Source organism: Lolium perenne, chromosome 7 (genome assembly GCF_019359855.2).
Source record: "Lolium perenne isolate Kyuss_39 chromosome 7, Kyuss_2.0, whole genome shotgun sequence".
In the NCBI taxonomy this organism is placed as follows: Eukaryota; Viridiplantae; Streptophyta; class Magnoliopsida; order Poales; family Poaceae; genus Lolium; species Lolium perenne.
In genome coordinates this window covers 108,633,068-108,705,156 of record NC_067250.2, presented here as the reverse complement: position 1 = coordinate 108,705,156, position 72,089 = coordinate 108,633,068, and the positions used below count along the sequence as shown (strand labels likewise).

General features: G+C 37.7%; 1 protein-coding gene across 16 annotated transcripts; it reads left to right on the top strand.

Annotated features, from left to right (window-relative positions):
• Positions 1 to 31,296: 31,296 nt before the first annotated feature.
• On the top strand, positions 31,297 to 39,516 carry LOC127316331 (probable methionine--tRNA ligase). 16 transcript variants are annotated; one of them, XM_071823510.1, is made up of 11 exons: positions 31,297 to 31,789; positions 31,915 to 31,959; positions 32,083 to 32,138; positions 32,837 to 32,909; positions 33,110 to 33,349; positions 33,687 to 33,903; positions 33,999 to 34,100; positions 34,222 to 34,447; positions 34,536 to 34,698; positions 36,854 to 36,944; positions 37,520 to 39,516. In XM_071823510.1, exons 5-8 carry the CDS (start codon positions 33,253 to 33,255, stop codon positions 34,319 to 34,321), a joined length of 516 nt encoding a protein of 171 aa, XP_071679611.1. In that variant the 5' UTR covers positions 31,297 to 31,789; positions 31,915 to 31,959; positions 32,083 to 32,138; positions 32,837 to 32,909; positions 33,110 to 33,252; the 3' UTR covers positions 34,322 to 34,447; positions 34,536 to 34,698; positions 36,854 to 36,944; positions 37,520 to 39,516. The 16 variants fall into 16 exon arrangements, with proteins under 16 accessions (XP_071679611.1, XP_071679608.1, XP_071679601.1 ...); XM_071823507.1 differs by having other exon boundaries at positions 31,905 to 31,959; positions 32,091 to 32,138; XM_071823500.1 differs by having other exon boundaries at positions 31,905 to 31,959.
• Positions 39,517 to 72,089: the final 32,573 nt, after the last annotated feature.

Genomic DNA, 72,089 nt, shown 5'->3' with positions numbered 1-72,089 from the left:
AAGAGAAATAACAGAAATATTTTTGGTCTTTTTGTGTTTTGGGGAAGAAACAAAGCAAAAACAAGAAATAACAAACTAAAAGAAACACAGAAAAGCGAGATGGCAGAAATCTGCCAAAACCTGACAGCAGTACAGAAATCGATTTTTACAAAAATCTTACGTTGCTCAGATCGAAAAGTGTTCAACTAACGAAAGTTAGATAACAACCTGGGGAACCTGAACAAAAATTGGCAGCTCAAAATGACGCTCTGGCCATTTTTAAGAATTTTTACGGTAACGTTCCAGAATCTGTTTTCAGGCAGCACTTCCCCAAATATCATCTTCCTCTCATTAGAAAACCACTCAAACGAACAAAACAAGTATGTGCAAGTATCCAGCAACCATAATATGCAAAGAATGAGTGATGCCGGTATACCTCCCCCCAAGCTTAGGCTTTTGGCCTAAGTAGAGTTCAATCCCATCGATCCCATGAAGTAGTGTCTCCGTAATATGAAGATGGGTCGTATTCCGGGTATGTGCTAGAAGAAGCACCCGGATATGTGACGGTGTGGTCGTAGGAGGTCTCGACGTCCTCGGAGTCATGTTGCTGGTGGAAGTCTTTTATCTTCAAATGTTCATCCACCTCCTCCTTAGTGCACGACCATGACTGCCTGTCAATACTCAACAAACCAGGTTGGGGAAGAGGAATTTCTTTCTCATCCCCGTCAGAAAACAACATTCTATACACCATATTATCTAAAGTAGAGTCAGTGGTAACAAAATGATGACTCTTCATAGCAGTAATGTCGAGTCTCCTAGGGGCCAATGGCACATCATTAGGATCAATAGGAAGATTTAGATATGTTAAAACACGCAGTGCAATAGTTCCTCCAAAAATAGGCCCCCTGGTAGTCAAAGGCGAGCAATAAGAGCACCAAGGTGATAAGATGTCTGACCAGTAAGTGCAATATTCAAGAAAGCAAGATGGTAACTAGAAATGTTGCTAGTGTTCTCCCTACCAAGAATGCTAGTAGCAATGTAGTATGCAAAATATTTAATGGCTGGGAGTTGAATGTTCCTTATCTTGCCCCGCTGAATGGTGCGACAATCATCATCGGTGATCCCTCGGTAGAGCTCCAACAAGTCCCGGGGGTTGTCATCAATCCTACTTGCTGTACCTACAGGGGCAATATCCAAGGCACAACAAAAATCCTTCAATGGCATAGTCACAGTATTACCATAAATCCTGAATGCAACCGTTGGCTCATAGTGTTTGTTGTTGAACTGGAAACTCTCGACGAAGGTTTTGGTGAGCAAGTAGTATTGCTCCCTTTCATCGCCCATATAAGTGGTTAACCCTGCCCTGTTGACAAGGGTTAAGAAATCCTCCAGTATCCCTGCATTCCTTAGAAAATCATAGCATGGAAAAGTAGAAGCATTAGGAGGCCCGTTGTCCTCCTCGGGCGCGAAGCTAGGCGCGAGGATGTCTTCATTGTTTGATCGCCTAATCCGGGTGGCGGCCCTTGAAGGCCTCCCGGTGCTGGTTGTCCCCTTCTTGAACAACTCTCCAAAGCTAAACTTCTTCATAGCTTCTCTGAAATTTTCAACAAATGACATAAAAATTTGGTTTGGTGACATATAATTGAGGGAAACTACCATGGGAACTTGCTAGAGTACTAATCATGCATCAAAACTAGTCTCTACCACTTAGAACAAGCATGCAAGCTCACTAAACATGTTACCTACAGCAGCAAAATATTCAAGATATACTCAACCAAACGAAATTCTACTTGGATGGGTGGAGGAGTCACATACCGAAGAGCAAATGTGCCAAATTTCAGACAGAAATCTGAGCTGAGCAAAGAGATCGAGAAATCTGGAGCTCTGGAGCAAAAACGCGAGAGAGAGGAACTTGGTACGAGTTTTTTCGGGAGAGAGAAGGTGCTGGGAGAAAGAGATGACAAAGTGGGGCAAAAGGGGGACCCACACCACATGGTGGCGCGGCCACCTCCTTGGCCGCGCCGGCCTGTGGTCTGGCACCCTCTAGTGCCCCACAGGTCATCCTCTGGTGCTCCCAGGTGCCTCGTCGAAAAATAGGACCAACGGTATAATTTTTGTGAATTTTTGAAAACTTTGAAAAACGCACATTTCTGGGTATTTAGTTTATTATTACTGGCCAGGAAAAATTTCGAAATCTTCAAATAACTAAAGAACTTTGCAAATTAAAAATGCTACAGCAACTAGAGCAAGTGGAGGAAGAAAGAGATGTTGTTTACCCTCTCTATGCATATAAAAAGTATCCGTTAACAAGGTTGATCAAGTCTTGTTACCAAATAAATTTTACATAGCATAAGAAGAAATAAACCTCAAATCAATCATGTTACCTTGAATTGTATTGATATGGATCCAATCACGAGAGTTTGATATTCTTCCTTAGGCTCATATATAGGACAATCAATAGTTCCCACTTTGATAGTTCTCACATTAGAAATAGTATTAACTTCACATGCTTTCTCAATCCTCTTGGGAAAATAAACGGTATGTTCCCTATCATCAACATTGAAAGTAACCTTCCCTTTGTTGCAATCAATAACAGCCCCTGCGGTGTTAAGAAAGGGTCTCCCAAGAATAATAGACATATTATCATCTTCAGGCATTTCCAACACAACAAAATCAGTTAATATCAAGCAGTTAGTAGTAACTTGAACAGGAACATTCTCACATATACCAACAGGAATAGCAGTAGATTTATCAGCCATTTGCAAAGATATATCAGTAGGTATCAACTTATCTAAATAAAGTCTCTTATAAAGAGAAAAAGGCATAACACTAACACCGGCTCCCAAGTCACATAGAGCAGTTTTAACATAATTATTCTTAATAGAACAAGGAATAGTAGGTATACCTGGGTCGCCCAACTTCTTTGGAATTTTGCCATTGAAAGAGTAATTAGCAAGCATAGTGGAAATTTCCTCATTGGGGATTTTCCTTTTGTTAGTAACAATATCTTTCATATACTTTGAATAAGGAGGCAATTTAATAGCATCAGTCAAAGGGATTTGCAAGAATAAAGGTTTCATCCAATCGCAAAATTTATTATAGTGTTCTTCTTCCTTTGATTTTAGTTTCTTAGCAGGAAAAGGCATTTGCTTTTGTACCCAAGGTTCTCTTTCATTACCATGTTTCTCAGCAATAAAATCTTCTTTAGTGTACTTTTTATTTTTAGCATGCTTTTCAGGTTCTTCTTCTACCTCTTCTTTATCAGGAGTATCATTCTTATCATTATCTTTATCATGTTCATTACCACTTTCAGTTTCAGCATCAGAAATAGAGATACTATTAGGATCATTAACAAGTTCAGAGGATTCTACAACATTTTTATGTTTCTTCTTCTTTTTCTTCCTAGAATGAGCACTAGGTTCAATGCGTTGAGAATCTTGTTCAATTCTTTTGGGGTGCCCTTCAGGATATAGAGGATCCTGGGTAGAGACACCACCTCTAGTTGTTACTTCATAAGCATGTTTCTCTTTAGAATTACTCCCTAACAAGTCATTTTGCACTTTAGTGAGTTGATCAATTAGAGTTTGAATCATATGAAAATGTTTAACAAGCATCTTAACATCATTGGAGGTTCTCTCCACAATACCATGCAATTCACTAATAGCTCGAGAATTTTCCATTAAATGATTCTCTACTCTCATATTAAAATTTTCTTGCTTAACAATATAATTATCAAACTCATCTAAGCATTGTGCAGGAGGCTTCGAATACGGAATATCTTCCCTAGTAAAGCGTTGAAGGGAGTTTACCTCAATCATAGATGAAGGGGGAATTATCTCACATATATCTTCTATAGGAGGTAGATTCTTCACATCTTCAGATTTAATACCTTTCTCCTTGAGAGACTTCTTGGCTTCCCTCATATCTTCATCATTTAATTTAATCATACCCCTCTTCTTCAATATTGGCGTTGGAGTTGGTTCAGGTGTAGTCCAATCATCATGATTCCGGCTTATTTTAGCCAATAATTCTTCAGCGTCGTCTGGAGTTCTTTTCCTGAAAACACAACCAGCACAACTATCCAGGTATGCCCTAGACTCAATGGTTAGTCCACTATAAAATATATCAAGTAAATCATGCTTTTCCAGATCATGCTCAGGCCGAGCTCTAATAAGAGAGCAAAATCTCGCCCAAGCCTCAGGTAATTTCTCTTCATCTCCCTGGTCAAAATTATAAATTCTCTGCAAAGCAATATGTTGAGCACTAGCAGGAAAGTATTTGCGGAAGAAAACATCAAGCAATTCTTTTGGACTTTTAATAGAATTAGGTGGCAAATTATTATACCAAGTTTTAGCGTCATCCTTTAATGAGAATGGAAAGATTTTAGCAACAAAGTAAGTACGCATCTTGACATCATCAGAAAACAAGCTACTTAGAGTAGATAACTCAGTCATGTGTTCAACAACACTCTCTTTTTCAGTACCACAAAAGGGTGTTTTCTCAACAATAGCTATATGAGATAGATCAAGAGAAAAATCATAATCTTTATCCCTAATGTTTATAGGAGATGTGGCAAATTTAGGATCAGGAGACAGTTTATATCTAACAGCATGTTCTGCAAGCAACTTTTTAATTTTTCTTGCATCAGTAGTAGCTTTGCATTTTTCAATAAAATCATCATTAAGCTCCACATAATCTTCATCAGGATCATCACTAAAATAATCAAGTTCAGGTGAATTAACAGGTGTAGTAGCATTAGGAGTTTCAGTATTTTCAATTTGTCTAGACCTAGCAATTGTAGCATCTAGAAAAGATCCCAATGAACCACTATCATCAAGCACAGCAGAAACATTATCAATATTATGAGAGTTTTCAGATTCAGCAGAAGTACCCGCATTTGAAGCATGCGGCGGTGAAACAAGTTTATCAATCACAGATGGTGAATCAAGAGCAGCAGAGGTATTCGTAATTGTAACTTTTCTTTTAGTGGATGGTAATATGGCGATCTTAGTATCGCGAGGTTTACCCATGATGGATAATTTGCAGCGAACAATATTAATCCAAGTGAACTTCCAAATAAAGCTATGCTCCCCGGCAACGGCGCCGAGAAAATAGTCTTGATGACCCACAAGTATAGGGGATCGCAATGAGTCTTCGAGGGAAGTAAAACCCAATTTATTGATTCGACACAAGGGGAGACAAAGAACACTTGGAAGCCTTAACAGCGGAGTTGTCAATTCAGCTGCACTGGAAACAGACTTGCTCGCAAGAGTTTATCAAGAGTAACAGTTTTATAGCAAAGATGCTTGATAGTGAAATAACAGCAGCAGAGTAACAGAGACAGCAGTAGTGATTTTAGTAAACAGCAGGATTAAAATACTGTAGGCACGGGGACGGATGACGGGCGTTGCATGGATGAGAGAAACTCATGTAACAATCATAGCAGGGCATTTGCAGATAATAATAAAACGGTGTCCAAGTACAAAGCAATCAATAGGCATGTGTTCCATATATAGTCGTGCGTGCTCGCAATGAGAAACTTGCACAACATCTTTTGTCCTACCAGCCGGTGGCAGCCGGGCCTCACCGGAAACTACGGGATATTAAGGAACTCCTTTACATAGAGAACCGGAGCAACCCATTAACACACCGGGAACACAGGTGATCCTCACATCGCGACCATTCCCTCCGGTTGTCCCGATTGCCACTTCGGGGCCATCGGTTCGGACAGCGACATGTGTATACAACTTATAGGTAAGACCATAAACAATGAATATCTTGATGAAGCAATAACATGTTCAGATCTGAGATCATGGCACTCGGGCCCTAGTGACAAGCATTAAGCATAACAAGTTGCAACAATATCATCAAAGTACCAATTACGGACACTAGGCACTATGCCCTAACAATCTTATGCTATTACATGACCAATCTCATCCAATCCCTACCATCCCCTTCAGCCTACAGCGGGGGAATTACTCACACATGGATGGGGGAAACATGGCTGGTTGATGTAGAGGCGTTGGCGGTGATGGCGGTGATGATCTCCTCCAATTCCCCGTCCCGGCGGAGTGCCAGAACGGAGACTTCTGGCTCCCGCGACGGAGTTTCGCGATGTGGCGGCGTTACGGAGGGTTTCGGCGACTTCGACTTCTCCCCGTGCGTTTTTAGGTCGAGGCCGATAAGTAGTCCGAAGGAGGGCGTCGGAGGCCGGCCGAGGGGCCACACCACAGGCCGCGCGGGCCCCCTGGGCCGCGCCGCCCTATGGTGTGGGGCCCTCGGGCCTCCACTTCAATTGTCCTTCTGGCTCCGTTAGTTTCCTGGGAAAATAGGGCCTTCTGCATAAATTCCGAGGATTTTCCCGAAAGTTGGATTTCTACACAAAAATGAGACACCAGAGCAGTTCTGCTGAAAACAGCGTTAGTCCGTGTTAGTTGCATCCAAAATACACAAATTAGAGGCAAAACAATAGCAAAAGTGTTCGGGAAAGTAGATACGTTTTGGACGTATCAACTATAAAACTTTCTTTTCTTGAATTATTTTTGGCTCCTCATATTTTTCACTTGCCTTTTTCTTTCGATCTCATGCCACGTTTGAAACGTTGAGGAACCTGCAGGCTCATGGGACCCGCATGTCATCCTCTATGTACTATAAAAGTTCATTTTCTTGGTTTTTTTTCACCCTCTGATTTTTGGCAATTTCTTTTTTCTTTTGATCCCCGCCGCCTCTCAAACGGTGATACCGCTGCTAAATGGGACCCGCATGTCATCCTCTATGTACTATAAAACTTTCTTTTCTTGGATTATTTTTGGCACCTCATATTCGTTCACTTGCCTTTTTCTTTCGATCCCCTGCCGCCTCTCAAACAGTGAGACCGCTGCAGCTAAATGGGACCCGCATGTCATCCTCTATGAGCAATCAACTTTCTTTTCTTGGAGTTTTTTTTGGCACCTCATATTTGGGCACTTGCCTTTTTCTTTCGATCTCATGCCACGTTTGAAACGTTGAGGAACCTGCAGGCTCATGGGACCCGCATGTCATCCTCTATGTACTATAAAAGTTCATTTTCTTGGGTTTTTTTCACCCTCTGATTTTTGGCAATTTCTTTTTTCTTTTGAACCCCTGCCGCCTCTCAAACGGTGATACCGCTGCTGCTAAATGGGACCCGCATGTCATCCTCTATGTACTATAAAACTTTCTTTTCTTGAATTATTTTTGGCTCCTCATATTTGGTCACTTGCCTTTTTCTTTCGATCTCATGCCACGTTTGAAACGTTGAGGAACCTGCTGGCTCATGGGACCCGCATGTCATCCTCTATGTGCTATAAAAGTTTATTTTCTTTATTTTTTTTCACCCTCTGATTTTTGGCTATTTCCTTTTTCTTTTGATCCCCTGCCGCCTTGGAAACGTTGGGTAAGCTGCTGACTCATGGGACCCGCATGTCATCCTCTATGTACAATCAACTTTCTTTTTCTTTTGATCTCAAGCCGCATTTGAAACGTTGAGACCGCTGCTGCTAAATGGGACCCGCATGTCATCCTCTACGTACAATAAAGTTTCTTTTCTTGGATTATCTTTGGCTCCTGATATTTTGTCACTTGCCTTTTTCTTTCGATCTCATGCCGCCTTTGAAACGTTGAGTAAGCTGCTGGCTCATGGGTCCCGCATGTCATCCTCTACGAACAATAAAAGTTTCCTTTCTTGGAGTAATTTTTTACCCCTAATTTCTGGCTATTTGCCTTTTTCTTTTGATCTCCTGCCCCCTCTGAAACGATGAGGACGCTGTTGGCAGGTCGGTCCCACATGTCATCCTCTATGAACAATAAAAGTTTCCTTTGATGGATTTATTTTGAACCCCTAATTAATTTCTGGATATTTCCCTGCCGCCTTGGAATCGTTGAGGATGCTGCTGCCTCATGGGTCCCGCATGTCATCCTCTCAGAACGGTAAATGTTTATTTTCTTGGATTTTGTTGACCAAACGATTTTTGGCTTATTTTTTCTTTCGATCACGTGCAGCCTTTAAAACGTTGAGGACGCTGCTGGCTCACGGGTCCCACATGTCAACCTCTATGAACAATAAACGCTGAGGATGCTGCTGCCTCATGGGTCCCGCATGTCATCCTCTCAGAACGAAAATGTTTCTTTTCTTGGATTTTTTACCAACAGATTTATGGTTTATTTTTTCTTTCCATCCCCTGCCGCCTTTAAAACGTTGACGACGCTGTTGGCTCATGGGTCCCCGATGTCAGCCTCCCCGTACAAGAAACATATGATATCTTGATTATTTTGCAGACAATAAACAATGTATTGCGCTCTGAGCTATTTCAAACGGATAATTAAATCTTTATTTTTACATAAACAAACTTATATGTTGAATCTCCTTGTTTTTTTGTCTTTGCGAAGCATAGGACTTTCCTGTTTTTTTAGAAAATTCGGAACTTTCCTGTTTTGGAGTGGGCTGAAATTGTACGAGTCAAAAGGCCAAGCAGGATAGTTCGAAGGCCCAGATGTCCAGATGCAGCCCAATTGAAATCTTTCTTCTTGGATTTTTTTCACCCCCTGATTTCTGGCTACTTCATTTTTCTTTTGGTTCTGTGCCGCCTTGGAAACGTTGAGACCGCTGCTGCAAAATGGGACCCGCATGTCATCCTCTACGTACAATAAAATTTCTTTTCTTGGATTATTTTTGGCTCCTGATATTTGGTCACTTGCCTTTTTCTTTCGATCCCGTGCAGCCTCTCAAACGGTGATACCGCTGCTGCTAATTGGGACCCGCATGTCATCCTCTATGTACAATCAAGTTTCTTTTCTTGAATTATTTTTGGCTCCTGATATTTGGTCACTTGCCTTTTTCTTTCGATCTCATGCCACGTTTGAAACGTTGAGGAACCTGCTGGCTCATGGGACCCGCATGTCATCCTCTATGTACTATAAAAGTTCATTTTCTTTGTTTTTTTTCACCCCCTGATTTCTGGCTACTTCATTTTTCTTTTGTTTCTGTGCCGCCTTGGAAACGTTGAGTAAGCTGCTAGCTCATGGGACCCGCATGTCATCCTCTATGTCCATCAACTTTATTTTCTTGGATTTTTTTCCACCCCTCATTTCTTGCTACTTACTTTTTCTTTTGATCTCAAGCCGCATTTGAAACGTTGGGACCGCTGCTGCAAAATGGGACCCGCATGTCATCCTCTATGTAAATAAAGTTTCTTTTCTTGGATTATCTTGGGCTCCTGATATTTTGTCACTTGCATTTTTCTTTCGATCTCATGCCGCCTTTGAAACGTTAAGTAAGCTGCTGGCTCATGGGTCCCGCATGTCATCCTCTACGAACAATATAAGTTTCCTTTCTTGGAGTTATTTTTTACCCCTAATTTCTGGCTATTTGCCTTTTTCTTTTGATCTCCTGCCCCCTTTGAAACGATGAGGACGCTGTTGGCAGGTCGGTCCCACATGTCATCCTCTATGAACAATAAAACTTTTCTTTGATGGATTTATTTTGAACCCCTAATTAATTTCTGGCTATTTCCTTTTTTTCTTTGATCCCCTGTCGCCTTGGAAACGTTGAGGATGCTGCTGCCTCATCGGTCCCGCATGTCATCCTCTCAGAACGATAAATGTTTTCTTTTCTTGGATTTTTTTACTAACTGATATTTGGTTTTTTTATTTTCGATCCCCTGCCGCCTTTGAAACGTTGGATTTACGCCGCTGGCTCATGGGTCCCTGATGTCAGCCTCCCCGTACAAGAAACATGTGATATCTTGATTATTTTGCAGACAATAAACAGTGTATTTCGCTCTGAGCTATTGCAAATGGATAAATTAAATCTTTATTTTTACAACTTATATCTTGAATCTCCTTGTTTTTTGTTTTGGCGAAGCATAGGACTTTCCTGTTTTTTTTTTTTTGAGAAAAATCCGAACTTTCATGTTCTGGAGTGGGCTGAAATTGTACGAGTCAAAAGGCCCAGAAGGATAGTTCGAAGGCCCAGATGTCCAGATGCAGCCCAATTGAAATCTTTCTTTTCTTGGATTTTTTCACCCCCGATTTACGGCTACTTCATTTTTCTTTTGGTCCTGTGCCGCCTTGGAAACGTTGAGACCGTCTTGCAAAATGGGACCCGCATGTCATCCTCTATGTACAATAAAGTTTCTTTTCTTGGATTATTTTTGGCTCCTGATATTTGGTCACTTGCCTTTTTCTTTCGATCTCATGCCACGTTTGAAACATTGAGGAATCTGCTGACTCATGGGACCCGCATGTCATCCTCTATGTACAATAAAAGTTTGATTTCTTGGATTTTTTCACCCTCCGATTTTTGGCTATTTCCTTTTTCTTTTGATCCCCTGCCGCCTTTGAAACGTTTAGTAAGCTGCTGGCTCATAGGTCCCACATGTCACCGTATGAACGATAAAGCTTTCCTTTCTTGAAGTTTTTTTTTGACCCCTAATTTCTGGCTACTTTCATTTTCTTTTGATCTCAAGCCGCATCTGAAACGTTGGGACCACTGCCGCACAATGGGACCCGCATGTCATCCTCTATGTACAATCAAGTTTCTTTTCTTGGATTATTTTTGGCTCCTGATATTTGGTCACTTGCCTTTTTCTTTCGATCTCATGCCATGTTTGAAACGTTGAGGAACCTGCTGGCTCATGGGACCCGCATGTCATCCTCTATGTACTACAAAAGTTTATTTTCTAGGGTTTTTTTTTCACTCTCTGATTTTTGGCTATTTCCTTTTTTTTTTTATCCCTGCCCTTGGAAACATTGAGTAAGCTGCTAACTCGTGGGACCCGCATGTCATCCTCTATGTACAATCAATTTTCTTTTCTTGGAGTTTTTTTTACCCCCTAATTTCTGGCTACTTTCTTTTTCTTTTGATCTCAAGCCGCATTTGAAACGTTGGGACAGCATGTCATCCTCTATGTACAATAAAAGTTTCTTTTCTTGGATTATTTTTCACCCTCTGATTTTTGGTCACTTGCCTTTTTCTTTCGATCTCATGCCGCCCTTGAAAACGTTGAGGAACCTGCTGGCCCATGGGACCCGCATGTCATCCTCTATGTACTACAAAAGTTTCTTTTCTTGGATTTTTTTCACCCTCTGATCTTTGGCTATTTCCTTTTTCTTTTCATCCCCTGCGGCCTTGGAAACGTTAGTAAGTCATTGATCGGTGGGACCCGCATGTCATCCTCTATGTACAATCAAGTCTCTTTTCTTGGATTTTTTTACCCCTTATTTTTGTCACTTGCCTTTTTCTTTCGATCTCATGCAGCCTCTGAAACGTTGAGGAAGCTACTAGCTCATGGGACCCACATGTCATCCTCGATACTATAAAAGTTTCTTTTCTTGGATTTTTTTTCACCCTCTTATTTTTGGCTGTTTCCTTTTTCTTTTGATCCTCGCCGCCTTGGAAACGTTGATTAAGCTGCCGACACAAGGGGCCCGCATGTCATCCTCTATGTACAATCAACTTGCAAGATCTTGGGGCGGAAGAGCTTGTATAAGTGGGACCCATATGTCATCCTCTATGTACAATAAAAGTTTCTTTTTCTTGGATTATTTTTTGCTCCTGGTATTTGGTCTCTTTCCTTTTTCTTTCGATCTCATGCCGCCTCTGAAACGTTGAGTAAGGTGCTGGGTCATGGGACCCGCATGCCATCCTCTATGTACAATCAACTTTCTTTTCTGGGAGTTTTTTTTTACCCCTAATTTCTGGCTACTCTTTTTCTTTTGATCTCAAGCCGCATTTGAAACGTTGACACCGCTGCTGCAAAATGGGACCCACATGTCATCTTTTATGTACAATAAAGTTTCTTTTCTTGGATTATTTTTGGCTCCTGATATTTGGTCACTTGTCTTTTTCTTTCGATCTCATGCCCCCTTTGAAACGTTGAGGAAGCTGCTAGCGCATGGGTCCCGCATGTCATACTCTATGAACAATAAAAGTTTCCTTCCTTGGAGTTATTTTGACCGCTAATTTCTGGCTACTTCCTTTTTCTTTTGATCCCCTGCCGCCTTGGAAACGTTGAGTAAGCTGCTGACACAAGGGGCCCGCATGTCATCCTCTATGTACAATCAACTTGCAAGATCTTGGAGCGAAAGAGCTTGTATAAGTGGGACCCATATGTCATCCTCTATGTACAATAAAAGTTTCTTTTCTTGGATTATTTTTTGCTCCTGATATTTGGTCACTTTCCTTTTTCTTTCTATCTCATGCCGCCACTGAAACGTTGAGTAAGGTGCTGGCTCATGGGACTGTACAATAAAGTTTCATTTCTTAGATTTTTTTTACCCACTGATTTTTGCTAACTTGCCTTTTTCTTTTCGATCATATGCCGCCTTTGAAATTGAGGTTGCCGCTGGCTCATGGGTCCCACATGTCAGCCTCTATGAACAATAAACCTTTCCTTTGTTGGATTTATTTTTTACCCCTAATTTCTGGCTATTTGCCTTTTTCTTTTGATCCCCTGCGGCCTTTGAAACGATGAGGACGCTGCTGGCAGGTCGGTCCCACATGTCATCCTCTATTAAGAATAAAAGTTTCCTTTTTGGATTTATTTTTTACCCCTAATTTCTGGCTATTTGCCTTTTTCTTCTGATCCCTGCCGACTTCGAAATGATGAGGATGCAGCTGGCAGATCGGTCCCACATGTCAGCCTCTATGAACTATAAATGTTTCCTTTGTAGGATTTATTTTTTACCCCTATTTTCGGGCTACTTGCCTTTTTCTTTGAAACGTTGAGGACGCTACTGTCTCATGGGTCCCACATGGCATCATCTATGAACGTTAAACCTTCATTTCTTGTTAACGACAGGTTTATCAGTATTATTTTCGCAGACTAATACAAGCTCTTTGGCTCCAAGATCTTGCAAGTTGATAGATTAAATCAAGGAATTATTAGGATATGTTTTAAATTTCAAATCCACTTTATGAATTTTTAAAAATACCGTTATCCATGTGGGTATGGAGCGATCAAGGATTTTCATATTGGGCATGAGCAGTTTCAAAAATTGGAACCCTATAATTCAAAATAAATAAAAACAACTTTTATGTAGAATCTCCGTGTATTTTTATTTGCCAATCATAGGATCTGTGTTTCATTAGAAAAGGGCCGAAATTGCATGAGCAGAAAGGCCCATTTGTAGTTATTGGGCTTCGACAATGGATCAAGTAGACCGATACCAATTACCATGTAGATGTTCCTTGGCAACCCAAAAGTGAAATATTGGGCCCAACTGGGGAAGGGTGAACAGTACTTTTTCTATTGGGAAGGTGGTACATGGGGTTATCCCGACAAAAAAATGGAACATGGGTTACCGAAGGTTGCCCATTTGTGCCTAATATGTTTGTCGCCAGGAGATTTACCTTTCCGCCGCCGCCGCTCGCTTCCGCCGCCGCCGCCATGCCTCGTCGCGGGTCGAGCTACGGCACGGCGGCGTCTCGAGCTCGGGTACCGCAGCGTCGCGCGCGCCCCAAATTAAGGTACTTCCTCCTGGGACGGCACCTACGATAGGCTCGGCTGGCCTTGGGGCATTTACCCCTAGCCTCTTCCATGCTCAAGTTTTTGAAATGTTTCTGGCTCTGTTCAACACTGGATCAAATTTGTCAACATGACCATTCTTATGGAGTAGCAACGAGTTGAATCTCTCAAAACTCTTTAAGTTCTGCAATATAACGACTAATTGGTACTACCTTATACAAAATGATTACATATCCTTATTTTGGAAGCAAGCAATCACACACTTATAGTTTGCTAGTCAGCTGCACGTAACGTTAAAAATCGGCAATTATAATGAATAAACCTGTAATTTTCACTTAAAATGCATTAAGGAGCATCAAATTTGACAAATCAAACCATGTCGTACTGAAAATTGACATGTCTTTCTCATGCAGAAATGTAAAATTATCCATGCATGTGCGTTTATACAGGTTAAGTTTTGCACGTATTATTTTTTGTAACTTTTCTGACTACCTTCAAAGCTCCAATCCTTCTTCATCATCTTTGTTGTACCGCACTGATGCAAGTGAATGTGAGCTGCTCGCCAGACGCGACTTCGTGTCCGATATGTGTACTATGCCTTCTCCATCTAGTGCTAGTTACACCTCTGTGCTAATTAATTCAGCACAAACCTCTGTCATTGCAGCTGTGACTCACCTCGACCATTGGAGCCCAATCACAAGAGCGAGCTTAGTCTCAACCAGAGAGGCATGTGTCTCATGGTTAGCTATCTACAACTTGCTGTCTTACTAAAACCGTGCCTATCATAGAGATCACCTCGCTGGTGTAGCAATGGCTGCAAGTAGCTGCTAGCATGAGCGAAGGGGATAAGGAAGAAAAGATTAAAAAAATGGGTTGGGGCCTACAAGCAGGAAAGCTATCTACTAGCTTTATGGATGTTTCTGGAATTGGGTAGAAAATAGTAGATGACACTGTAGCAGCGAATCCCAGAGACCAAGGCCGTTGGATGATGTCTAATGAACAGCATAACAAAATCGGCGAAATTAGCTTGAATTTTGATAATAAATCTTGGGCATTTTCCCTCGAACATGATTTATCAACTTTGGGTAGTCTCTGGACTAGTCTCCCTCGTCCACCAATTATTATCATACTACTGCGGAAAGTTGAGGGCAGTCCCTAGTCCCGAGCACTTCGCCCACTTCCCCTGGCCTCATCCCAGAGATCTCACACCAACCACCTCACCGTCGACTAGCCGCCAGTCTACAGCCCTCCGAAGAATCCCCAATGGCGGCGACGCCCCTACTAGAGCGCTCCTCATGCGAGCGCATCATCGAGTCTGGCCCACATGTCTTCCGTGCCTGCCGTGTGTCGGCAAGCATGACCGACTTCTCCGTCGGCGAGCCGCCGGCCGTGGGCGAGGGCGAGGCGTCCCCGTACACTATGACAGTGCACATCTTCTTCTCAAGGACGTACGAGCTCAGGAGGATGGCCGGCCCCCTCCCTGCCCCACTGGATGAGGACGATATCACCACTACACCCTGCGAAGAGGTGGTGCTGGATCTTGGCTTGCCTCCGAGGGAGCTGCGTAGTGGGGGCAATGTCGTGCGAACTATGCGCGAGATTCTTGCCCGTGTATGGCTGCTCAAGAACCTGAACCTCACGGAGGAGGAGTGGGACATCATCATGCCTTACGATGTTATGCACCTGATGTGGCAGCAGGCGTGTCGTCGGCTCGGTGGCCTCCACTTCGACCTCACCCTTAGGGTGGACCACCGGCTCATCGTCAACTTGCCGGCGCTGCAGGACAGTTGGGTCCTAGTTGCGCCGGAGGACGGCCACTGCAGCATATGCATGCTGGGGCTATCGCAGCGCACAACGGTGCGTCTCCGGGGATGCAAACACCCGTTCCATAGGAAGTGCATCTTCTCCTGGTTTGTAACGAACGCCAGCTGCCCTATCTGCCGCGATAAAGTGCTGACCCATCTTATTTTCGATTTGTAGCATAGTATGAATAAAACCCCTGTATGATAGGGATGCCATGCCAACTTGAATCCTATGTCAAGAGAAATTCTATTTGATTGTGGTTATAAGATATTCTGCATTAGTTTGATCAAGTATTATCATTCTATTTTCCTATGGGATATGACCCTATGAATCAAACAGCATGGGATTACTTCCACACAATTAAGTTTGACCAACTTTTAGTAGGACAACAAACATAAATAATTAGTCATCATGGGATTACAATCCAACAGATAATTGTCTTCAGGACTCATACATTTTCCAAATAGAAAAATCAAAACAAATCATGGTTCTTCATCTCACAGCATGATACAGAGACAAGAGTCTAATCATCATCATCATCATCACCTCCGTCTTCATTCTGATATTCGTGCATGGTCTCATCCTGCTCGTCGTGTCCATTCTCCTCCTGAGATTCACCAGGTAGCTTCAGTTTATCCATCTCTTTGTGGACTATGCTAACCTCAACAGTGAAATCTACTTCTCCATCATGTGCAGGGATACCTGTATCCAACGAGGTTTCATCAATGTCAGCAACTTTAGTTTGCATACAACCAGCGAAATCATCTTGCTAGGCACCAATTATTGGATCCACATTTTCATCCAAATCATATATGTTCCTTGCCACAAACTTTTGCACATACTGCCATCCTTTTCTAGATCTGTCTTCCAAGAAAAGTACCTTGGCCGCTTGAGGTACCAAAATATAAGGATCATCCTTGTACCACTGAGCAGTAGTATTAACTCGATATGAAATACCCATCATTTCGGCACCTTTGCCCTTGTTTGGATCTTGGTTGTACCAATAACACTTAAATAGAACCACAGATCGGACAGTAACCTTATCACTATAGAACAACTGAATAACCTCTTCTATGTGACCATAATGGTCAAATGACTCTGATCTCTTCTTTCTGGTTGTCAAGTGATCTCCACTGGTTGTGATGCCACTATTTCGTGTCTTCAAATGTTGTTCACGCTCATAGGAGCTGTAATGGACACCATTGGCATTGCAAGCTGCAGCTACCAACACCCTCTTATCTGGACCACGTGATAGGACAAGGAGATCAGCACTAACAGCGCCTGGATTCTCCGCATGGAGTTTCGAGATCTACGATTACAAAATAGACAAGAGGTCATCTCATGTGAAAACACATAGACAAGTCGGAGTGCAATTGAACATCTTACATATTTCTCAAACCAGTCCTGAAACCCACTCCCACGTGCCGATAGCTTTCCATTCGTTTCCATGTACAACCTGCAAAACATAGCCAAGTCAGCTGAATATATTTCATTTTGATACAAGTTCATAGTATATGCGAGGAACTGAGTATTTCGTGTGCATAGTACTCACTTAACATATTCATCAGCCCCTGTAGCATTATTCAGCACATACCAAGACAGCTGTTCAAATTCAGACTGCTCTAATGTTTTTTCGGTCCTCTTTCCTATTAGCTCAACACCATGATTAAAAACAGATCCTCCAACTTCCAAAATTCTGCGACCCGGTTGAATCTCGGTCTCAATATCGTGAATATATCTTGAGGCAAATGTATATGCTTCAGCAGCAATATACGCCACTGCAATGCAAGCCTCCGGTCTAGCTTTGTTCCTAACTGTATTCTTGAAAGTGCACAGTCGACGTTCTATAGGGTACATCCATCCATACTGTACCGGACCTCTTAAAAGTGCCTCATTAGGTAGATGAACAGCCAAATGCACCATCACATCAAAGAAGGCTGGAGGATATATCAGCTCCAGCTTGCACAGGATTACTTTGCTATGTCCACCTTAAGACGTTCTACAACAGCTCTGCTTAGAGTTTTACTATATATTTCCCTAAAGAACCTTCCCAACTCTGCAATCACGTTGTACATATTTGGCTTCACTAAATCTTTAATGCCAATAGCTAAAAGCCTTTGTAGCAGGATATGACAATCGTGAGTTTTCAACCCTTGGAGCTTGTTTCCTTCAGCATTGAGACAATTTGCAATGTTGGAAGCAAATCCGAATGGGAACATCACACCTCGGAGGTACTCACAAAATAATCTCCTTTTAGGCATCGGCAATGTGAATTCCGCGCCTCGAAATTTATAATGTTTTTCCTTGCCTTTGTTCACTTTGTCATTACGATCCAGTTGCAAGTGCCTGTTAACATTCAATGTTGCACAATCAATCCTAGCATTTGAGCTATCTTTTGTCTTGGATGGAATGTTGAGTAATGTGCCGACAATGCTGTCACATATATTCTTCTCCATGTGCATGATATCAATATTATGCCGAAGCTGCTTACCAGCCCAATATGGCAAGTCCCAAAGAGTGGTCCTGCGCTTATAAAATATTCTCGGTCTATCATTTTCCATTTCCTTCCTCTTGGTACATGCTGCTATTTCACCTCCCATCTTCCTTTTGGTAGCTGCTAGACTCAGTTCATCTCCTCTCTTCTTCCTTTTTCTATCTGCTACTACTGCTGCTGCATCTTCTGTATCCTTCTCTGCTGTATCTGTGGCGGCTGGTGGTTTTCCTGGTTTAACATTTCTGACCGCTTCTAGGTGCGCCTCCAACTCGTGACTCTTAAAGTGCTGCGGTTTAGTCTTTTTACAGGCCTGATCACCAATAAATTGCAATTTTTTTCTATTTTTTCGGAAACTGTGATCTAATGGAAGGAAACGGCGATGGCCCATATAGCATATCTTGTTTATTATCCTCACTGCCGGTGATCAAGATCACGGTGAACACATGCATTATAACTGATGTTACTCGCTCGACATAGTGCCCAAAGCTGGATAATCATGGGTGCAATACAGTACAGCAGCACGTAATAGAAAATTTTGTTCTTTAGGTTGACACACATCCCGTGTAGGGACACCCTCCCATAATGTTTGCAAGTCTCTAATAAGAGGCTGCATGAACACATCAAAATCCTTCCCAGGAGATTTGGGACCTGGGATGAGTAAGGCCATCATACGATTCGACCGATCGGTGCATGTCCAGAGCCTGGTTGTAAGGTGTAACTAGTACCGGCCACATGCTATACGAGTTGCTCATGTTGCCAAATGGGTTGAATCCATCTCGTAGCAAGGCCAAGTCTCAGGTTCCTTGGATCTGCAGCAAAATCTAGATGATCCAGGTCGAATTGCTTCCATTCATCGCCATCAGCAGGATGCCTCAGTAAATCAGGGTCGGGCGTGAGAATCTCTTTGTGCCATCTTGTTTCCCGATATGTTTGTTCTGAAGCAAACAACCTCTGCAATCTTTGTACAAGTGGAAAGTATCTCAGAACCTTCCAAGGAATCTTTTTGTTACCACCAGCTCCATCATGTTTCCATCTTGATTCCTTACATACTGGACATTCATCGAGGTCATTATACTCCATCCAAAACAGTGCACAGTTATTTTTGCAAAAATCAATCTTCTCATATCCAAGTCCCAGTACCTTGATGTACTGCTTCACCTCATAAAAGGATTTTGGCAGTCCAGCCCTGTGAGTGCATCGCTGTATGTCTTCGCAACTGCATTGAACGCTTTATTGGTAATCCCCTGGTATGACTTGTCATGAAGTAATTTCACAATTAATTCGAATCTTGACACAACAGAACCAGGGGCCACTAAGCGCTTAGCATCTTCTATCAGGTCATGGAAAAGAGGCTTTTTGTGATAACCATGGGGCTGTTGGCTTGCATATGGATACAGATCCCATAACAAATTAGCAGTAGCCTCATCCTGGACGAGATCTTCAGGCTGATAACCATCAGAATAAAGAGGATCAATAATGTCAGGCTGATCATAGTGTTCACCATGGTTAATCCACCTGATATATGTCTGGTCCATCCCATAAACGAATAAATGATCTGAGACTACATGTTGAGGCTTGGACCCAATATTCAAACATACGCGGCATGGACAAATCACTTCCTTTATCTTGTCGCCATCAGTAAAATCACTAACGTGCTTCATGAAGTCTTCAATACCACTCAAATATGTTGGTGTGTTTAATGAGTGAAATAATATCCAAGTTCTGTCCATCTGTTGAGGAGATAGATGGTCAGAGAAGCGATAAGCTATTTCAACAAACATGTCACCTAAGAATGTAAGCAAACATACCTGAGCAAACAGGTCAAATATAAAACTATAAATGCTACATTATTTGAGCCGATTTCAGCAAACGAACTGAGTGCAAAACTACGGCTACCTAGCGAACAGATTTTTTTTAGGCTGACCACTGGGTTTCCCCACTTTGTATTTTTTTATTAATAAAAAGAGGGAAATATGTACAAAAGTTGCTGGAGAGCAGCAACTAAAAGGATCATAGATCCCAAACAGCAAAATATATATAAAATGTTCTACCCATGATATGATTTCCTCTTTGCCTTATGAACAAGGAGAGCAATTTCATCCTTGAATCTCTTGTGCCATCTGTAAATGCTTGGGGGGGAGGGGCGAACAGATCTATCGAAAGCAATACAATACCAACACATTCTTTCTTCTTTTTTGCCGTAATTCCGCCGATCTATTAGCAGTGCAAAGAAGCCAAAAGTAATAAGATTACATACAGGTTCATAGACCACCAGGGCCGTACCTGGGAATACGGAGGGCCTGAGCAAAACAAGAAATAGAGGCCCTCAACATGATCATTGGCAACTAAAATGATTTTATATATACTACTCACTCCATTTCAATAAACAATGCACCCTTGTTTTTCGTATTTTATCTTCGAAAAAATATTAATCTATATCTCTCTATTTAAAAATGATGTTTCAATTTTATGTAGATATACATGTATTTAGATGAGTTTAGTTTGCAGATACATGCAAGTTTTGATGAAGTTGAAACATATTTTTCAGGATGAAGTATATAAAAAAATTGATATAAAACTGGTATCATTAGAAAGTATTTTCCAACATGATTCTAACAATGCTGCTTATGTATTATATGATCGTGATATTGTTGTCCTATTTATTTGGTCAAGGTTCACATTCAAATGTGGTAAAATAAATTAAAAGAAGTGCATCGTGTGAAAAAACAATCTAAGAATTCAAAAGTGCTAATTGTTAGTCGAAACATGACATCATTGAGACAAAATATTAATATTCATTGGAAGACTAACTGAATTAGCTGCACTCGCGATGAAAGAGAAAGAGAAGATATGGGTAAGAGCAAGTACAATAAGGTACAGTCTTTTTTGTTTGTTTGGGTTGCTCATCAAGCTTATCGCTCGATACAATAAGGTACAACAGCGGGAGTGGTGTTTGGAACATGGGTGCATAGTGGGTGGTATCATAGAGTACTATCATAGATATGCTATATTTATTATAGTGGAGTATTGAAAATGGCATATATAGAAGGGGATATTGAGAATTGAGAGTGGCATAAACACAACTTCAGTTTTTGTAATGGCATAAACACAACTTGTGAATTGAGGAGTGGCATAGAACCAATTAACACTTGTTTCAATAACAGCCATCAAAAGTCAATCGAACGCACGAGAATGGATCCAAAATTTACCATTTTAAGTTTCACGAGAAAATTTTAAACTTAAAATTAAATCGCCTAGAAGTTTTTGAAACAAAAATCCAGTAAATCTTATATGTCGGGTTATGCATTCTGGGGGAGTTTCATCAGATTCAGCCATATTGTTTATCAATAAACCTCATTTTATGTTTTACAGCCAACTTTAAACTTAAAATTCAAACTGTCCAGTAAAAAGAACAACATTCCAGTAAATCTTATATATTTCTTCTCGCATTCGGGGAAAGATTGGTCGGATTCAAAAAATAGTTTGGGAATAAACATTGTTTTAGTCTGGAAACGACTTATTGTAGAGTGATTTTTGGTTGGATACATTCATGTGTGTTCGATTGGCTTTGGATGGCTGATATTGAACCAAAGTCAACGCTGGGCTTTTGACCTGAACGTCACCTGAGCTGCGTCAAAAGTCCAGCCATGACTTTGTCTCAATAACAGCCATCAAAAGCCGATCGAACGCACAGAATGGATCCAACCAAAAATCACTCAACCGCTAGAATTTTGACACGAAAGTCATCAAGCTGTGTCCATACTTGCCCAACAAAGTTGCGTATGAATGTAAACCAACATATCTGAGCAAACAGGTCGAATATAAAACTATATAACTAAATGCCACGTTATTTGAGCCGATTTCAGCAAACCAATCGAGGTCTATTTTTTAGGCTGGACGGTGGTTTCCTTGCCGTGTATTTTTCACTGTAATAAAAAAGAGGGAAAATGTTCTTGGAGAGCAGCAACTAAAAGGATCATAGATCCCAAACAGCAAAATCTAGCTAAAAAGGTTATACCCATGATGATAAGCCATGATATGATTTCCTCTTTGCCTTACAAACAAACAAGGTACAAGCATTTAACGAATTCGAGCAAATAGGTAAAGCGGAAAACAATGTCAAACAAACACATCGAGAGGAAAACAATATCAACCGATCGATTCGAACGAACTAACGAACTTATAAGGGCTCGGCGACGGCGACTGACTTCGATTGAGCTATAATGAATCGTACTTGCCCAGGCCTGAAGATAGCATGCATACCGTGAGGATCTACCAGCTGACCGTCACGGTGCGGCTGGAGAAGAACGGCGCCACCAGCATTCGCCGGTGACGCGGTGATAGACAGCGTGGGGAAGTTTTGGTGCGCGGCCTGGTTCACCGAGGGTGTGTCTAGAGAAGAACAGGGCGCCGAAGGAGGTGTCTAGAGAAGAACAAGGTGGGCTAGGTGCTGAGTTAAAGGCGAGCGTTCGAAATATTGGGCGCGCGTTCGAAAGTTTAGGTGCGCGAGGGAGGTGTCTGCTGAGTTAAAGCGAGCGTTCGAAATTTCCCCGTCCTCTTCTTTTTTGGGCTAATCTATCTATACCTCTATTCTATCTACATGTTTTTTATTTTTTTCTATTATATACATGAGTTTTTTAATTTGAATTTTTTCACTGTTGCCGCATTCCGGCCAATGCTCATTTGAAGTAATTGAAGCTGTTGATTTGCAGCTTAGAGGTGCTATCTACCGCTCATCATACAAGGACTCTTCAGATCTAACGGCTGTGAATGCACGGATTCGTCACCCATCCTTCCCTTGGACTGGTGATGCTGAAAGCCTGAAACACTGAAACCCTCTAGATACTTCGGGATACCTCACTGCCCCACATTATTAAACAGGCCTTTTCCGACACGGGAAGTCAAAAGTTGGGGGCTCCATGCAGTACATATGAATACTCGCTAGCTGCATGGTCTAGAAGCAGACTAGAGTAAATCATCAATTCGTCAAATCAATTGGTGTATAATTTTTTTAGGAGCTAAGACGCCGGCATGAACCATTTTATCAACTTGAATGCTTACTACATGACATAAGAAGACTATGTACTTTGGTTTTTCATTTTTCTGATTTTTTAAATTTTGTGCCCATTTGAATCTTGGTCAAATCCTAGGTTTGACCAAGATTAAACAAGTTTAAAACATGAAAATGAAAAGGTAATCATGGATCCTTCTTAGTCACTCTAAAATGAAGCTTTTGGGATGTTCTTGAAATTTCCATGTTTGAAACCCAAAACGACTTCTCTTCATGCTTGACTTCATAAGACAGAGTTTAGGGGTTAGGGGTAGATACATGATTTGTCTAGTTTGCTTATGTCTAGACCTTGTTTATCAACTTTAATGCTTACTATATGACATAAGAAGACTATGTGCTTTGGTTTTTCATTTTTCTATTTTTTTTGAATTTTATGCCCATATATTTGAATCTTTGTCAAATCCTAGGTTTGACCAGGATTTAAACAAGTTTAAAACATGAAAATGAAAAGGTAAGCCTGTATCCTTCTTAGTCACTCTAAAATGAAGCTTTTGGGAGGTTCTTGAAATTTCCATGTTTGAAACCCAAAACCACTTCTCTTCATGATTGACTTCATAAGACAGAGTTTAGGGTTAGGGGTAGATATATACATGATTTTCTGGTTTGAATATGTCTAGACCTTGTTTATCAACTTGAATGCTTACTATATGACATAAGAAAACTATGTGCTTTGGTTTTCATTTTTCTGATTTTTTTATGCCCGTTTGAATCTTTTGGTCAAACCTTAGGTTTGACCAAGAATTAAACAAGTTTAAGACATGAAAATGAAAAGGGGAGCATGCATCCTTCTTAATTAGTCACTCTAAAATGAATTTTGTAAGAGGTTTTTGAAATTTCCATGTTTGAAACCCAAAACCACTTCTCTTCATGCTGGACTTCATAAGACAGAGTTTAGGGGTTAGGGGGTAGATACATGATTTGTCTAGGTTGAATATGTCTAGACCTTGTTTATCAACTTTAATGCTTGCTATATGACATAAGAAGACTATGTGCTTTGGTTTTTCATTTTTCTATTTTTTTGAATTTTATACCCATATATTTGAATCTTTGTGAAATCCTAGTTTTGACCAGGATTTAAACAAGTTTAGAACATGAAAATGAAAAGGTAAGCCTGGATCATCCTTCTTAGTCACACTCTAAAATGAAGCTTTTGGGAGGTTCTTGGAATTCCAATGTTTGAAACCCAAAACCACTTCTCTTCATGATTAACTTCATAAGATGAGTTTAGGGTTAGGGGTAGATATATACATGATTTTTCTCGGTTTGAATATGTCTAGACCTTGTTTATCAACTTGAATGCTTACTATGTGACATAAGTAGACTATGTGCTTTGGTTTTCATTTTTCTATTTTTTATATTTTATACACATATATTTGAATCTTTGTGAAATCCTGGGTTTGACCAGGATTTAAACAAGTTTAGTACATGAAAATGAAAAAGGTAAGCCTGGATCCTTCTTAGTCACACTCTAAAATGAAGCTTTTGGGAGGTTCTTGAAATATCCATGTTTGAAACCCAAAACCACTTCTCTTCATGATTGACTTCATAAGACAGAGTTTAGGGTTATGGGTAGATATATACATGATTTTCTGGTTTGAATATGTCTAGACCTTGTTTATCAACTTGAATGCTTACTATATGACACAAGAAGACTATATGCTTTTGTTTTTTATTTTTCTGATTTTTTTTTGAATTTTATGCCCGTTTGAATCTTTTGGTCAAATCTTAGGTTTGACCAAGATTTAAACAAGTTTAAGACATGAAAATGAAAAGGGAAGCTTGCATCCTTCTTAGTCACTCTAAAATGAATTTTTAAGAGGTTTTTGAAATTTCCATGTTGGAAACCCAAAACCACTTCTCTTCATGCTTGACTTCATAATACAGTAGTTTAGGGGTTAAGGGGAGATACATGATTTGTCTAGTTTGAATATGTCTAGACCTTGTTTATCAACTTTAATGCTTACTATATGACATAAGAAGACTATGTGCTTTCGTTTTTCATTTTTCTATTTTTTTGTATTTTATACCCATATATTTGAATCTTTGTGAAATCCTAGGTTTGACTAGGATTTAAACAAGTTTAGAACATGAAAGTGAAAAGGTAAGCCTGGATCCTTCTTAGTCACACTCTAAAATGAAGCTTTTGGGAGGTTCTTGAAATTTCCATGTTTGAAACCCAAAACCACTTCTCTTCATAAGACAGAGTTTAGGGTTAGGGGTAGATATATACATGATTTTTCTGGTTTGAATATGTCTAGACCTTGTTTATCAACTTGAATGCTTACTATATGACATAAGAAGACTATATGCTTTTGTTTTTCATTTTTCTGATTTTTTTGAATTTTATGCCCGTTTGAATCTTTTGGTCAAATCTTAGGTTTGACCAAGATTTAAACAAGTTTAAGACAAGAAAATGAAAAGGGAAGCCTGCATCATATCCTTCTTAGTCACTCTAAAATGAATTTTTAAGAGGTTTTTGAAATTTCCATGTTTGAAACCCAAAACCACTTCTCTTCATGCTTGACTTCATAAGATAGAGTTTAGGGTTAGGGGGTAGATACATGATTTGTATGGTTTGAATATGTCTAGACCTTGTTTATCAACTTGAATGCTTACTATATGACATAAGAAGACTATGTACTTTGGTTTTTCATTTTTATGATTTTTTTAATTTTCTGCATTTATTTGAATCTTGGTCAAATCCTAGGTTTGACCAAGATTTAAACAAGTTTAAAACATGAAAATGAAAAGGTAAGCCTGGATCCTTCTTACTCACTGTAAAATGAAGCTTTTTGGGATGTTCTTGAAATTTCCATGTTTGAAACCCAAAACGACTTCTCTGTACTACAGTTTGTACATACTCTCAGATAATCTGGACCGTACTTTGCACCTATGTTTAATGGATCATATGTGCCCAGAAATGGCTCATATTAGAATAATAGACTCATATTAGTGTTCTTGACATTCTGTAAAATTATCAGATTTTTTGAAGTTTGTTTTTTGGACAAAATTTTACCAATTTCTAGACAACGAGAAAATGTCGGTCTTTTATGCAAATCTGCACATAAATGGCTCAAATTAAAACAGTATACTCGTTCCAGTGTTTTTGATTTCCTATAAAAAAATAGATTTTCCTGAGAAGTTCTAATTTTTGCCAGAATTTGAAAATTTTGGATTTCTTGTGTGCCCGAAACACCCAAAAGTCGCTCCAAATCTGAACACAGGATTATTTTGGTCAATACGAAAGTATAAACTGAAATACGACTATTTATTGAACCGTTTTCATGTTGTATTGTTGAAAATGGCATAGAAGGGGGTATTGAGAATTGAGAGTGGCATAAACACAACTTCAGTTTTTGGAATGGCATAAACACAACTTGTGAACTGAGGAGTGGCATAGAACCAATTAATCCTATAACCAATTAACCCCACCAAAAATGGGTGATGCATGTCTCCTTCACCAAAACAGCAATACCTGTCTGAAACAAGTACATGAACACAAGTACACCACCATAATAATAATACTAGGTGACTCAACGACTCAACATTGACTCGACTCAGACACAACTACTACATTGACACAAGTACTAATATAATAAAGTAAGAGTACTAGTTTGTTTACATTTCCACAGGCCAATTTTACGAACAAAATTTCGAAAATTAACCTTCAGAAACTCGGAAGCCAGGTGACACAGCAGTCATCAAGGATTGCAGCTAGTGGTACACAGTGACCTGGTCAAGATCTACCTTGAGCCTCGCTTGACGCTTCAGCTCGGAGTTGAGAGCCTTAACCTGTGATGCTCGGCCTCTAGTTTGTCCGTCCTAACCGTGAGGTTCAGGATCAGTCCGGCGAGTTTGTCCATGGTCTCCGCCTGGCCGAGGCTCCGCCGCTGGATCTCATTACTCGCAGTGAACGATTTCATGGCGATATCGTCGAGAATGCGAATCCGGATCTTCTCAGTGGCGAGCTCAGAATAAAGTCTCATGCACTCATCGGCGAGGGCGCTTCTGTCCGCCGTCTCGACGCAGAAATCGCCCATAACCATTTCTAAAATGGGCCCGATCTCGTAGCGGGGCTTCTATCAGATGGGGATGGAGCACAAAATCAGAAGTGTACCCAGAGAAGTACCAAGAAAGAGAAAATGGGAATCCCAATTTGCACGAATGTCTATACCTCGCTGCTTTGAGAACTTGGCTCCGTGGAAGATGTATCCGCAGTGTGAGGGCTGCGGGAAAACTAAGGCCGCCCGACCTGAATATACGATTGAGAGAAGGTAAGAAAAGGAGGGGATGATAAGTTGTGAAAGACATAGAAAGATGCGCAAGAACGGAGGATCGCCTGAAGGTGGCAGTCGCGGGCTGCGACGCCCTTGAAGACTCTTGCGCAGAAGGCACCTCGGACAAAGACACAGGGACGGCATTGCTGGGATTCCCTCAGCTTCGCCGCAGCCGCACGAGTCCTTATGTGGCGAGACTTGCTCCCGGTCATGGTGGCGAAGTAGTATTCCAAGAGGTAAACAAAGTGGTGAACTGAGGAAGACGGCAAGAGCAAAGGTTAGTCCTTAAATTTGGCCTCCCCGTCTCCTCGGCACCTCGCGAGTAGTAATACTTATCTGGTCAAAGAGCAAACTTCGAGGCAGAGACTTGGTGGGCCATTCATCTCCAACTATACTTCCTCCGATCCGAATGATACCAAATTTTTGAATGACAAATCACCCAAAACAGTATTCCAAGAGTATATGTAAGCTTTCATTTTGGAGTGACTAAGAAGGATGCAGGCTTACCTTTTCATTTTCATGTTATAAACTTGTTTAAATATTGGTTAAACCTATGATTTGACCAAGATCAAATGGGCATAAAAATTCAGAAAAAAATCAAAAAAATGAAAATCAAAGCACATAGTATTATTATGTCATATAGTAAGCATTCAAGTTGATAAACAAGGTCTAAACAACAAACCAGATAAATCATGTATCTACCCCCAACCCTAAACTCTGTCTTATGAAGTCAAGCATGAAGAGAAGTGGTTTTGGGTTTCAAACATGGAAATTTCAAAAAACTCCCAAAAGCTTCTCATTTTAGAGTGACTAAGAAGGATTCATGCTCACCTTTTCATTTTCATGTTTTAAACTTGTTCAAATCTTGGTCAAACTTAGGATTTGACCAAGATTCAAATGGGCATAAAAATTGGGAGGAAGGGTATGAATTACAATTCAAAAAAAACAAGGTAACTTAAATACTTGGATGACTCATATTAGTGTTCTTGACTTTCTGTAAAATTATCAGATTTTTCGAAGAAGTTTGATTTTTTGGACAAAATTTTACCAATTTCTAGACGTAACGAGAAAATGTCAGCCTTTTTATGCAAATCTGCACATAAATGGCTCAAATTAAAATAGTATACTCGTTTCAGTGTTTTTGATTTCCTTTAAAAAAATTAGATTTTTCTGAGAAGTTCTAATTTTTGCCAGAATTTGAAAATTTTGGATTTCTTGTGTGCCCGAAACACCCAAAAGTCGCTCCAAATCTGAACACAGGTTTATTTTGGTCAATACGAAAGTATAAACTGAAATACGACTATTTATTGAACCGTTTTCATGTTGTATTGTTGAAAATGGCATAGAAGGGGGTATTGAGAATTGAGAGTGGCATAAACACAACTTCAGTTTTTGGAATGGCATAAACACAACTTGTGAATTGAGGAGTGGCATAGAACCAATTAACCCTAGAACCAATTAACCCCACCAAAAATGGATGATGCATGTCTCCTTCACCAAAACAACAATACCTGTCTGAAACAAGTACATGAACACAAGTACACCACCATAATACTAATACTAGGTGACTCAACGACTCAACATTGACTCGACTCAGACACAACTTGATATAGTAAGCACTCAAGTTGATAAACAAAGTCTAGACATATTCAAACCAGAAAAATCATGTATCTCTACCCCTAACCCTAAACTTTGTCTTAATTATGAAGTCAAGCACGAAGAGAAGTCGTTTTGGGTTTCAAACATGGACATTTCAAAAACCCTCCCAAAAGCTTCATTGTGGTGTGACGTACTAAGAAGGATACATGCTTACATTTTCAACAACCCCCCTAAAAGCTTCATTATAGAGTGACTAAGAAGGATCCAGTCTGGCGGGCTTACCTTTTATTTTATTGTTTTAAACTTGTTCAAATCTCGTTCATACCAAGGATTTGACCAAGATTCAAAATGTGCATCAAAATTCAAAAAAAATATAAAAATTAAAAACCAAATTAAAGCACATAGTGTTCTTATGTCATATAGTAAGCATTAAAGTTGATAAACAAGGTCTTGACACATATTCAAACAAGACAAATCATGTATCTATACCCCTAACCCCTAAACTCTATCTTATGAAGTCAACAACATGCATGAAGAGAAGTGGTTTTGGGTTTCAAACATGGAAATTTCAAAAACCTCCCAAAAGCTTCATTTTAGAGTGACTAATATATATAAGAAGGATCAATGCCTACTTACCACCTTTTCATTTTCATATTTTAAACTTGTTTAAATTAATCCGTGTCAAATTAAACCAAGGATTTGACCAAAAGATTCAAATGGGCATAAAATTTTTAAAAAAAAATCAGAAAAATGAAAAAAAAGCATATAGTCTTCTTATGTCATATAGTAAGCATTCAAGTTGATAAACAAGGTTTGGACATGCATATTCAAACCTAGGCAAATCATGTATCTATCCCCTAGCCCCTAAACTCTATCTTATGAAGTCAAGCATGAAGAGAAGTGGTTTTGGGTTTCAAACATGAAAATTTCAAGAACATCCCAAAAACTTCATTTTAGAGTGACTAAGAAGGATACAGGCTTCCCCTTTTCATTTTCATGTTTTATACTTGTTTAAATCTTGGTCAAACCTAGGATTTGACAAAGATTCAAATGTGCATCAAAATAAAAAATCAGAAAAATTAAAAACCAAAGCACATAGTTTTCTTATGTCATATAGTTAGCATTAAAGTTGATATAAACAAGGTCTAGATATATTCAAACAAGAAAAATCATGTATCTACCCCTAACCCTAAACTCTGTATGTCTTATGTACTCAAGCATGAAGAGAAGTACGTGGTTTTGGGTTTCAAACTTGGAAATTTCAAGAACCCCCCAAAAGCTTCATTTTAGAGTGACTAAAGGATCCAGGTCGGGCTTACCTTTTATTTTCATGTTTTAAACTTGTTTAAATATTGGTTAAGCCTAGGATTTGACCAAGATCAAATGGGCATAAAAATTCAGAAAAAATCAAAAAAAATGAAAACCAAAGCACATAATATTATTATGTCATATAGTAAGCATTCAAGTTGATAAACAAGGTCTAAACAACAAACTAGACAAATCATGTATCTACCCCCTAACCCTAAATTAACTCTGTCTTATGAAGTCAAGCATGAAGAGAAGTGGTTTTGGGTTTCAAACATGGAAATTTCAAAAAACTCCCAAAAGCTTCTCATTTTAGAGTGACTAAGAAGGATTCAGGCTTACCTTTTCATTTTCATGTTTTAAACTTGTTCAAATCTTGGTCAAACTTAGGATTTGACCAAGATTCAAATGGGCATAAAAATTGGGAGGAAGGGTATGAATTACAATTCAAAAAAACAAGGTAACTTAATTACTTGGATGCCCCAAAGATGTGTGGAAGCCCAAAACAATGGCAAAACATGTGCGCATGCTGCATCCAATTCAAGTAGAACACATAGTAGGCATCGATAGTTTGACCTAAATTTGAAATCAAAGAGAAGGTGGTTAGAAAAAATCGAAATTGGCAAAGCAAAGCATGAAATCATAAATTTGTGATGCACTATAGCTATGAAAAGTATCAAACAATGCATACCAAAATGATTTTTTAGAGGAATACTAGTTCAACTTATTTTAATTTTATATTAGTAGCCCAAAATTGAAGTAGTAGTTGGATATTTTTGAACTTGATCTGTAGTAGTGGGCAAAACCCTAGTTTAACCTATTTAATCATAGATTCGTAGGTCGATTTTTCTACTTTTTTATTATTACTATGCAGCACATGTGTGTTTGCCCGTCGAATGAAACTCGGAGGAAGAGGGATCACTCGGAAGGAGAGAAGAAGGGAGAGAATTATGGTGTCTCCCCTTTTTCGTGTGATGATGTTGACTTTTGTGCAGGGTTTGTCAGTGAGCAGGAGCGAGCGAGCGAGCGAGTCGAGCGAGGCCGAGAATGAGAGAGATTTGTTTTTTTTTGTGAGAGGGACAACCGAAGGATCCAGAAGGACCCACATACTTCCGATACGCATCCTGATGCGTCTTCTCTTGACAAAGAAAATGGCTGGGAGTTTGCGTACCTATTGCACGTGACTTGTGCTCACTGAAGTGTGGGACCTCACGCATGGGCACCACACGTAAGTGACAGACCTGTTGATGTAAAAACTCGGTTGATTATTATACTACTACATCCAGGGGTATATATGATGCCCCCCAACGGGGGCCTCACAGAGATTAGAGCCTCTCGACCATCGGATTTTTCCAGCAAGCCCCGCATCGATCTGGCCCGTTCATCTCTTGAACAAAAACACCAACGAAAACCTAGCCTCCAGCCCCAATCCGTTGGCCTCTTCCGCCCCCAATCCGCTAACCTCCTCCCCCCAATCGGCTCGCGTCGATCCCAGTTGTGCCTCGTCCCATCGCCGCCGTCATGGTGGTCTTCTCCGTCGAGATAGTAGGCGAGGAGGCAGAGGAGGAAGCTCTCCATGGTGCCGCCATTCGCGCCGCCGACCGGTAGGAGCAGGCGCCCTCGATGTATGTCGTGCCGCCTGCGCCTCCTCCACGCCACCGCATCCGTTCTACTCCGCATCGCAGCTGCTGGTTCGGGAGGAGTGGCCGGTGCCCGACGGGAGCAGCGCAGCCAAGGATCCCATGGCCTCCGTGCGTTCTGCGTCCCAGACCAGCAGGTTCTCTCTCTCTCTCAAAGGAACAGAGAATCTCATATGTGTTTGTGCAGATCCTTTTCTATCTATGGCTTACAAGGTGCTTCAAGAAAATCCTAGCTAATATTACTATTGACAGAAAGTTGCAGCCGGTGGTGGTGTTCCTCGTCATACAAAGATGTGGATAGCAAGAGGTATACACCTATTTCTCTATACTAGATCATCTCTGATTTTGTTTCTCCAAATGAACCATGCGTTTTATTTACTATTCAGTACAGTTCTAGGTGTTCATCTCGAAATTGTTGGTCATTTGATAGATGTGCAGGTGTGGTGCATGTGATGGTCGGAAAGACCTATAGCCACAGACATGCATGTGAGTGCTCTCCAGAATATGTAGCGTCTATCATAAATTTGTCAGTATGTGTCATGCCTGGCTATGTTATTGGATAAATGAAGGCTCCCTCTGTTTTTTGGGCGAAGTTTTGAAGGATTTGTCTAAAACTGTTGCTCTACTGTCGTTGTTTGTTACCTGCATCTATTCGCTTTGCTAAAGATTTATGCTTGGTGTAGCTTTTGGCTCCTTCATTTCTTTGTCTAATATTGTGTTCAAAGTGGCTTCATATATTTCTTGAGAGTGGTCATCCTGAAGTTGATCTACATTTCCCACAAGAAGTAGCTCTGTTATATACAAATAAATTTCCTGTGAGTTGATAGAAAATCTTTATATCTCATTGAGTTTTGTAAAAGCTCATAGTGAAATCTTGAATTCTGCATTGTTTAAATATATCAGCTTGAGTTCATAAAGGTTGAGCCATAGATAGAGAAATTAATCCAACTATTGTTGATGCCTCAGTTTCAGGTTTCTAAGAGTATAGCCGTAGATTATGAGAGATGGTTTCCTAATAGCTTCTATTTGATTTACTTAAGGCCTGAACCACATATAAAGTTCAGAGAAAATTTAAAGATCATTTGGAATGACCGAAAATGTTTAAAGTTCATTGATACATTTATTTTCTCTTCATAGTCCATTAATAAGCTAACGGCCTTCGCTTTATCTCGCTCCTGTTGCAGAAATTAATCGAGTATGAAGCAAATACGATGATATTTTTATGTAGAGACCCCTGATGTCTTCTTTCATGTCCCAGTGAGTTCATATTTTTGTATTGCTTATTGCCACGTATGAGACATATTAGGAGAGCTGCAGTGAATGACAAGTGACTTTATTATGCAGTTCACTTTTGTTGTTATGCCTTACAGTTTTATTTTATTCCATTTATTCAGCCAAAAATTATGTTGGTCTTACCTCTTATCTAAAGAAATGCTTTCATGCATGTGCTGCTGCAGGACACTCCCAAGGATATTCAGGGTTCCTTATATAGAATGTTATTCAATCTTATGCTAAAAGCATGGTCTTTCAAAGGCTGAGTACCATCTTGAATTATAAGAAGATAGCAAAGTTTGTGTGAATTGCTCTTTAATGCATCTACATGGTTCCTGTGAACATGTCGATGTCTGGAGCCCAGTCCAATGATTATGAAATAGCAAAGAAATATGCTGACAAGCTCAAGGGCACAACATTATCTGGTACTTATGACATCCTTACTCTACTCTGTAGATGTTGCGTGAATTTTACGGGAGACAATTTATTCGGTGGAATCAGATTTAAATTTAAAATCCATGCTAGCATACTGACAAATGCATTATAGAAACAAGCTTCTCTTTCTGGCCCAAGTTGTGCTCTTCATATATTTCCCTGGAAAACACTACTGCAAAGTGCAGCATTTTTCTTATTTTTTTTTCTCGTGAAAACGCAAAAAACTGGCATTTGTTTTCTATCTGAAACACTATTTAGTCTTTGTTGATCCAATTTCATACTTCCAGAAATTGAGTTGCCAGTTTTCTGTCTCATTTTTATATCTAGAGGGTAGTTCAAAGAAGAAACAATCTGGTGGTTTGCAATCAAAGACAACAGATGAACTCCCAGTTTCAAAGCTTTATATTTGGGTAGGGCTTATCAGAAAGGAGAGAAGCATCTATATGTTGATTCACTTTATGTACAAGAGATCGATGTTGGAGAAGTGGCACCAAGAACAGTGGTTAGCGCACTTATCAAATACATCCCTCTTTAAGAAATGCAGGTCTGTTTTTCCTCGGTATAATTTATAGTAACAAAATGGTATGTTGTGGTGGTTTTGCCTCCCTAATTTTTCAATTTTCTTGTATAAATGAGCAGAACCCGAAAGTGGGTGTGCTCTGCAAATCTTAAACCGGCGGCAATGTGCGGTGTAATATCACATGCTATGGTTTTGGCTGCGTCCAATGAGGACAATAAAAGGTAAGAAACCACATAGGTTTTGCATTCCTTTCGGCTCTCGTGTGCTTTCAAGTTGATATGGCATCACAAAAAATTACAACAGCAGCCACTCTTGTTTGTGAAAACTGACATTTGATATTAGGTTGAAATGCCTGGGTCTCCAAAATCTGCAGTCGTGGGGAGGTGACCTTTGCTGGGGCACTCGGGAAGAGCGTCGGAAGATGATGAGGAAGCAATCCTAGACTAAAAACCATGCTGCACTAGGCAGGTGATTGCCATGTTACAAACACAATCTACGTGTTTTGTTTATTCGAAGCACACTTGATATACAGCCTGTGATGTGTTCTTTTGCTCCTCTTCATCAGCTGGTAATTCTACTATGTATCCGGTATCATCGGTTTCCGTAGATATTTAGTACAATGTAATACACATCGTTTACTGGTGCGATTTCCATAGAGGAAGGAGTATTCCACGGCCATCCATTGGCAGTGGGAGGCAGCGCAAAGCGAGTTGGAGGGAACACCAAAGGAGGCATGCAAGAGGGCGACCATCACAGGAGCACATCATAGCTCAGGCCATCATCACAAGAACTGGAGTTCGAAACCCTGAAGCAAACTAGGTAAATGTTCTCTGAATAGAAGTGTTAACATGCTTGTTTGTGTGATGTCTAATGTGTGTGAGAGAAAAGAGAGCAAACTTTCAATGGGAAGGAAATTATCTGCCCATGTCTATTTTCATTGGGTATCCAAGGATCGCGTCAGTATTTTCTCAGCTTTTTAAATTTGTTTATGCCCATACAGCATACAAACAATCTTCAGTTCAGTGTTATCAGAAACAGGGGAGACTCAGTTGACGTTGTTGGGTGTCATGGATGTCTTGCATCTCAAATATATAGTTTAGAGAAAATCACGAGTTTCTCAGATTTTGGGCCACCATGTACTTATCCGGGAAGGATTTTTAAAAGAAAATAAATGCTAGATTATATGCTCATAGAGTCATAGGTAGATGACTGTACAGGAAGAAAAACTTGGCTAGTGCATTTGTACAGTGACATAAGTTGAATCATGAACACATGAAGTAAGATTCTGAACTTTTATTTATGCCAACTAGAAAATCCAATGCACAAGCTGTACAAATATTGATTTAGTACAGTTTTATGTCAGAATGGATGAATAACTTTGCAAGCTCATTCTTGTGATAAATATCCGCTATCCAGTATACTAGCTGCTAGCATAGTTTCTAAGTGCTAACTGAACTATTTAAACCGTGCATCTCTGAAACTATAGTAGCACCTATTCAAAGCGAAAGTTAGAACTTTCAGTGATCTGTATGTGATCATCTTGCCACGTGCTTGTCTAAATAAGAAAATGGCAGACTAATGCTATTGTTTGGTTACTAAGTTAGTGTGATGACCATACTACTAGATTTTAGTGTGCTTTCCAGTAGATGTGGTCAATTAGAGAGTTAAACATTTCACCTTATGTCTGAACATTTTGTTATCAATTTATCATGGCTACTCTGACTGTCAGAGGTACATGCTTTAGCTTCTTGTGTTGAGAATGTAGTGAACAGATTGCTGCATAATAGCTTACAGAATTTCTCTTCTTACTAGCGGTTCGCTAGTCAGATTTTATACAGAAATATAAGAAGGGTTTAGTGTTACCATTTACCAAGACCATTGCTGGTCTCCTTCCCTACTTCGCAAATGGTGTTTTTCATATATTGCTCTTTAATCTGGAATTGTTTAGCTAAAAGTATTTTATGTTTGCATAGTTCTGCCATGCTTAAAAGTGTACTACCATTGTTGGTTTCCTTCCCTACTTGGCAAATGGTGTTTTCCATATATTGCTCTTTAATCTGGAATTGTTTAGCTAAAAGTATTTTCTGTTTGTGTAGTTCTGCCATGCTTTAAAATGTATTAGCAGAAAGTAGGTTGGCATTTGCCCCATACTGGTTATGTCAGAAACATTTATACTATTTGATTCAGCCTCCTTGCCATACATGTTTCCAGATCTGCTACTCTGGTACCCATCTGTCATAGTATCCTGCCAGTTATTTCTTAAAATTCTTCTGAACTATAAGGGTTTATGTAGGCTCTTATATATTGTATATAATTGTGAAATAGTTGGTACTCCTTGCCTTCTATCTGTTTATTCCATCATAATAAGAATCATTAAGTTGTTTTACAGTTGTACAAATAGGGCTTTCCCTGTGAAACTACTTTTCTGCCTGTTCCATCTCATTGCATTTTAATTATCGGACATAAAATAGATTGGGGGATATAATTACTACATGTGAAACTCCTATAAATGCAGTGGTAGCATAAAATTACAGCTTCTGCTTGCAGCAATTCTTATTTATGACAGTTCATACAAAATAGCCCATTTGCACATGATATGAAAACCTTTATTTTGTCCAGGTGTTTTAAATTATTTTCACTATTATATGCAGTAGCTGCCAATAATTTTTTTTCTACAAAGACCATCATTGTTGTTCTTATATATCATGTCCAATGTATGCAAGGTATGTATTTTATGGTAACCTCCATTGATGTGTTTGTATACTGTGTACCAGATCAATCCTAAAAATATACTCATGTTAAAGGTTCTTATTGGACGTTGAACCTCTCTGTTTGATCTCATCTTTCACAAGCTTATTAGATGCCATGTTCAGCCTGAAATTAAATTACCATAAATATCTAGGTGGTTTATGATTTGTATAGTTCCTAATGGTAAATAATCAACCTGATATATTTTTGTACTAAATCTTTTCAGTATCAAATTATCTGCCTATTACCTTCTTCTGATGAGGGGTTGTCGATGAAGTGGGATTGCTCTATGTTAAGTCCACTAGCTGAGCGGTGAGGTGGAGTTCAGCCATTCCTGAAAATCATTAAAGAAATGGGACTATAATTTATCAAGGGTGGTCATTAATTTCTCTATTTGGTCTGGGAGCTATAGGCTTTGTCTTTTCTCCTTTAATACTTATTAGTTATGATACATATTTATTTTGTTATTAGTTGTGATCAAATCATGTTAGTAAAATAATGTCCATTGCTTCATTACAATTCATTTTTACCATTCATTTGTAATTAAGCTTGATTATTTGTCACAAAATGACACCTATAATAGACACGCTATTTCACCATGAAAGTCCCATATAGTTGAGGTCTCACCACCTGAGCCCATTTTTTATCGCACTCGGTTAATTGCTGTATCTTTCCGTGGTTCACCGGAAGGACATGCATTTTCCCTTCTAGAAGATTTTTGTTGCTTTTCTAAATTTATTTGAGCATTCAGTTTGAGATCTTAGAAGTTAAATTTAATCATTATGCAATACATGTCTGTGAATTTTCCTTTCTTTTCATGTGTGTTTTGGAAGTTCTACTAAAAATAGTGCTCCAGCACCTCCAATCATACTACCTCTGGTTCACTGTATAGGGCAACTAACGGTCGTGAGACAAGGAACGGAGTCGTTAAGGTAGCACCAACTCTTGGTGTCGCGGCCGCCGGTGATAGTGATTTAGGACACAACATCGGCAACCTGGTGGCTGATGTGCAGATGCGATGAATTCACATGGAGTGCGCCGTCAGCAACTGCCTTGCCTCCTCCGCCTCCTCTCCTATCGCCGCTGGAGATGCCACGCAGCAGTGCAGAGCATGTTGGTGCAGGTTTATATTTCTTCTCTTTTCCTCTTGAGTTCTTTATTATTTTCATCCCTTCCTATTCAGATTTTCTGTCATTACACTTTCCATATGGGGTCAGCGATTTTTTCCTGCGGAAACTTCCAGGGGCTACTTTTAGAGGAGGGCTGTGATTACTTCTGAGCTCTGAATTTTTGCAATGCTGACAAGAAGACACAAATCAGGGTTTTTTCCGTGGCTATCCTATTGAGTATTTGTTGGAAGTTTAATCACTGCCACAAGCAAACTTACTTGCTTTCTTTTGACTTTCGGTTTCCTTGTTTTATCAGCGTTGATGACATGTAGGAACTTTCATATGGCTTACAATTTCGTGAATTGTCAATCATTGTGCTTCCAGTAGCTAGCTTATGACCATTTTTTTGTTCTTCACTTGTGGCACTGTATTGGCATGCTCGCCTTTTCTGGATGTACACATACATGGTTGTGGAAATGAAGGTTAGGATCTCACAAAAATGACTTATTATACTCCCTAAAAAATCTCATTTCGGTTCTGAAGTGCAACAAATAGGTATTTTATATGATATTTTTGTTCTTCGCTTCTGCCATCTCATCTCTCCGCTGCATTTTTTCTATTTTACTCTTTCCATAGTCAGCCAACGACTATTTTGTAAGCACACTATTCCTTGGTGTTGGGCTCTTCACAATTCAAGAATGGATGATTAGCTTTTAGCTTGGTTTTACATTTGGGTTATATCAGTCTTGACTATCAGTTGTATTACTCTACCAATTTACCATTCCTGCTGGTGCTTTACATGCCTGCCAGATTGTACATTGGTTCCAATATAAATAGCAGATGTCAAGCTTTCAAAAGATTTGCTAGGTGAAGGCGGCGCTATATAGATAGGGAGGATTTCCTTTTCAGTGTCATAAAGATTCATAGTTGATTAGATGGTATTAAGATTATTATATTTAGATTTGCCTAAAGCTGTTAGCTAATGTAATGATGCTTCTTTACTGGTTAGTGTTCCAGATGTCAAGCTGGGTGTATGAACATAGTTCTGCTACTAGCCTCTTTTTCAAGGTCTTGCTTCCGTTTCTGATGCATGTGGAGATAACCACAGATTGTTTATTCCTGTGTATTCCGTACAATGTCTAATGTGTCTTCTTTTCTATGGATGCCTCATTGTTGCTGTTCAGTAGTATTATCCTTCGTTTTGTACCACTTTATTTTAAAGTTGCTACATGCCATCTCTTTGTGTAAATAGGATTATGTATCATGTAAGCCGTTTGCTTCCTTTATATCCCTATGTTTGGCTAGAAAGGATTGGAGATATTATAAGCGTGCTTACTCTTCTCTGCTAGCTGTTTGTGAATCATTGGTTTATCAAAGGTTTACTTACTATCTTTGAATTCTCATTTCTATTGCTTTACTTGTTTTGTCTTCATATGTTTAGGTCCATCAAAATAATAATTTTCCACTTCATGGTTGCAGCTAGATGGAAACTATCGAGATCTCGGCCATCTGTTTAGGCGCACCCCTAAATCGTTGAGTTTATAAGCTATTATGGGCTGTTATCTGGATGTTTATCTTTAGAAGCTTATAAGCTATTACGGGATATCAACATTTCCCCTGTATTAATGGTAAGACAAATTTAAAAGATTTCTTATAATCTATAAATATCACTTGGTAGGAAGTGAGAAGCTTATCACTTGGTATGAACCAAAGATTAAGGTGAAAGCGAGGAAAACAAAAGCCACTTCTGTGTAATCAAAATGAATAGAAGTTCTATTGCTCTTCGTATTGGTACCTGCCTTTGTTATTCTCTAAGCGTAAGAGAAAGTGTTTAGATAATATTTGGTCAGTTTGAAAGATGCGAGCCGTGTGCAAGGTGCTGCCTTCAATCATATTTTGGTAGTCACTGAGGTACTCATAGTTTTGCATCCATTTGTATATTTATATGTTTGTTTTCTGCTACAACTCTCGAATTACGCAATGGTTTTGCTACAATTGGTTTGCTGCTACATTGTACAAAGTATATTTTGGCACGAGCTCAACGGGGTCGTGCGCCAAGGCGCACATCTAAATCTAGTTTATACAAAGTTTCCTATGGATTCAAGGGTACGAAAGCCAAGTTAAATCATTTACATGACATTATTTTTTCCATGAAGCCAAGTTAACTCATTTATCAATTGGTACATTTTGGAGTGACTAAGAAGGATCCAGGCTTACTTTTTCATTTTCATGTTTTAAACATGTTTAAATCTTGGTCAAACCTATGACTTGACCAAGATTCAAATGGGCATAAAAAATCAAAAAAAAAATCAAAAAAAAAAAAACAAAAGCACGCCGTCTTCCTATGTCATATAGTAAGCATTCAAGGTGATAAACAAGGTCTGGCATATTCAAACCACAAAAATCATGTATCTACCCCTAACCCTAAACAAGGATCCAGGCTTACCCTTTTCATTTTCATGTTTTAAACTTGTTCAAATCTTGGTCAAACTTAGGATTTGACGAAGATTCAAATGGGCGTAAAAATACTTAGAAAAATCATGTACGTATCTACCCCAAACCCTAAACTCTATCTTACGAAGCCAAGCATGAAGAGAAGTGGTTTTGGGTTTCAAACATGGAAATTTCAAAAACCTCCCAAAAGCTTCATTTTAGAGTGACTAAGAAGGATCCATGCTTACCTTTTATTTTCATGTTTTAAACATGTTCAAATCTTGGTCAAACCGTACGTACCTAGGATTTGACCAAGATTCAAATGGGCATAAAAATTCAAAAAAAATGAAAAACCAAAGCACATAGCCTAGCTTCTTATATATGCCATATAGTAAGCACTCAAGTTGATAAACAAAGTCTAGACATATTCAAACCAGAAAAATCATGTATCTACCCCTAACCCTAAACTTTGTCTTAATTATGAAGTCAAGCACGAAGAGAAGTCGTTTTGGGTTTCAAACATGGACATTTAAAAAACCCTCCCAAAAGCTTCATTGTGGTGTGACGTACTAAGAAGGATACATGCTTACATTTTCAACAACCCCCCTAAAAGCTTCATTATAGAGTGACTAAGAAGGATCCAGTCTGGCGGGCTTACCTTTTATTTTCTTGTTTTAAACTTGTTCAAATCTCGGTCAAACCTAGGATTTGACCAAGATTCAAAATGTGCATCAAAATTCAAAAAAAATTATAAAAATTAAAAACCAAATTAAAGCACATAGTGTTCTTATGTCATATAGTAAGCATTAAAGTTGATAAACAAGGTCTAGACACATATTCAAACAAGACAAATCATGTATCTATACCCCTAACCCCTAAACTCTATCTTATGAAGTCAACAACATGAAGAGAAGTGGTTTTGGGTTTCAAACATGGAAATTTCAAAAACCTCCCAAAAGCTTCATTTTAGAGTGACTAATATATATAAGAAGGATCCATGCCTGCTTACCACCTTTTCATTTTCATATTTTAAACTTGTTTAAATCCGTGTCAAATTAAACCAAGGATTTGACCAAAAGATTCAAATGGGCATAAAATTTAAAAAAAAATCAGAAAAATGAAAAACAAAAGCATATAGTCTTCTTATGTCATATACTAAGCATTCAAGTTGATAAACAAGGTTTGGACATGCATATTCAAACCTAGGCAAATCATGTATCTATCCCCTAGCCCCTAAACTATATCTTATGAAGTCAAGCATGAAGAGAAGTGGTTTTGGGTTTCAAACATGAAAATTTCAAGAACATCCCAAAAACTTCATTTTAGAGTGACTAAGAAGGATACAGGCTTCCCCTTTTCATTTTCATGTTTTATACTTGTTTAAATCTTGGTCAAACCTAGGATTTGACAAAGATTCAAATGTGCATCAAAATAAAAAATCAGAAAAATTAAAAACCAAAGCACATAGTTTTCTTATGTCATATAGTTAGCATTAAAGTTGATATAAACAAGGTCTAGATATATTCAAACAAGAAAAATCATGTATCTACCCCTAACCCTAAACTCTGTCTTATGTAGTCAAGCATGAAGAGAAGTGGTTTTGGGTTTCAAACTTGGAAATTTCAAGAACCCCAAAAAGCTTCATTTTAGAGTGACTAAAGGATCCAGGTCGGGCTTACCTTTTATTTTCATGTTTTAAAATTGTTCAAATCTTGGTCAAACCGTACCTAGGATTTGATCAAGATTCAAATGGGCATAAAATTTCAAAAAAATGAAAAACCAAAGCATATAGCCTTCTTATGTCATATAGTAAGCACTCAAGTTCATAAACAAGGTCTAGACATATTCAAACCAGAAAAATCATGTTTCTACCCCTAGCCCTAAACTTTGTCTTATGAAGTCAAGCACGAAGAGAAGTCGTTTTGGATTTCAAACATGGAAATTTCAAAAACCTTCCCAAAAGCTTCATTTTGGAGTGACTAATTAAGAAGGATACAGGCTTACCTTTTCATTTTCATGTTTTAAACTTGTTTAAATATTGGTTAAGCCTAGGATTTAACCAAGATCAAATGGGCATAAAAATTCAGAAAAAATCAAAAAAAAATGAAAACCAAAGCACATAGTATTATTATGTCATATAGTAAGCATTCAAGTTGATAAACAAGGTCTAAACAACAAACTAGACAAATCATGTATCTACCCCCTAACCCTAAATTAACTCTGTCTTATGAAGTCAAGCATGAAGAGAAGTGGTTTTGGGTTTCAAACATGGAAATTTCAAAAAACTCCCAAAAGCTTCTCATTTTAGAGTGACTAAGAAGGATTCAGGCTTACCTTTTCATTTTCATGTTTTAAACTTGTTCAAATCTTGGTCAAACTTAGGATTTGACCAAGATTCAAATGGGCATAAAAATTGGGAGGAAGGGTATGAATTACAATTCAAAAAAACAAGGTAACTTAAATACTTGGATGCCCCAAAGATGTGTGGAAGCCCAAAACAATGGCAAAACATGTGCGCACGCTGCATCCAATTCAAGTAGAACACATAGTAGGCATCGATAGTTTGACCTAAATTTGAAATCAAAGAGAAGGTGGTTAGAAAAAATCGAAATTGGCAAAGCAAAGCATGAAATCATAAATTTGTGATGCACTATAGCTATGAAAAGTATCAAACAATGCATACCAAAATGATTTTTTAGAGGAATACTAGTTCAACTTATTTTAATTTTATATTAGTAGCCCAAAATCGAAGTAGTAGTTGGATATTTTTGAACTTGATCTGTAGTAGTGGGCAAAACCCTAGTTTAACATATTTAATCATAGATTCGTAGGTCGATTTTTCTACTTTTTTATTATTACTATGCAGCACATGTGTGTTTGCCCGTCGAGTGAAACTCGGAGGAAGAGGGATCACTCGGAAGGAGAGAAGAAGGGAGAGAATTATGGTGTCTCCCCTTTTTCGTGTGATGATGTTGACTTTTGTGCAGGGTTTGTCAGTGAGCAGGAGCGAGCGAGCGAGTCGAGCGAGGCCGAGAATGAGAGAGATTTGCTTTTTTGTGAGAGGGACAACCGAAGGATCCGTAAGGACCCACATACTTCCGATACGCATCCCGATGCGTCTTCTCTTGACAAAGAAAATGGCTGGGAGTTTGCGTACCTATTGCACGTGACTTGTGCTCATCGAAGTGTGGGACCTCACGCATGGGCACCACACGTAAGTGACAGACCTGTTGATGTAAAAACTCGGTTGATTATTATACTACTACATTTATACAAAGTTTCCTATGGATTCAAGGGTACGAAAGCCAAGTTAAATCATTTACATGACATTATTTTTTCCATGAAGCCAAGTTAACTCATTTATCAATTGGTACATTTTGGAGTGACTAAGAAGGATCCAGGCTTACTTTTTCATTTTCATGTTTTAAACATGTTTAAATCTTGGTCAAACCTATGACTTGACCAAGATTCAAATGGGCATAAAAATTCAAAAAAATCAAAAAAAAAGAAAAACAAAAGCACGCCGTCTTCCTATGTCATATAGTAAGCATTCAAGGTGATAAACAAGGTCTTGCATATTCAAACCACAAAAATCATGTATCTACCCCCTAACCCTAAACAAGGATCCAGGCTTACCCTTTTCATTTTCATGTTTTAAACTTGTTCAAATCTTGGTCAAACTTAGGATTTGACGAAGATTCAAATGGGCGTAAAAATACTTAGAAAAATCATGTACGTATCTACCCCAAACCCTAAACTCTATCTTACGAAGCCAAGCATGAAGAGAAGTGGTTTTGGGTTTCAAACATGGAAATTTCAAAAACCTCCCAAAAGCTTCATTTTAGAGTGACTAAGAAGGATCCATGCTTACCTTTTATTTTCATGTTTTAAACATGTTCAAATCTTGGTCAAATCGTACGTACCTAGGATTTGACCAAGATTCAAATGGGCATAAAAATTCAAAAAAAATGAAAAACCAAAGCACATAGCCTAGCTTCTTATATATGCCATATAGTAAGCACTCAAGTTGATAAACAAAGTCTAGACATATTCAAACCAGAAAAATCATGTATCTACCCCTAACCCTAAACTTTGTCTTAATTATGAAGTCAAGCACGAAGAGAAGTCGTTTTGGGTTTCAAACATGGACATTTAAAAAACCCTCCCAAAAGCTTCATTGTGGTGTGACGTACTAAGAAGGATACATGCTTACATTTTCAACAACCCCCCTAAAAGCTTCATTATAGAGTGACTAAGAAGGATCCGATCTGGCGGGCTTACCTTTTATTTTCTTGTTTTAAACTTGTTCAAATCTCGGTCAAACCTAGGATTTGACCAAGATTCAAAATGTGCATCAAAATTCAAAAAAATTATAAAAATTAAAAACCAAATTAAAGCACATAGTGTTCTTATGTCATATAGTAAGCATTAAAGTTGATAAACAAGGTCTAGACACATATTCAAACAAGACAAATCATGTATCTATACCCCTAACCCCTAAACTCTATCTTATGAAGTCAACAACATGAAGAGAAGTGGTTTTGGGTTTCAAACATGGAAATTTCAAAAACCTCCCAAAAGCTTCATTTTAGAGTGACTAATATATATAAGAAGGATCCATGCCTGCTTACCACCTTTTCATTTTCATATTTTAAACTTGTTTAAATCCGTGTCAAATTAAACCAAGGATTTGACCAAAAGATTCAAATGGGCATAAAATTTAAAAAATCAGAAAAATGAAAAACAAAAGCATATAGTCTTCTTATGTCATATACTAAGCATTCAAGTTGATAAACAAGGTTTGGACATGCATATTCAAACCTAGGCAAATCATGTATCTATCCCCTAGCCCCTAAACTATATCTTATGAAGTCAAGCATGAAGAGAAGTGGTTTTGGGTTTCAAACATGAAAATTTCAAGAACATCCCAAAAACTTCATTTTAGAGTGACTAAGAAGGATACAGGCTTCCCCTTTTCATTTTCATGTTTTATACTTGTTTAAATCTTGGTCAAACCTAGGATTTGACAAAGATTCAAATGTGCATCAAAATAAAAAATCAGAAAAATTAAAAACCAAAGCACATAGTTTTCTTATGTCATATAGTTAGCATTAAAGTTGATATAAACAAGGTCTAGATATATTCAAACAAGAAAAATCATGTATCTACCCCTAACCCTAAACTCTGTCTTATGTAGTCAAGCATGAAGAGAAGTGGTTTTGGGTTTCAAACTTGGAAATTTCAAGAACCCCCCAAAAGCTTCATTTTAGAGTGACTAAAGGATCCAGGTCGGGCTTACCTTTTATTTTCATGTTTTAAAATTGTTCAAATCTTGGTCAAACCGTACCTAGGATTTGATCAAGATTCAAATGGGCATAAAATTTCAAAAAAATGAAAAACCAAAGCATATAGCCTTCTTATGTCATATAGTAAGCACTCAAGTTCATAAACAAGGTCTAGACATATTCAAACCAGAAAAATCATGTTTCTACCCCTAGCCCTAAACTTTGTCTTATGAAGTCAAGCACGAAGAGAAGTCGTTTTGGATTTCAAACATGGAAATTTCAAAAACCTTCCCAAAAGCTTCATTTTGGAGTGACTAATTAAGAAGGATACAGGCTTACCTTTTCATTTTCATGTTTTAAACTTGTTTAAATATTGGTTAAGCCTAGGATTTAACCAAGATCAAATGGGCATAAAAATTCAGAAAAAATCAAAAAAAATGAAAACCAAAGCACATAGTATTATTATGTCATATAGTAAGCATTCAAGTTGATAAACAAGGTCTAAACAACAAACTAGACAAATCATGTATCTACCCCCTAACCCTAAATTAACTCTGTCTTATGAAGTCAAGCATGAAGAGAAGTGGTTTTGGGTTTCAAACATGGAAATTTCAAAAAACTCCCAAAAGCTTCTCATTTTAGAGTGACTAAGAAGGATTCAGGCTTACCTTTTCATTTTCATGTTTTAAACTTGTTCAAATCTTGGTCAAACTTAGGATTTGACCAAGATTCAAATGGGCATAAAAATTGGGAGGAAGGGTATGAATTACAATTCAAAAAAACAAGGTAACTTAAATACTTGGATGCCCCAAAGATGTGTGGAAGCCCAAAACAATGGCAAAACATGTGCGCACGCTGCATCCAATTCAAGTAGAACACATAGTAGGCATCGATAGTTTGACCTAAATTTGAAATCAAAGAGAAGGTGGTTAGAAAAAATCGAAATTGGCAAAGCAAAGCATGAAATCATAAATTTGTGATGCACTATAGCTATGAAAAGTATCAAACAATGCATACCAAAATGATTTTTTAGAGGAATACTAGTTCAACTTATTTTAATTTTATATTAGTAGCCCAAAATCGAAGTAGTAGTTGGATATTTTTGAACTTGATCTGTAGTAGTGGGCAAAACCCTAGTTTAACATATTTAATCATAGATTCGTAGGTCGATTTTTCTACTTTTTTATTATTACTATGCAGCACATGTGTGTTTGCCCGTCGAGTGAAACTCGGAGGAAGAGGGATCACTCGGAAGGAGAGAAGAAGGGAGAGAATTATGGTGTCTCCCCTTTTTCGTGTGATGATGTTGACTTTTGTGCAGGGTTTGTCAGCGAGCAGGAGCGAGCGAGCGAGTCGAGAGAGGCCGAGAATGAGAGAGATTTGTTTTTTTGTGAGAGGGACAACCGAAGGATCCAGAAGGACCCACATACTTCCGATACGCATCCTGATGCGTCTTCTCTTGACAAAGAAAATGGCTGGGAGTTTGCGTACCTATTGCACGTGACTTGTGCTCACTGAAGTGTGGGACCTCACGCATGGGCACCACACATAAGTGACAGACCTGTTGATGTAAAAACTCGGTTGATTATTATACTACTACATTTATACAAAGTTTCCTATGGATTCAAGGGTACGAAAGCCAAGTTAAATCATTTACATGACATTATTTTTTCCATGAAGCCAAGTTAACTCATTTATCAATTGGTACATTTTGTAGTGACTAAGAAGGATCCAGGCTTACTTTTTCATTTTCATGTTTTAAACATGTTTAAATCTTGGTCAAACCTATGACTTGACCAAGATTCAAATGGGCATAAAAATTCAAAAAAAAATCAAAAAAAAAGAAAAAACAAAAGCACGCCGTCTTCCTATGTCATATAGTAAGCATTCAAGGTGATAAACAAGGTCTGGCATATTCAAACCACAAAAATCATGTATCTACCCCCTAACCCTAAACAAGGATCCAGGCTTACCCTTTTCATTTTCATGTTTTAAACTTGTTCAAATCTTGGTCAAACTTAGGATTTGACGAAGATTCAAATGGGCGTAAAAATACTTAGAAAAATCATGTACGTATCTACCCCAAACCCTAAACTCTATCTTACGAAGCCAAGCATGAAGAGAAGTGGTTTTGGGTTTCAAACATGGAAATTTCAAAAACCTCCCAAAAGCTTCATTTTAGAGTGACTAAGAAGGATCCATGCTTACCTTTTATTTTCATGTTTTAAACATGTTCAAATCTTGGTCAAACCGTACGTACCTAGGATTTGACCAAGATTCAAATGGGCATAAAAATTCAAAATATATTTGAAAAACCAAAGCACATAGCCTAGCTTCTTATATATGCCATATAGTAAGCACTCAAGTTGATAAACAAAGTCTAGACATATTCAAACCAGAAAAATCATGTATCTACCCCTAACCCTAAACTTTGTCTTAATTATGAAGTCAAGCACGAAGAGAAGTCGTTTTGGGTTTCAAACATGGACATTTAAAAAACCTCCCAAAAGCTTCATTGTGGTGTGACGTACTAAGAAGGATACATGCTTACATTTTCAACAACCCCCCTAAAAGCTTCATTATAGAGTGACTAAGAAGGATCCCCTCAGCGGGCTTACCTTTTATTTTCTTGTTTTAAACTTGTTCAAATCTCGGTCAAACCTAGGATTTGACCAAGATTCAAAATGTGCATCAAAATTCAAAAAAAATTATAAAAATTAAAAACCAAATTAAAGCACATAGTGTTCTTATGTCATATAGTAAGCATTAAAGTTGATAAACAAGGTCTAGACACATATTCAAACAAGACAAATCATGTATCTATACCCCTAACCCCTAAACTCTATCTTATGAAGTCAACAACATGAAGAGAAGTGGTTTTGGGTTTCAAACATGGAAATTTCAAAAACCTCCCAAAAGCTTCATTTTAGAGTGACTAATATATATAAGAAGGATCCATGCCTGCTTACCACCTTTTCATTTTCATATTTTAAACTTGTTTAAATCCGTGTCAAATTAAACCAAGGATTTGACCAAAAGATTCAAATGGGCATAAAATTTAAAAAATCAGAAAAATGAAAAACAAAAGCATATAGTCTTCTTATGTCATATACTAAGCATTCAAGTTGATAAACAAGGTTTGGACATGCATATTCAAACCTAGGCAAATCATGTATCTATCCCCTAGCCCCTAAACTATATCTTATGAAGTCAAGCATGAAGAGAAGTGGTTTTGGGTTTCAAACATGAAAATTTCAAGAACATCCCAAAAACTTCATTTTAGAGTGACTAAGAAGGATACAGGCTTCCCCTTTTCATTTTCATGTTTTATACTTGTTTAAATCTTGGTCAAACCTAGGATTTGACAAAGATTCAAATGTGCATCAAAATAAAAAATCAGAAAAATTAAAAACCAAAGCACATAGTTTTCTTATGTCATATAGTTAGCATTAAAGTTGATATAAACAAGGTCTAGATATATTCAAACAAGAAAAATCATGTATCTACCCCTAACCCTAAACTCTGTCTTATGTAGTCAAGCATGAAGAGAAGTGGTTTTGGGTTTCAAACTTGGAAATTTCAAGAACCCCCAAAAGCTTCATTTTAGAGTGACTAAAGGATCCAGGTTGGGCTTACCTTTTATTTTCATGTTTTAAAATTGTTCAAATCTTGGTCAAACCGTACCTAGGATTTGATCAAGATTCAAATGGGCATAAAAATTCATAAAAATGAAAAACCAAAGCATATAGCCTTCTTATGTCATATAGTAAGCACTCAAGTTCATAAACAAGGTCTAGACATATTCAAACCAGAAAAATCATGTTTCTACCCCTAGCCCTAAACTTTGTCTTACGAAGTCAAGCACGAAGAGAAGTCGTTTTGGATTTCAAACATGGAAATTTCAAAAACCTTCCCAAAAGCTTCATTTTGGAGTGACTAATTAAGAAGGATACAGGCTTACCTTTTCATTTTCATGTTTTAAACTTGTTTAAATATTGGTTAAGCCTAGGATTTAACCAAGATCAAATGGGCATAAAAATTCAGAAAAAATCAAAAAAAATGAAAACCAAAGCACATAGTATTATTATGTCATATAGTAAGCATTCAAGTTGATAAACAAGGTCTAAACAACAAACTAGACAAATCATGTATCTACCCCCTAACCCTAAATTAACTCTGTCTTATGAAGTCAAGCATGAAGAGAAGTGGTTTTGGGTTTCAAACATGGAAATTTCAAAAAACTCCCAAAAGCTTCTCATTTTAGAGTGACTAAGAAGGATTCAGGCTTACCTTTTCATTTTCATGTTTTAAACTTGTTCAAATCTTGGTCAAACTTAGGATTTGACCAAGATTCAAATGGGCATAAAAATTGGGAGGAAGGGTATGAATTACAATTCAAAAAAACAAGGTAACTTAAATACTTGGATGCCCCAAAGATGTGTGGAAGCCCAAAACAATGGCAAAACATGTGCGCACGCTCGCATCCAATTCAAGTAGAACACATAGTAGGCATCGATAGTTTGACCTAAATTTGAAATCAAAGAGAAGGTGGTTAGAAAAAATCGAAATTGGCAAAGCAAAGCATGAAATCATAAATTTGTGATGCACTATAGCTATGAAAAGTATCAAACAATGCATACCAAAATGATTTTTTAGAGGAATACTAGTTCAACTTATTTTAATTTTATATTAGTAGCCCAAAATCGAAGTAGTAGTTGGATATTTTTGAACTTGATCTGTAGTAGTGGGCAAAACCCTAGTTTAACATATTTAATCATAGATTCGTAGGTCGATTTTTCTACTTTTTTATTATTACTATGCAGCACATGTGTGTTTGCCCGTCGAGTGAAACTCGGAGGAAGAGGGATCACTCGGAAGGAGAGAAGAAGGGAGAGAATTATGGTGTCTCCCCTTTTCGTGTGATGATGTTGACTTTTGTGCAGGGTTTGTCAGTGAGCAGGAGCGAGCGAGCGAGTCGAGCGAGGCCGAGAATGAGAGAGATTTGTTTTTTTGTGAGAGGGACAACCGAAGGATCCAGAAGGACCCACATACTTCCGATACGCATCCTGATGCGTCTTCTCTTGACAAAGAAAATGGCTGGGAGTTTGCGTACCTATTGCACGTGACTTGTGCTCACTGAAGTGTGGGACCTCACGCATGGGCACCACACGTAAGTGACAGACCTGTTGATGTAAAAACTCGGTTGATTATTATACTACTACATTTATACAAAGTTTCCTATGGATTCAAGGGTACGAAAGCCAAGTTAAATCATTTACATGACATTATTTTTTCCGTGAAGCCAAGTTAACTCATTTATCAATTGGTACATTTTGGAGTGACTAAGAAGGATCCAGGCTTACTTTTTCATTTTCATGTTTTAAACATGTTTAAATCTTGGTCAAACCTATGACTTGACCAAGATTCAAATGGGCATAAAAATTCAAAAAAAAAGAAAAAAAAAAGAAAAAACAAAAGCACGCCATCTTCCTATGTCATATAGTAAGCATTCAAGGTGATAAACAAGGTCTGGCATATTCAAACCACAAAAATCATGTATCTACCCCCTAACCCTAAACAAGGATCCAGGCTTACCCTTTTCATTTTCATGTTTTAAACTTGTTCAAATCTTGGTCAAACTTAGGATTTGACGAAGATTCAAATGGGCGTAAAAATACTTAGAAAAATCATGTACGTATCTACCCCAAACCCTAAACTCTATCTTACGAAGCCAAGCATGAAGAGAAGTGGTTTTGGGTTTCAAACATGGAAATTTCAAAAACCTCCCAAAAGCTTCATTTTAGAGTGACTAAGAAGGATCCATGCTTACCTTTTATTTTCATGTTTTAAACATGTTCAAATCTTGGTCAAACCGTACGTACCTAGGATTTGACCAAGATTCAAATGGGCATAAAAATTCAAAAAAAAATGAAAAACCAAAGCACATAGCCTAGCTTCTTATATATGCCATATAGTAAGCACTCAAGTTGATAAACAAAGTCTAGACATATTCAAACCAGAAAAATCATGTATCTACCCCTAACCCTAAACTTTGTCTTAATTATGAAGTCAAGCACGAAGAGAAGTCGTTTTGGGTTTCAAACATGGACATTTAAAAAACCCTCCCAAAAGCTTCATTGTGGTGTGACGTACTAAGAAGGATACATGCTTACATTTTCAACAACCCCCCTAAAAGCTTCATTATAGAGTGACTAAGAAGGATCCAGTCTGGCGGGCTTACCTTTTATTTTCTTGTTTTAAACTTGTTCAAATCTCGGTCAAACCTAGGATTTGACCAAGATTCAAAATGTGCATCAAAATTCAAAAAAAATTATAAAAATTAAAAACCAAATTAAAGCACATAGTGTTCTTATGTCATATAGTAAGCATTAAAGTTGATAAACAAGGTCTAGCTAGACACATATTCAAACAAGACAAATCATGTATCTATACCCCTAACCCCTAAACTCTATCTTATGAAGTCAACAACATGAAGAGAAGTGGTTTTGGGTTTCAAACATGGAAATTTCAAAAACCTCCCAAAAGCTTCATTTTAGAGTGACTAATATATATAAGAAGGATCCATGCCTGCTTACCACCTTTTCATTTTCATATTTTAAACTTGTTTAAATCCGTGTCAAATTAAACCAAGGATTTGACCAAAAGATTCAAATGGGCATAAAATTTAAAAAAAAAAATCATAAAAATGAAAAACAAAAGCATATAGTCTTCTTATGTCATATACTAAGCATTCAAGTTGATAAACAAGGTTTGGACATGCATATTCAAACCTAGGCAAATCATGTATCTATCCCCTAGCCCCTAAACTATATCTTATGAAGTCAAGCATGAAGAGAAGTGGTTTTGGGTTTCAAACATGAAAATTTCAAGAACATCCCAAAAACTTCATTTTAGAGTGACTAAGAAGGATACAGGCTTCCCCTTTTCATTTTCATGTTTTATACTTGTTTAAATCTTGGTCAAACCTAGGATTTGACAAAGATTCAAATGTACATCAAAATAAAAAATCAGAAAAATTAAAAACCAAAGCACATAGTTTTCTTATGTCATATAGTTAGCATTAAAGTTGATATAAACAAGGTCTAGATATATTCAAACAAGAAAAATCATGTATCTACCCCTAACCCTAAACTCTGTCTTATGTAGTCAAGCATGAAGAGAATTGGTTTTGGGTTTCAAACTTGGAAATTTCAAGAACCCCCCAAAAGCTTCATTTTAGAGTGACTAAAGGATCCAGGTCGGGCTTACCTTTTATTTTCATGTTTTAAAATTGTTCAAATCTTGGTCAAACCGTACCTAGGATTTGATCAAGATTCAAAAATGGGCATAAAATTTCAAAAAAAAATGAAAAACCAAAGCATATAGCCTTCTTATGTCATATAGTACGTAAGCACTCAAGTTCATAAACAAGGTCTAGACATATTCAAACCAGAAAAATCATGTTTCTACCCCTAGCCCTAAACTTTGTCTTATGAAGTCAAGCACGAAGAGAAATCATTTTGGATTTCAAACATGGAAATTTCAAAAACCTTCCCAAAAGCTTCATTTTGGAGTGACTAATTAAGAAGGATACAGGCTTACCTTTTCATTTTCATGTTTTAAACTTGTTTAAATATTGGTTAAGCCTAGGATTTGACCAAGATCAAATGGGCATAAAAATTCAGAAAAAATCAAAAAAAAAATGAAAACCAAAGCACATAGTATTATTATGTCATACTAGCACTATGCCCGCGCTTTGCTGCGGGCGAGCGAAAATTGTTTACATCACATTAGAAATATGATTGCATGGTTACCGCTTAAACACAACATGTAGAGCGCAAGGACTTGCAATTTACCCGGGGTTTCGTTCGAGGAATTCAAGTCCTTTTTATAGGTTAATTTGGTTTGTCTACTCCTTTCAATGTTGGGTAGATTTATTCATGTCGTAGCCCTGCATGTGTCTACCTAATAGTTTTCGGTTTTTAGAAATTTGTGATCTGTGAACTGTTCACTTTCAGTTTCCCTATGTGTTTCCTTGAATGGAATAAGTGGCTAGTTCTAAATTTCTAATGCTATTTTTGGAAAGATAGTGTTTATCAAAACATCCATAGAGCTCTTGCGTTGCTACAACGCCACACTAAATCATTGGACAACATTACTAAAAATAATCAAATGAAGAGAACCTTTTGTATGTTTAAATATTTAAGTCAATTGAATTGAACTATCATGGCTAGTGGAAATCACATTAATAGATTTTCTAGTGTAATAGTGAAATTCACATGATGGTCGTGTAATAGTGAAAATCGCATGACATCAAGTTACTGATAGAATCATACTGGGTTTTTTTTTTCAAAAAATGTAGTGACATGGAAAAATTTCCTGAAACTTTGCATAACATATTGAACCATTAACAGTATAAATAGAATTCTTCATATGATGTACTTGTGTCCAAATTCAGTTAACGATGGTCACTTGTCCAAGGGAGACGGAAACATAGGATAAGCGCAGCGGCCACGAAATCAAACTACTGTTCCTCCTCTCCGAGGATGCTGCCAGCATGCGCAACGGCGGCGGCATAACAGGATGAGCGTGGCGCCCACGAAATCGGACTCCTGCTTCTCCTCTCGGAGGACGCCGCCGGCGTGCGCCGAGGCAGCGTGAGCGCAGAGGTTGGGTGCGGCAAACAGGACTACACGGGCGCTGGTTCAGAGATACGGCTCGACGGCTGCCTTGGTTCAGCTGACGGCGAGCGTGGAGCTGGCCGTGTCTCGTGTCGGCGACGGCAAGCGTATAGCGACGCGATGCCCTTTTCCGTCGCCCTGGGCGGATGGTTTCGCTCGTTTCCAGCGATTCGAGCTGGTGCTATCAGATGCCCAACGAACGGACCAGAACGATCTACGTCCCTCTGCAGTATTTAGCTCTACGTCAGAGGGCCCGTTTTCCGATCGCCCCGGCCACCATCTCTACCAAACACCGCCGACCAAGACTTGGCCTCCGCTGGCCCGCTCCTTAATTCCGTTGCTCAGCAACCAAGAGCAACCGCCGTTGCCTGCCTCGATTCCACAGTGCCGCCGCCACGCTTGATCCCGCACGCGCTGCCCTGCAATTTCTCGAGTCGCCGGCCCACCCACCTCACCTCACCGCGCTCGCCCCTGCTGAATCCCGCCCATACCTGCCTGCCCCGCCGCAGTAGACAATCGAGTTGGAATGTGGTCTGTGAACCGAACCAGTTCCTGGAAATTGCGACTTGGGCCTTTCAATAGGAATTACCGAGAGATGTTGTTGGGCCAGGAAAACAATAATAGTTTGGCCCGTTTGTGACACCAGGCAGCCACCTATTGCAATTTAATAGTAAAGATAGTAAGCATTCAAGTTGATAAACAAGGTCTAAACAACAAACTAGACAAATCATGTATCTACCCCCTAACCCTAAATTAACTCTGTCTTATGAAGTCAAGCATGAAGAGAAGTGGTTTTGGGTTTCAAACATGGAAATTTCAAAAAACTCCCAAAAGCTTCTCATTTTAGAGTGACTAAGAAGGATTCAGGCTTACCTTTTCATTTTCATGTTTTAAACTTGTTCAAATCTTGGTCAAACTTAGGATTTGACCAAGATTCAAATGGGCATAAAAATTGGGAGGAAGGGTATGAATTACAATTCAAAAAAACAAGGTAACTTAAATACTTGGATGCCCCAAAGATGTGTGGAAGCCCAAAACAATGGCAAAACATGTGCGCACGCTGCATCCAATTCAAGTAGAACACATAGTAGGCATCGATAGTTTGACCTAAATTTGAAATCAAAGAGAAGGTGGTTAGAAAAAATCGAAATTGGCAAAGCAAAGCATGAAATCATAAATTTGTGATGCACTATAGCTATGAAAAGTATCAAACAATGCATACCAAAATGATTTTTTAGAGGAATACTAGTTCAACTTATTTTAGTTTTATATTAGTAGCCCAAAATCGAAGTAGTAGTTGGATATTTTTGAACTTGATCTGTAGTAGTGGGCAAAACCCTAGTTTAACATATTTAATCATAGATTCGTAGGTCGATTTTTCTACTTTTTTATTATTACTATGCAGCACATGTGTGTTTGCCCGTCGAGTGAAACTCGGAGGAAGATGGATCACTCGGAAGGAGAGAAGAAGGGAGAGAATTATGGTGTCTCCCCTTTTTCGTGTGATGATGTTGACTTTTGTGCAGGGTTTGTCAGTGAGAGCGAGCGAGCGAGCGAGTCGAGCGAGGCCAAGAATGAGAGAGATTTGTTATTTTTTGTGAGAGGGACAACCGAAGGATCCAGAAGGACCCACATACTTCCGATACGCATCCTGATGCGTCTTCTCTTGACAAAGAAAATGGCTGGGAGTTTGCGTACCTATTGCACGTGACTTGTGCTCACTGAAGTGTGGGACCTCACGCATGGGCACCACACGTAAGTGACAGACCTGTTGATGTAAAAACTCGGTTGATTATTATACTACTACATTTATACAAAGTTTCCTATGGATTCAAGGGTACGAAAGCCAAGTTAAATCATTTACATGACATTATTTTTTCCATGAAGCCAAGTTAACTCATTTATCAATTGGTACATTTTGTAGTGACTAAGAAGGATCCAGGCTTAATTTTTCATTTTCATGTTTTAAACATGTTTAAATCTTGGTCAAACCTATGACTTGACCAAGATTCAAATGGGCATAAAAAATCAAAAAAAAATCAAAAAAAAAAACAAAAGCACGCCGTCTTCCTATGTCATATAGTAAGCATTCAAGGTGATAAACAAGGTCTGGCATATTCAAACCACAAAAATCATGTATCTACCCCCTAACCCTAAACAAGGATCCAGGCTTACCCTTTTCATTTTCATGTTTTAAACTTGTTCAAATCTTGGTCAAACTTAGGATTTGACGAAGATTCAAATGGGCGTAAAAATACTTAGAAAAATCATGTACGTATCTACCCCAAACCCTAAACTCTATCTTACGAAGCCAAGCATGAAGAGAAGTGGTTTTGGGTTTCAAACATGGAAATTTCAAAAACCTCCCAAAAGCTTCATTTTAGAGTGACTAAGAAGGATCCATGCTTACCTTTTATTTTCATGTTTTAAACATGTTCAAATCTTGGTCAAACCGTACGTACCTAGGATTTGACCAAGATTCAAATGGGCATAAAAATTCAAAAAAAAATGAAAAACCAAAGCACATAGCCTAGCTTCTTATATATGCCATATAGTAAGCACTCAAGTTGATAAACAAAGTCTAGACATATTCAAACCAGAAAAATCATGTATCTACCCCTAACCCTAAACTTTGTCTTAATTGTGAAGTCAAGCACGAAGAGAAGTCGTTTTGGGTTTCAAACATGGACATTTAAAAAACCCTCCCAAAAGCTTCATTGTGGTGTGACGTACTAAGAAGGATACATGCTTACATTTTCAACAACCCCCCTAAAAGCTTCATTATAGAGTGACTAAGAAGGATCCAGTCAAGGGCTTACCTTTTATTTCCTTGTTTTAAACTTGTTCAAATCTCGGTCAAACCTAGGATTTGACCAAGATTCAAAATGTGCATCAAAATTCAAAAAAAATTATAAAAATTAAAAACCAAATTAAAGTACATAGTGTTCTTATGTCATATAGTAAGCATTAAAGTTGATAAACAAGGTCTAGACACATATTCAAACAAGACAAATCATGTATCTATACCCCTAACCCCTAAACTCTATCTTATGAAGTCAACAACATGAAGAGAAGTGGTTTTGGGTTTCAAACATGGAAATTTCAAAAACCTCCCAAAAGCTTCATTTTAGAGTGACTAATATATATAAGAAGGATCCATGCCTGCTTACCACCTTTTCATTTTCATATTTTAAACTTGTTTAAATCCGTGTCAAATTAAACCAAGGATTTGACAAAAAGATTCAAATGGGCATAAAATTTTAAAAAAAAATCAGAAAAATGAAAAACAAAAGCATATAGTCTTCTTATGTCATATACTAAGCATTCAAGTTGATAAACAAGGTTTGGACATGCATATTCAAACCTAGGCAAATCATGTATCTATCCCCTAGCCCCTAAACTATATCTTATGAAGTCAAGCACGAAGAGAAGTGGTTTTGGGTTTCAAACATGAAAATTTCAAGAACATCTCAAAAACTTCATTTTAGAGTGACTAAGAAGGATACAAGCTTCCCCTTTTCATTTTCATGTTTTATACTTGTTTAAATCTTGGTCAAACCTAGGATTTGACAAAGATTCAAATGTGCATCAAAATAAAAAATCAGAAAAATTAAAAACCAAAGCACATAGTTTTCTTATGTCATATAGTTAGCATTAAAGTTGATATAAACAAGGTCTAGATATATTCAAACAAGAAAAATCATGTATCTACCCCTAACCCTAAACTCTGTCTTATGTAGTCAAGCATGAAGAGAAGTGGTTTTGGGTTTCAAACTTGGAAATTTCAAGAACCCCCCAAAAGCTTCATTTTAGAGTGACTAAAGGATCCAGGTCGGGCTTACCTTTTATTTTCATGTTTTAAAATTGTTCAAATCTTGGTCAAACCGTACCTAGGATTTGATCAAGATTCAAAAATGGGCATAAAATTTCAAAAAAAATGAAAAACCAAAGCATATAGCCTTCTTATGTCATATAGTACGTAAGCACTCAAGTTCATAAACAAGGTCTAGACATATTCAAACCAGAAAAATCATGTTTCTACCCCTAGCCCTAAACTTTGTCTTATGAAGTCAAGCACGAAGAGAAGTCGTTTTGGATTTCAAACATGGAAATTTCAAAAACCTTCCCAAAAGCTTCATTTTGGAGTGACTAATTAAGAAGGATACAGGCTTACCTTTTCATTTTCATGTTTTAAACTTGTTTAAATATTGGTTAAGCCTAGGATTTAAACAAAAAAAAAATGAAAACCAAAGCACATAGTATTATTATGTCATATAGTAAGCATTCAAGTTGATAAACAAGGTCTAAACAACAAACTAGACAAATCATGTATCTACCCCCTAACCCTAAATTAACTCTGTCTTATGAAGTCAAGCATGAAGAGAAGTGGTTTTGGGTTTCAAACATGGAAATTTCAAAAAACTCCCAAAAGCTTCTCATTTTAGAGTGACTAAGAAGGATTCAGGCTTACCTTTTCATTTTCATGTTTTAAACTTGTTCAAATCTTGGTCAAACTTAGGATTTGACCAAAATTCAAATGGGCATAAAAATTGGGAGGAAGGGTATGAATTACAATTCAAAAAAACAAGGTAACTTAAATACTTGGATGCCCCAAAGATGTGTGGAAGCCCAAAACAATGGCAAAACATGTGTGCACGCTGCATCCAATTCAAGTAGAACACATAGTAGGCATCGATAGTTTGACCTAAATTTGAAATCTAAGAGAAGGTGGTTAGAAAAAATCGAAATTGGCAAAGCAAAGCATGAAATCATAAATTTGTGATGCACTATAGCTATGAAAAGTATCAAACAATGCATACCAAAATGATTTTTTAGAGGAATACTAGTTCAACTTATTTTAATTTTATATTAGTAGCCCAAAATCGAAGTAGTAGTTGGATATTTTTGAACTTGATCTGTAGTAGTGGGCAAAACCCTAGTTTAACATATTTAATCATAGATTCGTAGGTCGATTTTTCTACTTTTTTATTATTACTATGCAGCACATGTGTGTTTGCCCGTCGAGTGAAACTCGGAGGAAGAGGGATCACTCGGAAGGAGAGAAGAAGGGAGAGAATTATGGTGTCTCCCCTTTTTCGTGTGATGATGTTGACTTTTGTGCAGGGTTTGTCAGTGAGCAGGAGCGAGCGAGCGAGTCGAGCGAGGCCGAGAATGAGAGAGATTTGTTTTTTTTTGTGAGAGGGACAACCGAAGGATCCAGAAGGACCCACATACTTCTGATACGCATCCTGATGCGTCTTCTCTTGACAAAGAAAATGGCTGGGAGTTTGCGTACCTATTGCACGTGACTTGTGCTCACTGAAGTGTGGGACCTCACGCATGGGCACCACACGTAAGTGATAGACCTGTTGATGTAAAAACTCGGTTGATTATTATACTACTACATTTATACAAAGTTTCCTATGGATTCAAGGGTACGAAAGCCAAGTTAAATCATTTACATGACATTATTTTTTCCATGAAGCCAAGTTAACTCATTTATCAATTGGTACATTTTGGAGTGACTAAGAAGGATCCAGGCTTACTTTTTCATTTTCATGTTTTAAACATGTTTAAATCTTGGTCAAACCTATGACTTGACCAAGATTCAAATGGGCATAAAAATTCAAAAAAAAATCAAAAAAAAGAAAAAACAAAAGCACGCCGTCTTCCTATGTCATATAGTAAGCATTCAAGGTGATAAACAAGGTCTGGCATATTCAAACCACAAAAATCATGTATCTACCCCCTAACCCTAAACAAGGATCCAGGCTTACCCTTTTCATTTTCATGTTTTAAACTTGTTCAAATCTTGGTCAAACTTAGGATTTGACGAAGATTCAAATGGGCGTAAAAATACTTAGAAAAATCATGTACGTATCTACCCCAAACCCTAAACTCTATCTTACGAAGCCAAGCATGAAGAGAAGTGGTTTTGGGTTTCAAACATGGAAATTTCAAAAACCTCCCAAAAGCTTCATTTTAGAGTGACTAAGAAGGATCCATGCTTACCTTTTATTTTCATGTTTTAAACATGTTCAAATCTTGGTCAAACCATACGTACCTAGGATTTGACCAAGATTCAAATGGGCTTAAAAATTCAAAAAAAATGAAAAACCAAAGCACATACCCTAGCTTCTTATATAAGCCATATAGTAAGCACTCAAGTTGATAAACAAAGTCTAGACATATTCAAACCAGAAAAATCATGTATCTACCCCTAACCCTAAACTTTGTCTTAATTATGAAGTCAAGCACGAAGAGAAGTCGTTTTGGGTTTCAAACATGGACATTTAAAAAACCCTCCCAAAAGCTTCATTGTGGTGTGACGTACTAAGAAGGATACATGCTTACATTTTCAACAACCCCCCTAAAAGCTTCATTATAGAGTGACTAAGAAGGATCCAGTCTGGCGGGCTTACCTTTTATTTTCTTGTTTTAAACTTGTTCAAATCTCGGTCAAACCTAGGATTTGACCAAGATTCAAAATGTGCATCAAAATGCAAAAAAAATTATAAAAATTAAAAACCAAATTAAAGCACATAGTGTTCTTATGTCATATAGTAAGCATTAAAGTTGATAAACAAGGTCTAGCTAGACACATATTCAAACAAGACAAATCATGTATCTATACCCCTAACCCCTAAACTCTATCTTATGAAGTCAACAACATGAAGAGAAGTGGTTTTGGGTTTCAAACATGGAAATTTCAAAAACCTCCCAAAAGCTTTATTTTAGAGTGACTAATATATATAAGAAGGATCCATGCCTTCTTACCACCTTTTCATTTTCATATTTTAAACTTGTTTAAATCCGTGTCAAATTAAACCAAGGATTTGACCAAAAGATTCAAATGGGCATAAAATTTAAAAAAAAATCAGAAAAATGAAAAACAAAAGCATATAGTGTTCTTATGTCATATACTAAGCATTCAAGTTGATAAACAAGGTTTGGACATGCATATTCAAACCTAGGCAAATCATGTATCTATCCCCTAGCCCCTAAACTATATCTTATGAAGTCAAGCATGAAGAGAAGTGGTTTTGGGTTTCAAACATGAAAATTTCAAGAACATCCCAAAAGCTTCATTTTAGAGTGACTAAGAAGGATACAGGCTTCCCCTTTTCATTTTCATGTTTTATACTTGTTTAAATCTTGGTCAAACCTAGGATTTGACAAAGATTCAAATGTGCATCAAAATAAAAAATCAGAAAATTAAAAACCAAAGCACATAGTTTTCTTATGTCATATAGTTAGCATTAAAGTTGATATAAACAAGGTCTAGATATATTCAAACAAGAAAAATCATGTATCTACCCCTAACCCTAAACTCTGTCTTATGTAGTCAAGCATGAAGAGAAGTGGTTTTGGGTTTCAAACTTGGAAATTTCAAGAACCCCCCAAAAGCTTCATTTTAGAGTGACTAAAGGATCCAGGTCGGGCTTACCTTTTATTTTCATGTTATAAAATTGTTCAAATCTTGGTCAAACCGTACCTAGGATTTGATCAAGATTCAAAAATGGGCATAAAATTTCAAAAAAAATGAAAAACCAAAGCATATAGCCTTCTTATGTCATATAGTACGTAAGCACTCAAGTTCATAAACAAGGTCTAGACATATTCAAACCAGAAAAATCATGTTTCTACCCCTAGCCCTAAACTTTGTCTTATGAAGTCAAGCACGAAGCGAAGTCGTTTTGGATTTCAAACATGGAAATTTCAAAAACCTTCCCAAAAGCTTCATTTTGGAGTGACTAATTAAGAAGGATACAGGCTTACCTTTTTATTTTCATGTTTTAAACTTGTTTAAATATTGGTTAAGCCTAGGATTTGACCAAGATCAAATGGGCATAAAAATTCAGAAAAAATCAAAAAAAAAAAATGAAAACCAAAGCACATAGTATTATTATGTCATATAGTAAGCATTCAAGTTGATAAACAAGGTCTAAACAACAAACTAGACAAATCATGTATCTACCCCCTAACCCTAAATTAACTCTGTCTTATGAAGTCAAGCATGAAGAGAAGTGATTTTGGGTTTCAAACATGGAAATTTCAAAAAACTCCCAAAAGCTTCTCATTTTAGAGTGACTAAGAAGGATTCAGGCTTACCTTTTTATTTTCATGTTTTAAACTTGTTCAAATCTTGGTCAAACTTAGGATTTGACCAAGATTCAAATGGGCATAAAAATTGGGAGGAAGGGTATGAATTACAATTCAAAAAAACAAGGTAACTTAAATACTTGGATGCCCCAAAGATGTGTGGAAGCCCAAAACAATGGCAAAACATGTGCGCACGCTGCATCCAATTCAAGTAGAACACATAGTAGGCATCGATAGTTTGACCTAAATTTCAAATCAAAGAGAAGGTGGTTAGAAAAAATTGAAATTGGCAAAGCAAAGCATGAAATCATAAATTTGTGATGCACTATAGCTATGAAAAGTATCAAACAATGCATACCAAAATGATTTTTTAGAGGAATACTAGTTCAAATTATTTTAGTTTTATATTAGTAGCCCAAAATCGAAGTAGTAGTTGGATATTTTTGAACTTGATCTGTAGTAGTGGGCAAAACCCTAGTTTAACATATTTAATCATAGATTCGTAGGTCGATTTTTCTACTTTTTTATTATTACTATGCAGCACATGTGTGTTTGCCCGTCGAGTGAAACTCGGAGGAAGAGGGATCACTCGGAAGGAGAGAAGAAGGGAGAGAATTATGGTGTCTCCCCTTTTTCGTGTGATGATGTTGACTTTTGTGCAGGGTTTGTCAGTGAGCAGGAGCGAGCGAGCGAGCGAGTCGAGCGAGGCCGAGAATGAGAGAGATTTGTTTTTTTTGTGAGAGGGACAACCGAAGGATCCAGAAGGACCCACATACTTCCGATACGCATCCTGATGCGTCTTCTCTTGACAAAGAAAATGGCTGGGAGTTTGCGTACCTATTGCACGTGACTTGTGCTCGCTGAAGTGTGGGACCTCACGCATGGGCACCACACGTAAGTGACAGACCTGTTGATGTAAAAACTCGGTTGATTATTATACTACTACATTTATACAAAGTTTCCTATGGATTCAAGGGTACGAAAGCCAAGTTAAATCATTTACATGACATTATTTTTTCCATGAAGCCAAGTTAACTCATTTATCAATTGGTACATTTTGGAGTGACTAAGAAGGATCCAGGCTTACTTTTTCATTTTCATGTTTTAAACATGTTTAAATCTTGGTCAAACCTATGACTTGACCAAGATTCAAATGGGCATAAAAATTCAAAAAAATCAAAAAAAAAAAACAAAAGCACGCCGTCTTCCTATGTCATATAGTAAGCATTCAAGGTGATAAACAAGGTCTGGCATATTCAAACCACAAAAATCATGTATCTACCCCCTAACCCTAAACAAGGATCTAGGCTTACCCTTTTCATTTTCATGTTTTAAACTTGTTCAAATCTTGGTCAAACTTAGGATTTGACGAAGATTCAAATGGGCGTAAAAATACTTAGAAAAATCATGTACGTATCTACCCCAAACCCTAAACTCTATCTTACGAAGCCAAGCATGAAGAGAAGTGGTTTTGGGTTTCAAACATGGAAATTTCAAAAACCTCCCAAAAGCTTCATTTTAGAGTGACTAAGAAGGATCCATGCTTACCTTTTATTTTCATGTTTTAAACATGTTCAAATCTTGGTCAAACCGTACGTACCTAGGATTTGACCAAGATTCAAATGGGCATAAAAATTCAAAAAAAATGAAAAACCAAAGCACATAGCCTAGCTTCTTATATATGCCATATAGTAAGCACTCAAGTTGATAAACAAAGTCTAGACATATTCAAACCAGAAAAATCATGTATCTACCCCTAACCCTAAACTTTGTCTTAATTATGAAGTCAAGCACAAAGAGAAGTCGTTTTGGGTTTCAAACATGGACATTTAAAAAACCCTCCCAAAAGCTTCATTGTGGTGTGACGTACTAAGAAGGACACATGCTTACATTTTCAACAACCCCCCTAAAAGCTTCATTATAGAGTGACTAAGAAGGATCCAGTCTGGCGGGCTTACCTTTTATTTTCTTGTTTTAAACTTGTTCAAATCTCGGTCAAACCTAGGATTTGACCAAGATTCAAAATGTGCATCAAAATTCAAAACAAATTATAAAAATTAAAAACCAAATTAAAGCACATAGTGTTCTTATGTCATATAGTAAGCATTAAAGTTGATAAACAAGGTCTAGACACATATTCAAACAAGACAAATCATGTATCTATACCCCTAACCCCTAAACTCTATCTTATGAAGTCAACAACATGAAGAGAAGTGGTTTTGGGTTTCAAACATGGAAATTTCAAAAACCTCCCAAAAGCTTCATTTTAGAGTGACTAATATATATAAGAAGGATCCATGCCTGCTTACCACCTTTTCATTTTCATATTTTAAACTTGTTTAAATCCGTGTCAAATTAAACCAAGGATTTGACCAAAAGATTCAAATGGGCATAAAATTTTAAAAAAATCAGAAAAATGAAAAACAAAAGCATATAGTCTTCTTATGTCATATACTAAGCATTCAAGTTGATAAACAAGGTTTGGACATGCATATTCAAACCTAGGCAAATCATGTATCTATCCCCTAGCCCCTAAACTATATCTTATGAAGTCAAGCATGAAGAGAAGTGGTTTTGGGTTTCAAACATGAAAATTTCAAGAACATCCCAAAAACTTCATTTTAGAGTGACTAAGAAGGATACAGGCTTCCCCTTTTCATTTTCATGTTTTATACTTGTTTAAATCTTGGTCAAACCTAGGATTTGACAAAGATTCAAATGTGCATCAAAATAAAAAATCAGAAAAATTAAAAACCAAAGCACATAGTTTTCTTATGTCATATAGTTAGCATTAAAGTTGATATAAACAAGGTCTAGATATATTCAAACAAGAAAAATCATGTATCTACCCCTAACCCTAAACTCTGTCTTATGTAGTCAAGCATGAAGAGAAGTGGTTTTGGGTTTCAAACTTGGAAATTTCAAGAACCCCCAAAAGCTTCATTTTAGAGTGACTAAAGGATCCAGGTCGGGCTTACCTTTTATTTTCATGTTTTAAAATTGTTCAAATCTTGGTCAAACCGTACCTAGGATTTGATCAAGATTCAAAAATGGGCATACAATTTCAAAAAAAATGAAAAACCAAAGCATATAGCCTTCTTATGTCATATAGTACGTAAGCACTCAAGTTCATAAACAAGGTCTAGACATATTCAAACCAGAAAAATCATGTTTCTACCCCTAGCCCTAAACTTTGTCTTATGAAGTCAAGCACGAAGAGAAGTCGTTTTGGATTTCAAACATGGAAATTTCAAAAACCTTCCCAAAAGCTTCATTTTGGAGTGACTAATTAAGAAGGATACAGGCTTACCTTTTCATTTTCATGTTTTAAACTTGTTTAAATATTGGTTAAGCCTAGGATTTGACCAAGATCAAATGGGCATAAAAATTCAGAAAAAATCAAAAAAATGAAAACCAAAGCACATAGTATTATTATGTCATATAGTAAGCATTCAAGTTGATAAACAAGGTCTAAACAACAAACTAGACAAATCATGTATCTACCCCTAACCCTAAATTAACTCTGTCTTATGAAGTCAAGCATGAAGAGAAGTGGTTTTGGGTTTCAAACATGGAAATTTCAAAAACTTCCAAAAGCTTCTCATTTTAGAGTGACTAAGAAGGATTCAGGCTTACCTTTTCATTTTCATGTTTTAAACTTGTTCAAATCTTGGTCAAACTTAGGATTTGACCAAGATTCAAATGGGCATAAAAATTGGGAGGAAGGGTATGAATTACAATTCAAAAAAACAAGGTAACTTAAATACTTGGATGCCCCAAAGATGTGTGGAAGCCCAAAACAATGGCAAAACATGTGCGCACGCTGCATCCAATTCAAGTAGAACACATAGTAGGCATCGATAGTTTGACCTAAATTTGAAATCAAAGAGAAGGTGGTTAGAAAAAATCGAAATTGGCAAAGCAAAGCATGAAATCATAAATTTGTGATGCACTATAGCTATGAAAAGTATCAAACAATGCATACCAAAATGATTTTTTAGAGGAATACTAGTTCAACTTATTTTAGTTTTATATTAGTAGCCCAAAATCGAAGTAGTAGTTGGATATTTTTGAACTTGATCTGTAGTAGTGGGCAAAACCCTAGTTTAACATATTTAATCATAGATTCGTAGGTCGATTTTTCTACTTTTTTATTATTACTATGCAGCACATGTGTGTTTGCCCGTCGAGTGAAACTCGGAGGAAGAGGGATCACTCGGAAGGAGAGAAGAAGGGAGAGAATTATGGTGTCTCCCCTTTTTCGTGTGATGATGTTGACTTTTGTGCAGGGTTTGTCAGTGAGCAGGAGCGAGCGAGCGAGCGAGCGACCGAGTCGAGCGAGGCCGAGAATGAGAGAGATTTGTTTTTTTGTGAGAGGGACAACCGAAGGATCCAGAAGGACCCACATACTTCCGATACGCATCCTGATGCGTCTTCTCTTGACAAAGAAAATGGCTGGGAGTTTGCGTACCTATTGCACGTGACTTGTGCTCACTGAAGTGTGGGACCTCACGCATGGGCACCACACGTAAGTGACAGACCTGTTGATGTAAAAACTCGGTTGATTATTATACTACTACATTTATACAAAGTTTCCTATGGATTCAAGGGTACGAAAGCCAAGTTAAATCATTTACATGACATTATTTTTTCCATGAAGCCAAGTTAACTCATTTATCATTTGGTACATTTTGGAGTGACTAAGAAGGATCCAGGCTTACTTTTTCATTTTCATGTTTTAAACATGTTTAAATCTTGGTCAAACCTATGACTTGACCAAGATTCAAATGGGCATAAAAATTCAAAAAAAAATAAAAAAAAAACAAAAGCACGCCGTCTTCCTATGTCATATAGTAAGCATTCAAGGTGATAAACAAGGTCTGGCATATTCAAACCACAAAAATCATGTATCTACCCCCTAACCCTAAACAAGGATCCAGGCTTACCCTTTTCATTTTCATGTTTTAAACTTGTTCAAATCTTGGTCAAACTTAGGATTTGACGAAGATTCAAATGGGCGTAAAAATACTTAGAAAAATCATGTACGTATCTACCCCAAACCCTAAACTCTATCTTACGAAGCCAAGCATGAAGAGAAGTGGTTTTGGGTTTCAAACATGGAAATTTCAAAAACCTCCCAAAAGCTTCATTTTAGAGTGACTAAGAAGGATCCATGCTTACCTTTTATTTTCATGTTTTAAACATGTTCAAATCTTGGTCAAACCGTACGTACCTAGGATTTGACCAAGATTCAAATGGGCATAAAAATTCAAAAAAAAAAAATGAAAAACCAAAGCACATAGCCTAGCTTCTTATATATGCCATATAGTAAGCACTCAAGTTGATAAACAAAGTCTAGACATATTCAAACCAGAAAAATCATGTATCTACCCCTAACCCTAAACTTTGTCTTAATTATGAAGTCAAGCGCGAAGAGAAGTCGTTTTGGGTTTCAAACATGGACATTTAAAAAACCCTCCCAAAAGCTTCATTGTGGTGTGACGTACTAAGAAGGATACATGCTTACATTTTCAACAACCCCCCTAAAAGCTTCATTATAGAGTGACTAAGAAGGATCCAAATCAAGGGCTTACCTTTTATTTTCTTGTATTAAACTTGTTCAAATCTCGGTCAAACCTAGGATTTGACCAAGATTCAAAATGTGCATCAAAATTCAAAAAAAATTATAAAAATTAAAAACCAAATTAAAGCACATAGTGTTCTTATGTCATATAGTAAGCGTTAAAGTTGATAAACAAGGTCTAGACACATATTCAAACAAGACAAATCATGTATCTATACCCCTAACCCCTAAACTCTATCTTATGAAGTCAACAACATGAAGAGAAGTGGTTTTGGGTTTCAAACATGGAAATTTCAAAAACCTCCCAAAAGCTTCATTTTAGAGTGACTAATATATATAAGAAGGATCCATGCCTGCTTACCACCTTTTCATTTTCATATTTTAAACTTGTTTAAATCCGTGTCAAATTAAACCAAGGATTTGACCAAAAGATTCAAATGGGCATAAAATTTAAAAAAATCAGAAAAATGAAAAACAAAAGCATATAGTCTTCTTATGTCATATACTAAGCATTCAAGTTGATAAACAAGGTTTGGACATGCATATTCAAACCTAGGCAAATCATGTATCTATCCCCTAGCCCCTAAACTATATCTTATGAAGTCAAGCATGAAGAGAAGTGGTTTTGGGTTTCAAACATGAAAATTTCAAGAACATCCCAAAAACTTCATTTTAGAGTGACTAAGAAGGATACAGGCTTCCCCTTTTCATTTTCATGTTTTATACTTGTTTAAATCTTGGTCAAACCTAGGATTTGACAAAGATTCAAATGTGCATCAAAATAAAAAATCAGAAAAATTAAAAACCAAAGCACATAGTTTTCTTATGTCATATAGTTAGCATTAAAGTTGATATAAACAAGGTCTAGATATATTCAAACAAGAAAAATCATGTATCTACCCCTAACCCTAAACTCTGTCTTATGTAGTCAAGCATGAAGAGAAGTGGTTTTGGGTTTCAAACTTGGAAATTTCAAGAACCCCCCAAAAGCTTCATTTTAGAGTGACTAAAGGATCCAGGTCGGGCTTACCTTTTATTTTCATGTTTTAAAATTGTTCAAATCTTGGTCAAACCGTACCTAGGATTTGATCAAGATTCAAATGGGCATAAAATTTCAAAAAAATGAAAAACCAAAGCATATAGCCTTCTTATGTCATATAGTAAGCACTCAAGTTGATAAACAAGGTCTAGACATATTCAAACTAGGAAAAATCATGTTTCTACCCCTAGCCCTAAACTTTGTCTTATGAAGTCAAGCACGAAGAGAAGTCGTTTTGGATTTCAAACATGGAAATTTCAAAAACCTTCCCAAAAGCTTCATTTTGGAGTGACTAATTAAGAAGGATACAGGCTTACCTTTTCATTTTCATGTTTTAAACTTGTTTAAATATTGGTTAAGCCTAGGATTTGACCAAGATCAAATGGGCATAAAAATTCAGAAAAAATCAAAAAAAATGAAAACCAAAGCACATAGTATTTTTATGTCATATAGTAAGCATTCAAGTTGATAAACAAGGTCTAAACAACAAACTAGACAAATCATGTATCTACCCCCTAACCCTAAATTAACTCTGTCTTATGAAGTCAAGCATGAAGAGAAGTGGTTTTGGGTTTCAAACATGGAAATTTCAAAAAACTCCCAAAAGCTTCTCATTTTAGAGTGACTAAGAAGGATTCAGGCTTACCTTTTCATTTTCATGTTTTAAATTTGTTCAAATCTTGGTCAAACTTAGGATTTGACCAAGATTCAAATGGGCATAAAAATTGGGAGGAAGGGTATGAATTACAATTCAAAAAAACAAGGTAACTTAAATACTTGGATGCCCCAAAGATGTGTGGAAGCCCAAAATAATGGCAAAACATGTGCGCACGCTGCATCCAATTCAAGTAGAACACATAGTAGGCATCGATAGTTTGACCTAAATTTGAAATCAAAGAGAAGGTGGTTAGAAAAAATCGAAATTGGCAAAGCAAAGCATGAAATCATAAATTTGTGATGCACTATAGCTATGAAAAGTATCAAACAATGCATACCAAAATGATTTTTTAGAGGAATACTAGTTCAACTTATTTTAATTTTATATTAGTAGCCCAAAATCGAAGTAGTAGTTGGATATTTTTGAACTTGATCTGTAGTAGTGGGCAAAACCCTAGTTTAACATATTTAATCATAGATTCGTAGGTCGATTTTTCTACTTTTTTATTATTACTATGCAGCACATGTGTGTTTGCCCGTCGAGTGAAACTCGGAGGAAGAGGGATCACTCGGAAGGAGAGAAGAAGGGAGAGAATTATGGTGTCTCCCCTTTTTCGTGTGATGATGTTGACTTTTGTGCAGGGTTTGTCAGTGAGCAGGAGCGAGCGAGCGAGTCGAGCGAGGCCGAGAATGAGAGAGATTTGTTTTTTGTGAGAGGGACAACCGAAGGATCCCGAAGGACCCACATACTTCCGATACGCATCCTGATGCGTCTTCTCTTGACAAAGAAAATGGCTGGGAGTTTGCGTACCTATTGCACGTGACTTGTGCTCACTGAAGTGTGGGACCTCACGCATGGGCACCACACGTAAGTGACAGACTGTTGATGTAAAAACTCGGTTGATTATTATACTACTACATTTATACAAAGTTTCCTATGGATTCAAGGGTACGAAAGCCAAGTTAAATCATTTACATGACATTATTTTTTCCATGAAGCCAAGTTAACTCATTTATCAATTGGTACATTTTGGAGTGACTAAGAAGGATCCAGGCTTACTTTTTCATTTTCATGTTTTAAACATGTTTAAATCTTGGTCAAACTTAGGATTTGACCAAGATTCAAATGGGCATAAAAATTCAAAAAAATCAAAAAAAAAGAAAAAACAAAAGCACGCCGTCTTCCTATGTCATATAGTAAGCATTCAAGGTGATAAACAAGGTCTGGCATATTCAAACCACAAAAATCATGTATCTACCCCCTAACCCTAAACAAGGATCCAGGCTTACCCTTTTCATTTTCATGTTTTAAACTTGTTCAAATCTTGGTCAAACTTAGGATTTGACGAAGATTCAAATGGGCGTAAAAATACTTAGAAAAATCATGTACGTATCTACCCCAAACCCTAAACTCTATCTTACGAAGCCAAGCATGAAGAGAAGTGGTTTTGGGTTTCAAACATGGAAATTTCAAAAACCTCCCAAAAGCTTCATTTTAGAGTGACTAAGAAGGATCCATGCTTACCTTTTATTTTCATGTTTTAAACATGTTCAAATCTTGGTCAAACTGTACGTACCTATGATTTGACCAAGATTCAAATGGGCATAAAAATTCAAAAAAAAATGAAAAACCAAAGCACATAGCCTAGCTTCTTATATATGCCATATAGTAAGCACTCAAGTTGATAAACAAAGTCTAGACATATTCAAACCAGAAAAATCATGTATCTACCCCTAACCCTAAACTTTGTCTTAATTATGAAGTCAAGCACGAAGAGAAGTCGTTTTGGGTTTCAAACATGGACATTTAAAAAACCCTCCCAAAAGCTTCATTATGGTGTGACGTACTAAGAAGGATACATGCTTACATTTTCAACAACCCCCCTAAAAGCTTCATTATAGAGTGACTAAGAAGGATCCAGTCTGGCGGGCTTACCTTTTATTTTCTTGTTTTAAACTTGTTCAAATCTCGGTCAAACCTAGGATTTGACCAAGATTCAAAATGTGCATCAAAATTCAAAAAAAATTATAAAAATTAAAAACCAAATGAAAGCACATAGTATTCTTATGTCATATAGTAAGCATTAAAGTTGATAAACAAGGTCTAGACACATATTCAAACAAGAAAAATCATGTATCTATACCCCTAACCCCTAAACTCTATCTTATGAAGTCAACAACATGAAGAGAAGTGGTTTTGGGTTTCAAACATGGAAATTTCAAAAACCTCCCAAAAGCTTCATTTTAGAGTGACTAATATATATAAGAAGGATCCATGCCTGCTTACCACCTTTTCATTTTCATATTTTAAACTTGTTTAAATCCGTGTCAAATTAAACCAAGGATTTGACCAAAAGATTCAAATGGGCATAAAATTTAAAAAAATCAGAAAAATGAAAAACAAAAGCATATAGTCTTCTTATGTCATATACTAAGCATTCAAGTTGATAAACAAGGATTGGACATGCATATTCAAACCTAGGCAAATCATGTATCTATCCCCTAGCCCCTAAACTATATCTTATGAAGTCAAGCATGAAGAGAAGTGGTTTTGGGTTTCAAACATGAAAA

Excerpts from the sequence above, each read along its gene's own strand:
- LOC127316331 (XM_071823513.1), top strand. The coding sequence starts at position 33,253 with ATGGTTCCTGTGAACATGTCGATGTCTGGAGCCCAGTCCAATGATTAT. Across the intron at positions 33,350-33,686 it reads CAAGGGCACAACATTATCTG|AGGGTAGTTCAAAGAAGAAA; the intron begins GTACTTATGACA and ends TTTTATATCTAG. Across the intron at positions 34,101-34,221 it reads TCCAATGAGGACAATAAAAG|GTTGAAATGCCTGGGTCTCC; the intron begins GTAAGAAACCAC and ends ATTTGATATTAG.